Here is a 70,270-nt window from a genome sequence, read left to right as displayed (position 1 = left end):
TTGCAAACCGCAGTAATTCACATCTTCGCGGTTTGCAGCCTTCACGTCAATTTTTATAATTGAAACGTACGAACGTATTAAGAGCCGTGTTATCTTCGTTGGTGTGTGCGCTTCCGTAAAAATAAACATTTTCGAAATTTATCTCGACAGAATGAATTCTATTTTGTATTATGTATATAGGTAGTGCGAGCACGTGCACGGAGGGGCGTAGAGGCGCGCCCCGGGGCGGAAGGATCCACACAGAATAGTTGATAGAGGAGCAGAATCAGATAGTCTTGCGCCCAACTACATAATAACAGTAATATGAGAACAGCGAGAAATGAACCGGGTGGATGTAAAGCGATTCTCGTATGCTATGCACGATAGCTCTTCTAGTAGAACACTTCAAAAAATGCAATTCGTATTTAGAAAAAGATACTAATACTGTTCTGTCGATATTATACAATGATGTTTGATTGTTTTTATATAATTTAACTCTCAATTTCCCGTATATATTGTTAAATCAATGAGGGAAAAAAAGAACGTCTAACACACACTGGCTGGAAAGTTACTTCAGACTTTACGTCCTCGCAATTTTTTAATTTTAAAATAATAATTTGAAGTTTATCTGTAAAATTTTGATTATAAATCCAAACTTTACTACTTTCTTCTCAGGTTTTCATAGAACGAATCACATAGAATGCTATCCGAAAATAGGAGAGAATGTTTAACTCGTTTGCACCCTGTAACGATAATGCACGCAAGTAACGTTTGTACAGTATGATAATAAAGTAGGCCCGGGTATAAAAACAGGTCTAAGAAACGAGTGAAAATTATATTAATTATCGAAAGCCATTTAAGTAGGTTTACCCATCAGACAATGAGGGAGAGAGAGGGAAAGTGCTGAAAAGCGACGAGGGATTCCAACATTCTTCCACACCATCAGGTTAAGCAAATTCGGAGCGGCATCAGTTTGGAGAATAATGTCTAGGCCCGGGGCTATGCCTCGATGTCATTAGATATCCTCACCTCGCAGTGGAAAGAGTGCGGACATTTACACGGTATTAAAGAAGTCGTTAAAATTTTTACCGTCCACTCATTAAACTGCGAAGCTACTTAGAGAGCTTTACCTGTCGAGCTTCTTGCTTAAAGTAATAATCTGGTTTATGTGGTGTCCGAAGGCATTTCGAAAATTTTCAACCATGGCCGTTCACGGTGTCGAACGAATGCTGCATCTTAATTTTCAAACAGATGCTCGAGATAATCATCTTCAATTAGTTCATTTTGAAATCTTTAAACTGTGTTTAAATATTTTTTTAAGCGCTTTCAATCTTCAAATTGTTAACTCGTCGCTTCTTTCCTATACGAGATACGATCTTTCATATTTATTTATTTATTTATTTATTTTCTACACTCGTCTGGGTGTAAGTCGCCTTATCCTTTGTAGAAATTTATTAAGAGACGTTTCTAATAAGTTCACATCAACTGAAAGCATTACTTTGCATGATACGGATTAGCAAGAATGTACTGTACTGTATACATCTACAAGTCTAAACAGCGGGATAAAGTTTAGATCCACTGAAAAAATTCAATGGTTGTTGTATGTGTTTGGATAGAAAATACAATTTTATTCGAAATGTTTGTAAAAATTCTACTTAAATATTACAAGAAATTGTCTTAGAAAGAAACTGTTTCCTGTCACGTATCTGTATTAAGCTTAATTGGTAAGTTTTGTAAGGCCTTACAATACAATATTTCTAAGAGGCCTTATCATAGGATTGATAGGACCATTTGGTTTAGGCAAAGGCTTTCAAAACATTTACTTTTTGTCAAATTGTAATATTTAAATAAGCATAGATTGGTGGTCTTTTCATTGAAGAGAGATACATAAAACTCACGCTTCGCCATATTTTAAAACAGTGAAATTTAAAAGTTAAGTTGTATCGTTCTCTCTCCTTTTATTTATTTATTTATTTATTTATTTTAAAGAAAAACTAAAATTAAAAAATAAAGAAAATGAAAGGACTAAAAAACATTTTTGTACCTAAATCCTTCAATTGAGAGGAAAAATTTGAAGAGGAAAAGCAAAGTAATAAATTTCTTCCGGACTCGAAGCAACTGGTATTATAGGTATTCGTCCCGTTCCCAATATCCCTATCAAGCTAAACGCTTAGGGTTACAGACAAGCTCAAGTTATATCACGTCTCGTGTATTCATTATCTCCTGGGTTTATTGCTGGGTCCCTTCCTTTCATAAATGATTAATAGGTTGTCTGGGGGAAGGATAAGAGGTGCCCCTTCAGACTGGGAGGCACCCTTCTTTTCCGGGATAAGTAGACACCGTGCGATGCTTGAAATGAACTAAACGATAACCATAACTGTTCCGTTAATCGCCGACCGTCCATTGATCCAGAAATCAATACAAATGTAACTTTCGATCTTCCAATTTCTTTTCAATTCTAATAGCATTGACTGCAACTAATGCATTGACTGCGACGGAAGAACGCCTAAGAATGAAAGAAAAAAAATGGATATTAGTGTTTTATTCTATTCTAAATTTAGAATAATAAATTCTGGCTAATTATAAACATCAGAGACCGGTACAATTTTAAAAATTATTTAAGTTTGTTCGTAAAAAAATCGCGTAAAAACTCTCGTAAAATTGGTAGCTGGTTCGAGTTTCCTTATAAAATATGACTAATGAATTAATAAAACCTGATATAATTACAATTATACCTAATCATTATTTCCTTGTACACTTTTTAAAAGTATTTTTTGAATAAAAAGAAAGTAGTAAGAAGAGAGGAGGCGTATACAACCCTTTCTTCACAAAGGCTCCTTTAACAGGCTAACGAGACAAGAGATAAACAATAATTGACAGGTAAGGTCAGATTGATCTTGACCACTTCCTACTGCCGAAATGTCAGCATTTGAGGGCCACATGTACAACAAAACGTTTACGTTAAGGGGTTCGTGTTGACTCCACCCTGACCACACCCATCAGTTGTTTTCAAATTGTACACGAGATAATCTCGGTGGCTGATCGTATTCGTTTAACACAAATTGACATTTTTTACCATTGAAATTAATAACTGGAAATATCATTTAAACAAAACAATAGGAAGTACTGTAGTAACATATCGTACAACTCTCTCGACACTCCCACATCTTAACTTCGGTAGATACAAGCCCTACTTTTTAAATGGCCGGAACAATGCTAAATACATTCAATTGACGTTAAGTTTAATTTGTATTTTTTTACTAAAGCAGTTAAAAAAAATAATACAAGACGGATCAGCAGCAGTGGCATGGAGTTCGAAAGAAAAAAGATTCATTGATAGACTGGTTTTAACCATAAGACTCACGCTGTGAAGGTTAACAGTTTGCAAAATTACATATTAGCCTTTACACGTCGAACGGATTCCACTCAGATTATTTTTCCTGTTTTTTTAAAAGACTAGTAATTGAATACTTGACATTTTATGTTGCTTAAAGGAATAAACCGAAAACAATTTATTACAATTGATTAGCAAAGGCTTGAAACTTACATAAAGTATAGAGGAAAGGCCGAAACCGAAATTCCTCAGAAAATTGGGATTAGAAAAGAGGTAGCCGTTTGTGGTGTTTTAAGGTAGCATTTTTCTTCAACAATCCCATTTCGGAAAGTGAGAGAGAGGTGACAAGTAGGCCAATGTGAGGCCATTGCTGTTGTGTGTGTGTATTAGTTTTCCTGCTGCGTTTGCGATTGCCTATCTACGGGGTGAATGATTATAGCGGTGAACGGCCATCGGTCAACATCAGAGAGTAGGCTTTACGTGTAATTTCGGCGAATTTATCTTACTTTTTTTTCCTCTTCTTCTTTTTTTTTAAACGCGTTTTAATTAGTTTTTCAGCTTCGATCCGAAATTCAAACATTCCTCTATCGAAATTCGTTTTTTCACACTCGAGTTGTCATATTGATAAACGTTTTGTATACAGGAAATGGTTGACAATCATGTTTCCTTTGGTGATTTACAGTTTGGTGAAATATCACTGAAAGAAACCGTTAATATGGTATCACAGGAAACGGATGGATGTAGTACAATAGCGTCTATAACCGAAAACAATGTAACGAATACACACGATTGATCACCTTCATACCTCACTCTAACAACCGACTGCGCCTCAATTCAGAAGTAATTATTTTAAAAAATAATAAATGTAAGTTCATTAATTACTCGGAAAAATTCTAACGATGAAACATCTATACGACACTCCTTACATTAAATACGAATAATGTGTTAGATTTTTTTTTTTTTTTTTAATGTTTTAAAATCAACGTGTTTATTATAAAGTTACATCGATAAATCACTTACTTAACCTACTCTTCGCATTAACTTCTCATAAAGTTACCCTGTAACCGCAGCGGTTTCTCTCAATTGCTAGTTGTTAGTCCCCCAAAAAAGTATCGATAACGCGATCCATATTACCGGGAAAAATATTTTAAAGTATCTAATTTTAACTTTATAAAATAGGGATTTATTGAGAATGTAAGTAAGGGAGAATACAGTTCTTTTCTTTTTTTTTTTTTTTTTTGAATTTGGTGCCATGGCAGCTGATTAAAGTTTCGCTGATTACTTGATCAAAGAAACCCGAGGCATTGACTTTTATCGTAAAATATGCATAAATAAATATGAGGCATTTGCTAAATATTTAATAACAAAATTTCATTAATTATTCATTAGAATAATTTTCAAGTTTGCCTAAAGCTGACCTTTTTTTTCTAATTCCTACAAACCGATATAACTTCCATGTTTTTTTTTTTTTTTTTTTTTCTTTCTTTGAATGGTAGATGTAAAAACGTACAATTATAATTAACTAAGAGTAAATGCACCTGCAAGAAATCCACAATTTATTGTATTTTCTTTACTTTTCTTTGTAGTACGTTTGACTAAATTACCATAGAACCTATATAAATTCTTGTCGGAAGTCATCAACTAGTATTATTGGCCTGAACTTAACACTGTCAAACTTGCGCGGAATTATAAAAAATTTGAAGTAGTTTTTACAGCATTTTATGTTGTGTGTCATGTACATCACTTCTGTCGGCAGCATGTGAGACAGGAAGGAATGATTACCTGCGAAACGGGATTCGTGAGCTTGAGTCATAAACATCTATTGGTTCCAGTTGTTTAGAGACCACCTGGTATGTCTCTCACCTTAAATATAAGTACCTTTTGCAAACTTCGCTCCGTTAGTTTTAAACAAGGGCCGACATTTGGACTTTGACTATGTCCCTCTACCATTAATACAAACAGTGGTATATTTTTTTAAGGCCTTTCCGATCCGGGAATCGTTGAATATTTTACAACAGCCGCTAGCTTTGTTGTGAAAATGAACACGCCGTGAATATTGAACGGGTATTTTCTTTTTAACCTCTTCTACTAAACATCTCGTCCTTCTTAAACAGGCTTCATTTATTAACTAAACACCATAGAAAGAGAGTAAAATGCGGGTTAAGTAAGTCGCTAAATCCTTACAGGGTTTAATTTTTGATAAATAGTCTTTCGGTAACGGGTAGGTAATTCTCGAAAATGCATTAGTAAAGACCCGATCAAGGCCACCCACGTCATTAAAGTAAATTATTAAAGCACAGTTTTCACATTAGTGATTAAGGCGTTTGCATCGTATTCATAGGCCTCTGCACGCTGCTAAATACACATTGTTGTTGCTAATAGCAAAATAACATTGTTTGATTGATGGGTATTATTGAAAGAGTAATCATCAATCTTAATTCTTTGAAGAGTTGTCACTAGCAAAAATAATCGTGAATCGTATATCACCTGTCATTGAGAAAATCTCCAGATAGATTTTACATAAGATAATCTAACCGAGATTAAAAGTGATTAAAATAGATTAAGTCATCGTTGCCAATGTTGAAATTACTCGATTAAATTATTCATGGCTTTAATTAGTATTTTAACTCGAAAGATATAAGTACTATTAGGGTCTATAGTTTGTAATTTGTTCGATATGTGAAGGGGCAGGTGTTTTAATTTCACAAACTTGCCCGACTTATTATAAATCATTTTATATTTATTATCATATAGAATATATTCCTGTATTATATAAGCAGCGATAAACTTGCAAGATCGGTTCCTTATTTGAATCAAAATCCTGTTTCTTGAAGGCTATGGAAATGCTTTTTGTGGCATCATTTACGCCTTGTGACTAATTGTGATTTAGCTGTTGGACCACATTTTTCATTTCTTTGCTGTTCTGCATTTCTGGTCTATTTCCAAGACTCCATTTTTCTAGATAAGTTCTTGATTTTTTTGAAAAAATTTCACGCAAAAGCAATTTATTTTCTGAGAAATTTCGAATTAGTGCGGGAGATTTAATTTCTTAACGTGAAAAACTTAAGATTTTCTTAAGAAATTTTACAGTCAGAAGCAAGATTTATCTCCGAGTGGCTCCTCAACTAATAATTTGAATAAATTTTGTAAACAGTATTTTAAAAATACAAACCAGTAGCATATGTATATAAAGAATAATCATTTGGCGATGCTCATTTTACGTAAGGAAACTAAACAAAAAAAAAAAAAATTGAAAATTTAATGATATTTACAAGGGCATATGGTAATTCATCAAAATACATCCGAGCTGCGATGACGTCAACGTGACGGCTTCACGAATGTCAGTTACAATGCAGCGTACAATCGGCTGCAACAATACAGTTAATTTACGACATGCCTACCACCCACCGGTTAAGAGTTACCACAAGTCAACACCACCCACAGCCTTACGAAAGCTCAAACATGTTGGTTTAAGTCGAACATGTCTGATTGTACCAAACTTGACTTGCGTGACTCTACACTCTTCACACCAAATTTCCTGTGTAGGCGTCTGTGAGTGTATAGCGCATGCTCCATGACCGGACAACCTTGGTCCGTCCCACCATCTGCTACCGAGTCTCCGGGCTAAATGTATAGAAACAAGTTTTGATGTAAGTTGAGATAAAAAGCGAAAAACGTGGTAATCAATATGAAACGTTGTAAGTAATTTGTAGGCTACACGTGATTCACATTGCTCACAGGACGGCCGTCTTTATCTGTTTTTAATTCGTGATCTCATTTACTTATATCTGATTATGTACAATAAATGATCGAGAGAAATTTTTTAAGCTTTCTCTGTCTCTCCGCTTGTTATATCCACTTTAAATGGGTTAACTTTCACCCCACCTTCGATTGTAACCGTTATTGTACGGTTAATGTATTCAAATTTCGCACTTTTAAACGTAGAATATCGATAAAAATTTTAACACGTGTGAGTATTTCATTGCTCTTCCTTTCTTCGTTATGTTTTGTGAGCATTTTAATATATTAAATTGTTTGCCCTTGTTTAAATTAGTTAAGAATCTTGAAATTTCACATATTTCGCGAGAAAAATTTAAAAGAATGAACAAATAGAAAGACAATAATTAGTAAATTTCACTGAATTAACCAGAAATAATGCAAGAATTCTTAAGCTGGAACGATAGTTATTAAGTAGAAAAGTGTGTTGGATTATAATCTACGATAAATTAATAGAATTTTCATAAAAATTTCACGAAGTAGAATTAAATTTCACAGAAAATAAACAACGAAAAAAGCCATAAACTAATCAAAGAACTGATAGAAGAAGAGAACTGAAAATTCACTTATTCTATTATTGTCTTTTTGTGTGGTCCACTTAATAGACTCGTCACGACCCCAACTCCGAAACTCCAAATTATTTTAAAAAGGGCCATTTGAAAGGAAAAAAAAAAAAAAAATAATTAACCTATTTGAAAATTGAGTTTTGCTAGAACATTCCGAGATTAACTCTGATTTACTTTCTGAGTAATGGACATAATCAGAGCTTTCTTTTCCAACTTCAATTGGGTTTGATCTTCAACAACAATAGGATAAATCACGAACTAGAAGCTTCGAATAGCTTAAAAATATATTAAAATAGCGAAATACTTTTATACAAAATTTTCAAATTAGCAGCCGAATAATTAGGCATATATATATATATATATTTAAACTAGAATTTGTATACCCTTCTAACTGTCAATGTGGCAGCTGGCTTCACATAAAGTAATTAAATCTGACTTCGTATTATTATTAAGATGTCTACAGCATCATTTTTCATGTGCCAACGTCCTTCTTTTTCGTCTTTTGAACTAACAACAATAGTTCAAGAGGTCCTAAATGGCCTATCGAGTAAATAAACTGGATATTCTTGACACTTGCATCTCTTTGATTAATATCAAATATGCTAATTATTATTTTTTAAATCGAGTTTAGAGGATTGTAAACAGTAAAGAGAGAGGGGGGAAACAAAAGTATATTTTTCTGTAAGTGAATAATAATTAAAGCGATAAAAATCTTGTTTCCACGTCCTTGTTTCCTGACGAAAAATTCCTGTTTCTTAACATGGAGGACACCAAATTACTACGAATAATATTTCTCATTATCAGTACGGACAGTTCAAGTACGAAATTAAATATCGCCACAGCTTATCGACTTACGCCTACAGGCTAGCATTTATTCAGATTATATTAGCTCTAAAGAGGTTTTAAATACTCTTATCTGATGATAAGTATGCATAATTGTAAGTTGTATGGGTAATCGTTGGTTATACTCCTAGGCTATGTTTAACGGTACGTTAAGAGGTTAAAAATGAATGAGTGGGTAAATTTGTTTAGAAAATTTCAGCTCGGAAGATGATGTTACTGATTAAAGAAAAAAATAAAGCCGTTAAATTCTGGAATAAATTTAGATTATTTTTTCGTCTCCAGATACGTACTTTACGTGCTGTAAGTCTTAATTTAAGATTCTGGGGGTGTTACTAATGACAGATGCTCACTATTTACGTCAGAATTTACGTAATAATTACGTAAAACTTAATTATTTTTAACTTTTTTTAATTGTTTTAATAAGCAATAACTTGACGAGATTCCTTATAATTGAGTAACTCACCCCCTCCCTACGAAACAATCGTGTGTTAGAAGGCCTATATAAAAAGTAAATAAAATTTTTTACGTGTAAGATTTCTATCCACGTAAAATCGGAGAAAGTAATTAGAGAGAAAGAGTTTTTTTTTTTTTTTATTGGGGGGTTACAGTTAACCAAAAGCAAAAGTGGGTCTATCGGCGATGGTTTTTGTTTCAAGGCCTCCGTCGACTGATCACTTTCATCGTTCAAGCATCATCCATCACTCTCGGCTGCAATCAGACCGCTAACAAATTACTCAGGGACACCTGTCCTTACCTGCAGAATCACAAAGAACACGTGAACAATACAAATCGTCAATCGTTATCCAAGCTTACTTTTCTCCGATGTTCTTTCAGCTGTTCACTCTTGATAAATGGAGCTTACATTTCCGTAATGAATATTTTATAAACCGTTGGAATTATTAAAAAATTCTTTTTATATCGACTATTTTTCTATATCTATAATACTCAAACGCGTTTAGAATACAAACAGAACCTTGAAAATATATAGAATTTACGGAAAAAATAGGTTTTTTTGCATAGAAATCGTACTTTTAGAAAGACAAAAAAGTGACCAAGGGCCTAGGAAGAGTGAAGAAGTGAAGGTCAACAACTAGTGAAGTGACTTTTGCACGGTGTCTACGATATTCCCACTTCCTATAATTCATTCTGACCATACCTTAGTGCCTTTATCCCGAACGTGCCCAGAGGTGTTGCGATTAAGCTTAATATCGTTTTGGGCATTTTAAAGTATGATGAATTTTGTTGATATTCGGAGCAGCTCTATATGGAAATCTTTCCAGTGCATAACCTATTTACCACACGCTTGAATTACATGCAAAGAAGAAACCAAAAAAACAAAAACAAAAAAGTTCGGGGGTTAACAAATGATCAACGATTAGACTGACATTCAGAAAACACAAAGATGTATATGTGTAACCCCCTTTAAAATATTTAACTAAGAAGACAAACTCGTTTTAAATTACTTAAGAGGTGCCCTCACACTTTCTTTTATCTCTTTAAGATAATTTTTTTTTAAATCTCTGGTTAGGGGTTAATGCACAAACACTCAGTTTGATAATGCTGGATGTTATTAATCGTTCATCGGATCAACTTCTTTAGGAATGTCTGTAATTATCTTCATTGTTGAACATCTTCTAGCGACTCGCTTAATATTCTACACTTAAAAAAGTAGAAAAGTATAGGGTTTGCTGTAGATAATCGGCAACTCTTAAGAGCTTGAAGCCTACTGATGTTTATCCTACATATGGTACAAATGCAGAAAAGGGGTTTGCAATTCTCTTGTGTTTTTACGTATGTGTTCTTAAAATTAATGATTTTAAACCGTGCTAAATGCTTAGGTTTGCCTTTAAAAGTGTAATTTACTTTAATAGTGGCTTAAAAGATTGTAACAGAACTCAATTTGCGGTTAAACTAGGGAGGAACCAAGCTAAAAAAGAAGGGGGGGAAATAGCAATAGTCATCTAAAAGTACACCCCACGGTCGATTACGAGTGAGATTTAATTATATTTTTCAACCCCATAAAATTTAATCAAGTCAAATAATAGAGTAATGCATACATAACACTCTTTTATTTTTTTAAAAAAAACTGCAGCCGTGATTATTTTTATTCACGAATTTTATGTAATTACTTCGAGGTAAAAAAATTAATTTCGTTGTAATTTACTTCAGATATAAATTTCAAACGAAAATTTAAACGAAACTCGCCTACTGTAACTTAATACCAGCAATTGGAATGCCGGAAAATGTGGACTATGTGTGTATAACAGGCCCACTACATCATTTTTCATCCACTGGTCTTATCATTAAGGCCTACCCCCTTTTTTTTATTGTCTAGTGGTATTAATATCATCGTACACCAACAGCATGGCTTACTATCTCCTTCTCTTCCCCAACCACGTGTTTAGTAATTTATTAGTACTATGACCGTACAAGGACAATAAAGAAGTACCGCTTCGAGTAACATTAAGGACACTTTAATGGTCGGGCGATACGAGATGTGCACTGACTTATAAAACTAGACAAGTTATCGGATATGAATATCACGTACTTTATCATATTCTTCAATTTTATAAAATTCACTTTGACTTTCCTCCCCTTTCTTCTGTTAGATCGGAGTGTTTACTCAACAACCTGTTCTTCTACGATATCATTTATCTGATACTTTTACTCATTCACCACAAATACAGATAGGCTCTTCATCAGTTTAGATCTCAAATATTTAAGGTTTCGCGTGTAGAATTACTTAATAAATCAAAAATATAAGAACGTTTTTATCCCCCCAGCTAAGAACGGTTATTCTATCGTCAGCTGTATGCTAGAAAATTAATTATTTTCACGTCTACATAATGATCTTCTACGTTATTGACGATGGTTAGTAGGTTAATCTGTTCTTCATCACTTTATTGATACTGTAACGTCGAAGACGAAGACATGAATTTGATGTAACATCAACCATACATTTTTTTATTTTAGTTTTTTTTATCTAAGTATCGTAGGCGTTGTCGGTCACGGTGCAGTAAAAATACACGAATAATATCACCGAAAAAGTCGTGTAAGTTGCGACGAATATGGTTTAATTGGTCGTCAACTATGTGGCAGTGAGTTTTATCGCTATTAACAGACGGAACTTTAGTATTCCTGGCTCTCTTCCCTCCCTGTAAAGAAAATATGTTAGTATTTTCTCCCTCCAGGGAACGAGGGATGTTGTTCTTACTTAAGTATAGACTCTTCGGTGTCACGTAACACCAATAAAAGTTATCCCGACTCAACTTATTCCATTAAGTTGGTATTGTGATTTGTCATATTTCTTCCCCTCTTTTCTGGTTTGTGTGTGTGGGTGTTGTCTGAAAACTCTTATGATTAGATACGGCATGGAGGTACGAGCGGTGTCGCAAAGACCCTCTCCATTCAGCACAACTTTCTATCTTTTCCCACTTGTAAGTCATAAAATAATGGGAAATTATCCGTAAAAATAAACCTTTTTTTTTTCTTTTTCTTTCTTCCTTCGTCCCTCTGCAAATATATCAGTTTTCTTCATACCAGAAACAACGGTTCGCCTACGTGCATGATAATTTCTGAACTTTGTATTATGTATGATAATTCAACTCTTCGTTGAATCATGTATAAGTTAAGTTTCCCTCCACTTCTTAGAATAATAATATAATTTTGTCAATTAATTTAATCTAGAATTTAAAAAAAAAAAATATTTATGATAAAAACAAGGAGAGATAAAAGGAATTTCTGAGCGTAATATTTTATTTTTCCATTTATTTTTTATATCTACAACGTCATAAATCATATAATAAATTCACTGTATGATATATGGATGAAGCTGCACATTTATAAATTTAAGAAACAAATTTATGATTTAAATCGAATTTTTCTATTATTTTTAAATGATTTATGAATGTATAAGTGATTTTCAATTATAATTTACGTATAAACCTTTAAAATTTCATTAAAAATCTCTTTTACGCTTAAAAAATGCAGTTTAAAAAGTATGTCAAGCAGATGAGGTCAAAGGTCAAGTTCTAAAAATAATTTAAGACGTTTAAGCTTGATTCTATAAATGGAAAATTAATATATATATATATATTTCATTAAAATATTATTTAATTTTATTTCTTGAGATAAGAATTTAGAATGCAAATTAAATTTCAGCAAATGCAAAATAATGTTTGCTAATTTTATTCCATAATAAATTAGTTTACATAGAAGTTTATTAGCATAAAAATTATGATTTATTACTTTAATTTTCTATTATGGTTCAATGAGGTGCGGATCATTTTTATTTATTATTTTTATACATTTTAATATCCCAAAAAACTCCATATTTTCCTCATTATAAATAAATGTCATGGTTTAACCTCGGCTATAATTGCCTTGCACCATTTCTTTATTCAGAATTCCCAAGTGTTAATTATCATTCTGTGCATTTTTCTAATGTTTTCAAATTAAAATAGCCTAATTCTATTTTATTTTTATGCCATAGATATTTAAATTCGTGTTAATACTTTAATTTTTCTCGTCATTTCATTTATATATTTCTAATTGTATAAATTTCTTTTTATAGATTTAATTTGCTATTTTAAGTAATTTCTCTATTAAATTTTATAACGTAATTTTCTTCGTTTTAATAAAACATTGTGATAAATTTCAAAATTGAAGATAAAATGATTGAAAATTTCTAGATCAAGTTAACTTTAAAAACCTGATTTCTTTCCTCTTTTTTTTGTGATAATTTAAACAATATTTATTGTTCGAAATATTGTTATTTAACTTGAATAATGATTAAGCTTTTTTCCTTTAAAATTCACTGATTTTATTTATATAAATGACTACCATGTTACATTATTAAACAATAGAAACCTGTAACCTAATTCTACAAATCATGAATTATTCAAAAAAAATAAAATAATAATAATAATAATAAATGATATATTTCCATAGAAGAAAGGAGATAATTTCTTATAAATAATTAATTTTCAGTTTATTATTATTTAAATATAAATATTATCTTAGTATCACAAAGTTAAAACGTGAATAAATCAAGGATTTTTAATATCAAATTCTTCTTCTGAGATAGAATTAAAAATAGTTTTTATGCCAGAAAATGTATAAAAATTATAAATTAAATTTACAGAAGTAGGAAAATTAATTAAAATGAATAATTTTTTAATGTTTTTAAGTGTTTAAAATGTATTTTAACTTGCGAAAATTGAAAGAAATGCGTCACGCCTTGTGTAGTTTGAAGCTCGTTTATGGAATTAATACAGTAAAAATAGTATAATCTAATAGAAAAGAAATTAATCTGGTAAATATAAATTTACTATTTCCTGCTTTATTGTAGATTTTAAAGACATTTCTCATACATCTTCAAGTCTCTCAACTCATCATCATAAGTAGTACAATACATTGACAGAAGAAACTTCATAAATATCAAATTTAATTCGCCTACTAAAAAATTAATGTATAAAAATTAAATTAAAGTAGATAAATAAATATTTTTAAGCAAATTTAGATAGATTTGATCTACCGAGAACGTTACAATATGGCACTTTACATGAAGAGAAGGTATAAAAATTGTAAGTTGAATACAGAATTTCTTTTCAGGAAAAAAAAAATAATCTGTACTTTGGCAAACGGCTTACGGGATAAATCAACAGAATATAGTAGAAGGCGGATTAGATTGAAAATTTCATGAGGTCGAATAGGCTCTTATATCTTTCATGAATCGAAATTGAACGAGATTGAAGGGCATTTCTACTATAAAAACTTCAGTTTTGTACTAAATTTTTGTACAAATATCCAGCAATCTTAGTAAATTTAATGTGTATTTATATAAATTCAAGCTAAATTTAATCAAATTGAAGACATGAATATATAATAAAATAAAGTTCTATTATCAAACTTTGTACTCTGTCATTGAGAGAATATAATAGAAAATAAACCTAAATGTTGAATCTATGTTTTCGATATAAAGTATATATAATGAGTGACGTAATACTTCCCGGATGTATTAGTCAATATAGTATCTGGTATAGAAGATTGTCCGTTCAATCTTGGATAGGAGACATTTTCGGTAATGCATAACCGCTCGTGCGAATCTCTCACGATTGGGCGTATCTTTGATACGACAATAAAAACATTTCGACTTATACCAAGATTTTTCTAATTAATAGCTTCATTTACCGCACGAAATTTATTTTATATTAAAACATAAAAACAATAGTCAATATTTTGGTTGTCTACTTATGAAAAATATAGAGGCTTCGATAGTTGTAGGCGAAAATAAGATCTTATTGGTTATCCGATAATTGACGTAATCAAGAATAACGAATCAGTTACGAAAATGAATTCAAATTTTAAAATATATTATAATTAATTTATTATTATAAGATTACGAAGGCGGATAATAGTTAATTGTTTAAGTTACGTGTTTTATGAATTTAAAAAAAAGAAAAAAATAGACAAAACAAATATTACAACACCATTTAAATTTATTTAAAAATAGTATTAAATTAACGCTGTACAAGATGATTTCGCAAGTATTTGTTTGCATAATTACTATTTTACCTGTCCAAATATTTATTATGATAATTTTCATTTGAATAGAATGACATTTAATTTAAATGAATTTACAATTCTTAAAAATTTATCACGATCAACCTTGAATTTCTTCGATAAATCATCCAAATTTTTTTGGTTTTTTTTTGTTTTTTACTGATTAATTTCACAAAATATAAAACTAATCTACTATTTTTCAAGATTAATTTTAACATTAAAATACAATTCAAACATTTAATTTTGTATATTTACAACGTTCACATACAGCCACGCATACAATATATCGTATATATATACAAAGGTTAACATAGTCTCTTACCATAAAAAATAGGGCATATTCATTATATTTAACCTGTCAGTTCTTGTTTTTTTTCCTTTCAAAATATTTAAGAAATGAGTTTAAGTAGGCCTATTTTGGCAGATAATTGTATCAGGTATTGCTCTCGTTGAACATTATGTCTATAGAATAATTTGTCTTCTCATAGTTTCTTGATTTCTGTCGTAAAATTCGTCTTCCAGTTGTTGTTCGTGAGATTTTTAGATTCGATGGCGATCTGCAGAGCGATTGACTTGCTGAAAGAAAGTATAATATTATTATAACTAAGTTATAATTGTTTTTATATATAGACTATATCTATACAGAGTTTATACGATGATTTAATGGAGTTAAGATTAAACGTTGTTCTAGTATGGGCTATGATCAATATCACTCCGAAGATATATAAAAAAAAAAAAACAATTGATGTGATATGGGCGATGCCAAAGGGAAGATTTCCAAAAATTGTGAAGGTAAAGCTTAAGGGGAAAAGAAGAAGAGGGGGACAAGAAGAGCGTGATGATATAGAGCCACAGCAGATAGAGGAATGGGAGAAGTGTAGTATGACAGGTTAAGATGGAAAGAATTCCTGGAGATAAGGAGGTATCATCAGACGCCATAAACCGACAGAGAAATATAATATTTAATAACTCGTTTAAGTCATAGAATTCTATAGAATGAGCCCATTAATAATGTAATATAAAATACGCTATGAATATAATAAATAAAAACCTACATTTCTATTTGTATAAGCTTACATAGATTCGTAAATAAAACATAAGCTTTAATGTGAATTAATTGTAAAGTGAAAATGCTAATATATTATATTAAGTAATAATAAAGCGTAGGACCAGTAGATGTGTCTGAAGTCAGCGTTAATTATAACTTATAATTTGCATCGAATCGAGAATTAGTCTATCAAAATTAGTGTCTAATTTCAATAACAATTTGTCTGTGCTATGACACAGACAATCTGTTATTAGCTTATTGTTATATAGATAAGTTTCGAAAATTTCTGTAAATAGTTATTATTCTTATGTCAAAATATCTTAAATGTAGAATATATTTATAGATAAGCTTTTTTAAAGAAGTTTTCTTGTCTTCATCCCCCTTAGAGAGAAACAGCTTCATTCCTTTGCATTATTACTTCGTTATTTATCCTGTACTTATTATCTATAAGTTTTTTCATACTTTCTGATTCACCCTATTCTCTCAGTACCTTATTAGAATCTTTTCTTCTCTTTCTCATCCCCTCCTCTCTTCCTTCCTCCGATCTTCACCTTTGAATAGTCTCTATCCTCTAATAATCATAATAATTATAACTATGCCTCTTTGTAAGAAAATAAGAAATTATATATAATAGTCCTACTAAAATAATGCTAATATTCTGTATATTATCTGCATAAAAATTTTAAAAGAAGAAAAACGACGATCTTTCTTTGGATCTTCAAAAGTATTGTCTAATAATCAAAGTAGTTGATAATTTTTTTAATATTTTATTTGTTCAGAAATGTATAGGCTAATTATCATAATTTTTGGATTGGAATAATATCAATTCAATCTCTACTTGAAAATTAACACATATAAATCTTCCTTTTTGTGTTATAATCCGTCATAAACGCCTGAGAATGCACACAAACTAAGATTCTATATAACTTTAATAATAATTCAATTAATTGTAGACAAAATATAATTTATTATAAACAAGTATTTTAAGCACTATTTTTTCTGAGGAAGATAAAAATTATCGTAAGGTCCTACAAATATTTTTATTCGCCATTTTTCCGAGTCCTAAACACTCGATTCCATAGCATGAGCATAGGATATCAAGTCGATCGCTCACCCTCAATCAACAGTTTAATACTTAAACTGCATAAATTTATCTAACATTATTGTTTTAAAATGTGTAGAGAATGCTTTAAAAAAAAATGGCGGAAACAACGGAAACAACTCCGTTGCAAAACAGTTTTGAGTGGGAATTACATATTTAAATGGCAATTAATTATATCAATGGTCATAAATTTAATCCCGTACAATTAATTAGAATTAAAGTATATTATTTTGTTTATATAAAATCATATAAATAGTAAAAATCTATTGTTTAATGTAATTTAAAAGGTGAGAATTATAAAATATATATTAAGAAAATAGAGTAAAACAATTTACAATACTTTAAAATATTATTTATAAATTTCTATTTAACAGAAGCTAGTAAATTGTATTAAAATTCACAGCAAATATTAAAATCTAGAGGGAGAAAAGTAATTTATGTAATAATTTTGTTAAATATACATAGATTAGGACCTATAATTTCTTATTTAAGAACAGTGAGTAGATATATTAAAATCGTGATGCGGTAACCATAGTAGCAAGTTTTCTATTATGTTATGGGAGATCGAAAGAATGGACAGAGATAAGAAGACACAGCATTGGCCTAGAAGATAATTCTTCCGATATAAGCTATATTAAACGATATAAACAGTGTTAAAATGTACCTAAATTACATATATATTTTTTTTAATCTTCGAACGAAAATGCCTACGTAAAGGATGTAAAATCTTCAAGCGAAATCGCAAAAAATATTATTTTTTCAAATTTAATATTGTAAATAATATAAAAATGTATTTTTTTATTTGTTTTTTTTTAATGTTTTCCATCTTCCATCATCCTTCATCAAGCAAAAACACTATAAGTATGCAGCTACAAATTATATTGGCCTAAGGGATGCATATTTTATATTATGAGAGAAACTATTCATAAATGCATTTTTAAATTATTTAAAAAAATGTGTAATATATGTTTTGAATATTTAAAATAACAATGAATTGTAAAATAAATCATTTCATAGTTCATTCCGCTGATTTATATTGATGCGGATGACATGCCGAAGCGTGGTATAGAATCTTATAAATTATTGTGTAAAGTTATTTATTAATTCAGACAATTTTTTTTTTATCTTGTATAGAATAAGAGAAATTTATTTGACCTACTTAAACAAATAAATAATTTATATGGAGTTTAGATAAGTTTAAAATTCATTGCATTTCACTAATATCACATTTTAAATAATAGAAAAAAAATTATAAGAATTTTTTAATATTAATTTTAAGTAAATTTTCGACTAATTTTAATTCTAATATTACTGTTAATTATAGATTTTTATTTTGTGTGTGTGTGTGTGTGTGTGTGTGTGTGTGTGTGTGTGGTGTGTGTGTGTGTGTGTGTGTGTGTGTGTGTGTGTGTCATTATCACTTAATTTTTCTATGAAAATGCTGGTTGATAAAGTAGAGAAAATGATAAGCCCATTTTTACTAATATTTAGCAAATTAAAAAATGTTTTAAGCGTGAAATAATGATTAATATATTCAAAATTCATGGTTTAATGATTATTTAATCGTGTGATGTTTCATTATACAAACTGGGCAAATTTAACGATCCGTAAAAATATGAATAAACTTAAAGGATCGGATATTAAACCAAAATTAAATAATAAAAATATTAATTGATTTAAATACGTGATGAAAAAATAAAAATATATAAAATATTTTATACATTTTATAAATTAGAATTTGATAAAGAAATTGTAAAAACGTGGAAGAAACAAGGATTTTATATTGGATTTTTTTTTTTTTATAAAATTGAAACAGAAATTGTCTTAAAAAATTGAGGAAAACGATAAAAAATATCATTTCTTATACTGAAATTTTGAATTAAAAACATAGAAATATCCGTTTTAAACAGAGTCCGATATGCATTTAAGCTAAACAATCCGCAATTTAGGGCCTCATAGTTTATTGTGTATCGTTATTTAATGGAGGTGAAGGGCCTGGTTTTTATAGCTTAAGGCCACAACTAGTAAGTCTGGCCGTAACTAAATACAAACATTTTTCACTAATTTAAAAACAAATTATAAATAAATCTTAATATACAAATTAAAAGCATCGCTCCTTAGAAAATTTGATGTATAATTTTACGTCTTCGCTGTCTAAATCCATATTTCGAATCGTCTCATAATCCAAATTCGAGTTAGGCCTATAAGCAGAAATTTTTAAGAGATATATTAAGGTTTATTATCATTTCTTATCCCGTCTTCAGTCTCCTACAGCAGTGTTTCTCAAAGTATGGTCCGTGGACTACTGGTGGTCCAAGATCATGAGCCAGGTGGTCTGTAGACTGACCTAGTCATTTTTTTAAAATGCAAATTTATGCTATTCAGCCAGAGGAAAGAACATTTTCACGCATTGCATGCCTATTACATTAGGTTACCATCTATGGCACACATCTAAACGTGATATTTACAGGATAAGAAGGGGCGGAGGCATGGGTAGTCCGCGGTAAAATTTGCATTCTGTATACACAAATCTAGCGAAAATAAAAATTTGATCGATAGACATAAAACATAGAAACTAATGTCTAAGAAAAATAATAATTTTAATTAAATTTTAACAAATATTAATAGTAGATTGCAATATCTAGTCTTGTTTCTGTACATAGAATATCGAATCCGATTCGCATCCTTTCTACAGCATCCTTATTTAAGTAGAGAGCATTCTAGGAAAATTCGAAATTAAATTAGGGGGAAAACTTGATGATAATAATGAAGCTAGACATAGAACAGTTCTAACAAAGATTAAAAAGAGATCTTTATCAAGGTTTGAAAATGGAAATTTGATCTTAGATAATCATTAAAAAAAAAATTACTATGACCTCTAGCTGGGTACAGAAGGATATCTTAGATGTGATCAGTTTTCTGATGCGTTTCAATATTAAATCCTAACAGTTTTTTTTTCAACTAATCATGCAAACTAAATTTTCATATTAATCAATTTAGTTTAATATCATAATTACTCATTTCTTCCCGAATAAAACTAAGCAGACGGATGATTAAATTAAGTACGGAATCGACTTTTTATATAAATAAACGAAGGCCTAAATTCTATTATATCAACCTGAATAATTTAGTATTATAAGTCTATTATCAGTATATAAAGAATTATCATAATAATAGTTATAGAAAGAATGAAACTAAGCCTGACCCAAATTTTTCTACGTTCCAAATTTAGTATCGTAATATTCAAAGTGAATCGATTCGTATTGTATAGTTAAAGGATTTGAGGACGATAAAACATTCTATAGAAATTTTTATTATTACTGTACAAATGAATATTTCATTGTCTCTAGATATATAAAACTCAATATTTATAGGCTTATAAAAGACTTGTAACAAAGGCGTTAAAGGAAAATATTCAAAAATTATTTTCGATTCTTCTCTTTTATATTAATTATTGCAAACTTTTAGAGCAGGGGGGTTCTTGAGAGGTCAAAGGTTAGATTTCAGGGGGTTGTGTTCTTTATTTCTGTAGATAATGATGTAATAATGGCGTAAAAATGCATAAAATGTGTTAAAATTTTCTTAATCATCATGTTTATAACAGAAATGCAAAGGAGTAATGTGTAATTTGTAAAAATTTGTCATGGTGTTTAATATTAAGCTTTTATATTTTCTTTTATTACTGTTTAATATTAAACAGTAATTTAAAATATATATATATGAAAGGATTAGAAAAATATTCGTGTATATAAATAGGCTATATACTCCTAAAATATAAAAATGAATACATTTAAACCTATGAACAACGAACACCGACGGAACATAAAAATGGCTGTTGTTTAGAGGTTATTTTGTGTACATTTCTTATTAAAAAGAAAACAGTTTCTGAAAAATGTCCGCTGTTTAGAGTGGCCTTTATTGGGGGTTCAACGGTATAAATATTCACTACATTCTATCGTGATAGAAATTCAAGCGTTCAGTTTTTTATGATGAAATATTTAAGTCACTACGGTTTAAAACTCGATATATAACTCAATAAAAATTAATATAAATTTATTTAAATCTAATGTTAATAAAGAATTTATATTTTAATTAGATCTATATTAAAATTTCTAAAGTTAGAATCGGATAAAATTTGTTGGACGTTCAACTTTTGAATAAACAGAATGAAATGGCCCAAAACGGAAATTCCCTGCATAAGCGTGTGAAATCCCATTAAGCATTTGTTTATTTTCTTTGGCATTGGGATATGTATCAAGTCACGCATTTTTATTAATATAAATTAACTACATTCCCTATTTTTTTAATATATTGTTTAATAATATTTTCATATATCTAGTCACATCGCTTCCTTGAACAAACTCTGTTCTCCCTTAATTATCCCGTCCTTACTTTGATTTTTGAGCTCAAACTGTAGTAAATTTATGAGTTATACAAAGCTCATAAATTATAAAAGAAGAATTTTGATGTTTTGATATTTAACTGTATAAAAATTTGTGATCAGAATAAATTTTTCTCGTGGAAAATCTACTTTTCAAGTAATTTCTCTTTCTCCTAACAACAAAAATCGTATAAAACTAGCTAAATTTAAATTCAATACTTAATTAAATTACATTCCTTCACTTAACTTTAAAAGTTCGATGCGCTAATTTCGTAAATAATCCTACATTCGTGTTAATTTTAATCAAAAATGTCGTTAGTAATAAAGACTTAATTGTCATTTTCGTAATTATCATTAATATATACAATTAAATATTTTAAGAATGATAAATTTGCTTAGTTTTGCAGTTACCTATACACAGAATTTCATGAAATATAACCGAAAAATTTTATTGTAAGAGCAAGTTTTAAGGTATCTGCTGACCTGCTATTATTCCTAGAATTATTAATGTTTTTGCTTATAAATATAATGTAGATAACTAAGGAGGAAGAAAAAGAATTTCCTTTACTTAACCCGATTTTGATGTCTAGACATAATTTATCGCCTATTTGTACAGAGTGATATATAAAAAAAAAATATTGAAAATCAAAGCTAATGATTTAATGATAAATATCATACATTGAAGAATATAGGCCTACAACATTAACATTTAAAAATAATAAAAGCAATCTTTCACTTTTAATTAGCCCATTTTATGTGTTGTTTTTTTTTTAAATTTTGTATTAAATCCATTCTCATACATTTATATAAAATTTACTAATTTCACGTGGATGATAACAGCTGAACACATGCAAGCTTCTAACATACGAGATAATGTAGTATAAAAACTCTTCAATGTTATAGACGTACACAGGCTAAATCTCCTTTTTTAATTCTTAAAACTCAAATTTTACACTTTAAAGTGCAATTTTATATCCTAAAATATAATATAGATCCTATTCTAGTAAGACTTTTCTATAAATTCCACAAGAAATATAAGGTTGAAAATTTCTTTTTGGAGATTTTTCGGTAATAACCATCGATATCTTCACATTTTAGTCGATTATTATTCAATCACGTGGTTCTAATCACTAATCTAAAACGTTTTAAATAATGCTAAAATGATAAAATTAGGCTATAATCAGGGATTTTACAGCATCAAACTTTAATTTATTCTCCATATTATGATAAACATATGAGGGGTAACTGTTTATTTTGAAGAGATAAAATTCAATGTTCTTATCGGAATTTTCTCAGCTGATTGATGTACGAATTTAATCATATATTTAAAATATTTGAATAAACTAATGTAAATAATTTATTTAATATTCGAATATTTAGTCAAAAAACAATTTTTTTTTATCGTCGAAAATATTTTCTCGTTGTAAGAAATATACTTTGTTTATGAGTTTATTTATTATTATTTAATTTAGAAATTTTTAAAGTGTCTCTTAAGCTCCAAAATCTATAAAAATTCTGTATAAAGTGCTTATTCTATTGCCTTATAATTTAATTTAAAGAATTTTCTAAATAAAATCGTAAAATTTGTGCTTAGAAGTTTTAAATTTCTTAAAAATTCAACTAAAATTGGATCAAGATAAAGATCAAATAACATATTTAGTGTTAGGAACTATGATTTAATGGAGTTTTCCTAATAGAAAAATTGTTACTTGAATCCATAAAATGATTTACGAGTGTCAATTATATATCATATAAATTTGTAATACTCAAACTACAGAATCATAAATCTAACAGCGCTATAAAGGCCTATACTGTATACATCTTCATACTTCACTCGTATATTCCCCATTAATTTTAAATTAAAAAATAATGTATAGAATAGACAATTAGAACACCGAATCTTTACAAATAAATCAGTGGTAAGTTTACAGGAATGACTCAAAAATGTTAACGTTATTAATGAATAATTAGAATATGTAATTATATATCAGAGGAGTAAAACTGTAATTGTTAGTTAATTAAACACGTGTTTTTGCGTGTTTAATTAAGCTAAACAATACATTTGCATACAATACAGATCTGTACACTTATTATGCATAATTACCCATAATTCTTATTATTATATCGTATTTTTCTCTATCGATTTACGACTGAAATGAGTCAATTTTCTTTTTTTTTTCTTTGTTTTTTTTTCTGGAGCAATATTAATCTGCTAAGAGGGGAAAAGTACTTAATCCTAATCGTTGCATTCCATCATTAGGACACGTACGGTAGGATGGGCTGGTTTAGTCGAGCAATCAAGTCACCAATTAATAAACATCTCCCAGGATAACGTCTGTCATTGCGCCCTTCTCAAGCCTCACCCCCGGGCCTTCTACTAAATCTGTTCGCGGATCGAAGCTACAGAAGCTGAGCAGCTCGGAACAAAATCCATAAAAATCTGAACATAATTATAGATTTAAAAAAAAAAAAATATTATTACATAGACGCGATGTTAAAAAAATGAAAGTTTAAAGCTTTGTAGTGTTGCGCAGAACTTGTATTTTTTACAGAAAATACAACACTACAAATACGCAAGTACAACATATACTACACAAAGTACAACACTATTTTCTATAGAAAATAAAAGTACAACATTGTATAAGACCGGATGTATGCTACATTTTGTACTTCTCAGTAGGCCGGATTAGCCGGTTTCCGTGAAAGACAACATAAATCTGTAGAAAGAATGAGATTGAAAATAGAGGGTCCCACTCGTTTCATGACTTTCTCATTGTATGGTTGCTATTAGTCATTTCAAAGCCAATTTAATTAAATAGTTACAGTAACAGAAACACGCAAACATACACAACAATCAAAATTCCACTCCTCGAAAAATCTATCAATTTTATATATATAATTACAACGAAAACAAATAAAACACTTGACGTTATATTTTTCACGAAATTGATTTCAATTTATTCATTAATTTTTTTTTTAAATTAATTTTAAAGATAAATATATCGCCTATAGGCAAGGCGAGAGAAAAACGTTCCTAATGACAAATATAATAGTAGGAGAAAAATATAGACAAGCAAATGATGTGACTTTTTTTTCCAATATCCTTGACCCAGTTTCAAAACATAAGTTTCTGCTTTAAATTGTTACTAATTTTATACCTTTAAAAGCCTCTTTTGTTCATTCCATAACATTTTAATCGCATTTTATCATCTGCTAGTAGCATCTGACGTGCCTCTGGGTTGTAATCCTGTCAAATGAGGCCCTAATCATTTTAAAAGACAATAATAGAACAATAGTCTTTAACAATTTCTTAGACGAATCATTCGTACTTTTTTAGTATTTTTTAAAATATTCCTATTAATTTTTGAATGACACAAGTAGTAAAAATTTGCATAAAGGCTAATTTTTGTCTAAGTAGAGCCTTTACTTGAGCATAGCGACTTAGAAGATGATAAATTTAACACGTCTTTTCTCTACTCTAAGCAGAGCCTACAGATTTATCTTGAATTATAATCAGAAATATGCTTGATAATTATCATTTCCGATGACAATTCTAAGCCATACATTTAAATGTCAAAAATTCTGGGGGGGAATAATTAGGAAAAAAAAAACAATTAAATCCCATATCCTACAGGCTACTTCAGTTTAAATCTTAGCTCGATAGTAATTATAATAATCTTTATATCGAACAGAATAAATATATAAACATGTAAATCTATTTAAATTAATTAGAAAATAAACTGGTTAATTATAATTTATAATCTGGAATTATTTATTTTTTTAAATGCCGTAAAGTATATACTCGTACGGTACATTTGCATTTGTTCCAATGAAAGTCAACATTGCATACTGTAATTATCCATACTTTTTTAGTATGAAATGTAATTCATGGGGTATAGGCTACATCTGTTTACAGTCTAATTCATAGCAATTTAATATTGTTCTTAGCCTAAAAACATTTCTCAAGAACACAAAAACTATAGAATGATATAAATATTTATCGTCTGAAAGATATAAACTTATATTTAAAAAAAAAAGAGGGGGCTTACTATTATATAAATGGGTGAAATAAAAGTGGCATTCTTGATAATAAATTAGTTTAAAGTGTTAAATATGCAAAATACGAATGTCTTTTTTTTTTTTATTTTGACAGTGATGATTCTCCCTCCATCCGACTTATATTGTATCTGTCGTGTTCTACATTCAGATGTCACTCAGGTAAGTACAGAATGAGTGTTCTGCTTCGTGATCTTTTGTAGCATGATAAATTCTGTAATTTTAACTGTAATGAAGATTTAATAGCGGATAAGATATTTAATATAAATCTAGAAGCGGTTTTATATCTTGAGGTTTATATTAATGCGTGGACAACTGAATGAATGAACGTCAAATGAAAAGAGAAACGCATTACACCCACTCTACACTAATATTCTGATAATAATTTAAGGCTTATTTTAAAATATGAGATTATCTAATATATTTATGATACTTGTAAAACGCGTATATTTGTAATTTATTCAAATTTTAATGGGTTGTAGCCCAATATCAATATATTAATCAATTAATCAATATAGGCCCAATGTAGGCATTTTGTTCTATTAGTTACAAAGCCGTGTAGGCCTTTTAGAATATTTTATGAGAAGCAAAAATGATATAGTAGTTGTATGCAATTAAATATAGCTTTTTACGACATTAAATTAATTATATTAAACTCAGTTTAGATTGATTTAAGCCTAGTTTCATATAATTTATAGTGACTAAAGATTTTAGTGTTATTGTGGATTAATTGATGAATTAGCAGTTGTAATATGTTGTAATAGCTATGATATAAATTTATATAGTTATATACCAATTGTACGTACCTTCACAGCAAATGCTTTTGATCAACCACGCCCTGTAGATCAACATTCCAATGGATTCTTTGCGATTCAATAGTTCAAACGAAGCCTCAAAGGCTTGGCCTGGAGGGTATGAATTAACAGTCTAATGAATTGAAGACTAGAATATGTTTAAATTTTATATATGTTATTGGCATCTAGACAGCGGCATGTCTCTTCATATGCAAAGAGAGATGATCGGAACGAGAGAAAGCCCTTTCGCACAGTCTACACTGGAAGGGCCTATCGCCCGTGTGTTTACGAAAATGTCTTGTTAGTTCGTCAGATCTGGCGAATTTCCATCCACAACCTTTCCACGTACACTGGTAAGGTTTTTCACCCGTATGGGTCCTCAGATGGGCCTTCAGATGAGAGCTCTTAGTATAAGTCTTGTTGCAGGCGGGATGTGAGCATGTATGAATGGTTATCTTTTTCCTACCGTTGCTCCTACGCCCTCTTCTAGATTTCGCAGGCGGTAGAGGTTGGGGAGGTGCCAGACAGACAGTGGCACCTGTTGATATTCCTCCATTGTTATAGACCCCGTTGTTGTTGGCTAAAAGGTCTGCTAGATGGGGTGATGACGGTGGAGTCACCATACGCAGGTGTGACACAGTGAGGTAATGAGCTGGTTTGATAGACCGGGTGCTGTATGACACTCGGTGGGCCGCGCGGGTGTGTTACCATTTGAGCTTGACTATAGTGGTCGATGGAATTTGTCTGTGTTACGTAACCTTGAGCTGACGTTTCGGGAGAGGCTGGTGGTGACATGTGCGAATGAATTGGACCTCCGTAAGTTCCCCAATGTCCTGTATATACGGGAGGAGCTCCGTATGATCCTCCTGTAGCTCCCATAGGTGTTCCGTAACTTATAGAGTAGGAAGAAGTAGTAGATTGTCCATATTGAGGATAACATCCGTAGGATAAATCGTGAGTGGTGGCAGTTGTGTAGGGTGTGTAATTGTTCGTTTCTCTTTTGTAAGTGCGGTAATTATTATGGGTGCTACTCGAGTAATCTGTATTCAATCTGCTTACACTTTGTTGATGTTGATTTTCTGTCGGCGGATAATTTTGAAGAGAAATTTGGCTACTTCTTATCTGACTGGGAGAATACATGTTTCTGACTTCTTGATGATTAGAATCACCTAAAAGAACACTTTCTATATCTTGCCACACCTGAAATGCATATGAGAATATATTAAGAATCATTATTCTAAAGAAAATTATAAACTTACCTATTAAAATTCTGTTAAATGTTGGTAAATTGTCACAGTATAAGCTAAATAATATTATTTGTAACACATATTAACATAATTTTAAATCAATAAACTTGTATCAAAAGCGATCATTAAATACACTATGAAACGAAAAAATAAATTATTCAGCTTAATATTATTAATTTAAACTTCAAGTTTTTTATACAATTTCCAATAAAAACTGTAAATGTTTGTTAAATAGATTAAAATAGAGAAATCCCATTATATTTATTTGCCGGTTAAATCAAAGAATGAAAAATCAACGCCTGAAAGCCTATCGAATATCTTTATTGGTAATAAAGATATTGAAACTGATATCATACCCTTTGTTTAAAATCTATTTTATAGGCTATATATTATTTTGAAAATTCAACAATGGAATTTTTACATGTATCGTCACACTATCTCAAATTAGATTCGACATAAATTGAATAATAAACAAGATAGTAGCGAAGACATCCGATTAAAAGCTTCAAAAACTTTGTTAGTATGCACAATTTCGATTTGTAGATATGCCGAAAATGCGAGAATAAAGTGATTTTAAACCTGTTAGCTCCTATCAGTATCAAACACATTTAAAATCACATTTTTTTAAGAATTAAGAGATATCATCAAATACATTAAATATATACATGTATATACTAGAAAAAAAAACTAGAAATATTGATAACAGGTTAAGTAACTTTCACTTTTTCTGAATTGAAATTCCGATAAGAGTTAACCTTTGTTTAGAATCTTAAATATGATATAAAGCATACGAAGTGATAAAAATTAAAGTTGAATAAATGTCTTAAATGAAAGGTTTGGGACAAGATACATAGATCCCAGTCGATGAAAATTCATGCAACTAAGCTATTTTGAAAGCAAATAATCGAAATTTTCTATTTTAAAAAATACAATAGAAATTAAATTATTATGATCAAAAAAAAATGTTGAACTTATAAGAATGTTTAAATTTAATCTCATTAATAGCGTGGGCCTGTTTGTTGAATATAATCATCTTATAATATGTTGGGAGTGACTAACTCGATAAGTGGGCCCACTAGTGGCACGCAAGAATTTTAAACCATTCTATGTGCTCTGCATCCAAAAATAATAGCTTTTCTTGAATTGCATGCTATTAAGTTTATATCTATAAATAATTCTATCATATATTTTATGCTAATTTCGTGCATTTTAATATGTAAATTAAAAATTTAATTTTTTAAATATTTTTTCCTCCCGCTTTAATAACATCTATCTCTAGGTTATCAAGAACGTTGTTTATCTGTTGTATAAAAATTTACAACTTGTAAATTAGCAAAATAATGAAATATAATTAATGGTGATGGTGCTGATTATTATTTTTAATTTAATCATTTAATAGACGATGTTCAAACGATTTAAATGTATTAATGCAAATTTAAAAACAGAAAAAAATCATGCATAATTGTCGATTTTTTTAAATGTCAACAACGCTAATTAATTACGATAGCAAGCTATATAAAACGGTAGCTAAAAAAGCAGGTGGAGAGCATACTTACGTCATGGAAATCTGCCATTTCGGAACTCATAGCAGTTAACGTCACTGACATGGAACGCGAGGTTCCCCTTCTTTCAGATTTATGCTTTTAAAAATTTCCAGCTGAAATCAGCGTCATCCAAACAGACAGGTAACTCCAGGTACACTGGACTTTTGAGTGCGAGGATATTGCCATCCTGTATTGGCCTCGTTCTACACGTTACTCCTCGCGCTCCTATTGGTTGATAAACGAAATCAACTAACTCGCCATTACCAATAGTGACAAAGTATGCGATGTCCGACCAATGCGATGGTAGTGGGAGGAGTAATGGATTTAAGCTGTGCAGAAACGATCTTTTTTTTCAATGTTGTTCGTCGAACGGTATTGTCTAGCCTTTTATAAATGTCTCGGTTTTAATATAAATTTAATTAAATAAAAATAAATTTAAATATTCAATTTTTTCGAGGTTTTAAGCGTATTTATTTCAATTTTTTTTTCTGTTATTTAAAATCTTTTAAAAATATTTGGTTATTAAACTATAACTTTTAATTATAGATATGTTCTATGTAAGTAAAATGTACGCCAAAATAACATGATGAGTTGTAGTTATATGTAATTTTAAAATATTAAGAGATAGTCATCTATTTGATATAATTAATATTAATTTTTATAAATTTAATTAGCTTGACTGTATAAATCTTTATATAAATAATAATCTATTCATAAGTTATAATCTCTATACAGGCCTTTTCTATTATACAAATCTGAATAAATCTTTAAACTTTACTGGGTAGAGTCATATTTTTTATACGTAAATAAATTATATTAAGCTTTTATTAAAATTAATAGTACTCAATTAATTATCTTAGTAATAATTTAGAGATTTATCTATATATATATAGTTTAAATTTACATCTGTACAGAAACTGCATTAAAGTCTGTTATATAGGCTTTTTATGTTTAAGTCAATAGTTTAATTAACGTTAAAATAAATTGAATTATTTAATTAAACAGCCCTGTAAAGTATTTAAGTGCTTTTTCTTTATCTTCCAAAACATTAATAATTACTTTTATAAGTAAAATCTACAAAACCTTATACATGAAGGCTAAATATATTAATTTAATGTCCAATGAAAATATTATGTTTTAGCCTAAAGGGTCTATAGGCTTATTAAGTTTAATTAAAACACCATAAAAAGATTAATTAATCATAATTCATTTAAATTGGAAGTTATACAAACTGCTACCTGTAAGCTGAGTTCTTCATATTAACTTAGCTTATCGAATAACATTAAAGTAAATTATTTAGATTTATAAATTAAATTAATTTTAAAAGCATTTAGCTTGTAATTTTTATTAAAATTGCACAATAAGAAGTCCAGGAGAAAATTTAATTCGGAAAAATTATCAGTGTGTCTAAAGATTTATCAAACTTAGAAAATTTATTATTCTTATCAGGATCGGGTTGTGAAGAGAAATGAAACGTTGAAAAAGATAAGAAAAATATACTGTATACATTTGCATTCGAGCGTTATTAATAAGAATAGCCTGCATGCATCACTCGTGATATTTAACAAGCGAAATTTCTCCTCGCTCGACAAGCATTTACCTAGCAGCAATGAAAGAAAAACGTTATAAATTTGAATAGCCTAGAATTTGAATGGATATTTTAAAATCCTGCCCTTCATCCACACTAAAATATCATTTTATATTCACCGCAAAAACTAAAAAAATTCATTGAGTAAATTCTATTAAGGAGTGCATATTTTGTAGATTTAGATTAAATTACACGTTTAAGTTCCAATAAAAATGTTTTTAAACATTAATTTTTATAATATTGATATATTTTAGCATAATATACAAGTAAAGGATTTTGTATTATATTCGCAAATTCTTATTATATCTTTTAATCGAGGTGCATTAAAGTCTTATATACCTAAAATTTCGTATAGGCTACTTTACAAAGTTCAATATATTTGTAAGAAATTAACAGTTTTTCATTGTTATATCGTGAAATTAGTTTTAGAGAAAAAGGACCAATTATATTTTTGTAAAATATAGTTCTTAATCATTCCAATTAAATGCAAAATTTGCAGTTGTGTATACAATCTAGTAAGCGTTAAACATAAAAATTGCATAGATTTCGATGGCGGTTTACTCTCATATTAAACTTTAATCAACAATCAAAGAAAATTAATTTGTCAAGGCAAGCATTAAAATTTCTGTAAATACAGAAAACATAAGGTTTTCTCTCATATTATTCAAATAGTAATAATAAAAATATAAAATCTTTAAACTAACATAGACCTGTAACCTACGTTTTATATATAAGTCCAATATAAATAGCCAGAGTAATTTATACTGACTAAATATAATTCATTTTCATGTTCAGAATTTCTCTTTAAATCTAAAAGTCTAGTTTACAATCTCTTTAAGGTGTAAAGTTGATTTATAGATTCAATTTATGCTAATATGGGCTAATTATTTTCTGCGCTTATTACTTATATAATTACGTTATTTAATTAAAATAATTTTTAATTATTTTAATTATTTTGTGGGTTTAATATTTACATATTTTCACTCTTGTGTAGACTTCTGATTTTCTTCTTTTGTTTGAAGATTCGGTTCGGTTTGAAAGTAAAAATGGATTCAAATATGATTCAGTACAATACAGATACACTACTAATTTTCTGGTATCTTCTTTAATCCGGACAAAATTACGAGTTTATACCTGAAATTCTGGCGACTGTCAGAACCGATCATTGGTAAATTACAGAAGACGTAGTGAACGGTTTTTCGGGATGGGCTACTTATATTTTAAGTAGATAAGTCAGTCTCGTGAAAGTTTTCTTATAAACATTAAATTTGTTCATCAAATGGCTTGAATTATTTAAGAATGTTGCCGAAAATACGGAGCTTAACAGGAAGTTAATATTCAATTTTTATAACAGAATTTTTCTTGCAATCCTTGCAATGCTTTAAAGACATGGGATAAGCATAATTAATGAATCAGGAATGCATTATTGAGCTATTATTAGATGATTACCGTTAGTCCGGCAAAGCGGATAATTGGCAAGGCCCTGGGCCCAAGAGTTACGGAAAATCGGTGATGTGTCAAGTTTCCTCAAGAGTCTTCGGATTTTATTTACAACAGGGCCTAATTAATTCCAAATATATTAAAACTGTTTTGATCTAATTTTATTTTATATTTTGTAGACATTTACTAAAGACCTATGAGTTATTTTACATTTATTTTGAAATTTAATTTCTAACATTTTTAAAATGTTAAAATTAAATGTAAGTAATATGTTAAATAGGCCTATAAGTTAAAAATAGATACGAATTGCTGTAAGCATCGCTTATAAAAAAAATAAAATAAAATAAAATAGAAATAGACGTATCATTAAATCCTTAAATAGACCTTAATTTAAAATGTTTAAACAGACCTAAATAAATATGGTATTAGCCTAAATCTTATAAAATTTGAATTAAAATAATTGTAAATCCCTTTAAGATTAAAATTTAATAGTATTTTTACTTTAAAAATGCTGTATAGTCAATGTTTAAGATAAGAATTTTGTAGGAATCTCGCCCTTGTCAACTTTAAAAATACATTACCGAACATTTATCGAAGCTATTAAATTTTTTCATTAAGAGCAAGATACAAAATCCAATCTGGAGAGATATCCAGTAGAGTACATCCTTACTTCAATATTCAATTAGTTAGGGAAAAGGAGGAGCCACTTTCAGTTTGGCTAATGGAACCAAACCACGTCAATGCATCTGCCACTGTCGGCTAAAGAACACTAATGTCACGCAGTCACGCAACTCATCTTTCGATTAGAAAGCTCTACAACATCTGCTTTTGTCTAACAAAAATGAAGACAGATAAAGAACACAATTTATTTTTTTTATTTTGTAATTTTTGTTGACACAAGATAACGACACGATCGCGTGTAAAAAAACAATACTCTAACAGTTGTTGCTTGCTTTCTTTGTTTAAGCGGTTATTCTACAAATTAAAATTTCATGAAATATATGATGTTGGTAATTCAATTACATTCATTTCATTATATATATACAGTATATATATATCGTGACGGGTCAGCATCTGTAACAAATTATGCTTATTAAAAGATGACTTTGCTCATGAATTGATAAATATGCTCTACATCAAGTTTTATAAATATATGTTATGAAATAAATCTAAAATTCATTTTGAAAATTTTCAAGCTGTGAAAATTTAATTTAGTTACATCAATAATTAATTATAGAAATCGATAAATATAGTTTATGTACATTGAAAATGCATACTAAACGGGGCGAAAAAATCATAATAAAATAGATTAATGAGTGTTTCAAAAATATCAGAATTTCCTTAATTTTAAACTGTTATATTCAGACTAATTATCTTAAGTGGATATATTATATATATATATATATATACAGCAAGAACATTAGAACATTATAAAAGAGATATGTAGAAGAATTAAAGAAAGGCTGCCGAACAGGCCGTCCAGAATTTGTATTGGGCCTTGGTTACAGAGGGCCTTTTTTGACGTTTTTTTTTTTCAACACATGAAATATAAATGAGATGTGTCTTTTTTAATAAAAATTACTCTCGAAAATTGTATTTTTTTGTTAGTAAAAATAACATTAATTTATAGGGGTAGGAACCACGAAGGACTTCTAAGTTTTCTCCAGTCAGGGAAAAATCCCTGCTTACCTCCCTTTTGACAAGATGGGAAGTCCTACTGCTGAATGCTAATTAATATGAGGTAAGTGTGTTACGGATCCGAATGTGATGCGGAAGATAAGAATTGATGTGTCTCTCTTAAATTTTAAAAATATATTTAAGTCAACAAGAGCACAAAAATTAGGATCTTTACACTAAAATTTTTTAAATACAGATTAAAAAATATTTAAAATAACATTTTAAGATTTCTCCCAAAGAGATAAATTCGAAGAAGCGATAGTATTTTATCCTTCTCTCTCTCTCTCTCTCTTTTTTTAAAACTTAATGTTAGCATCTCATAAATCATTTTTATAGTCTTTTTTTATAATTGCAATTCCTTTCTTAATTGGATAGGAAGATTAACGGTCGTTTATATGGCACAGGAAACGACAGTAAGGCACATGCACCTGTAAGGCACCTGCTCTTGCGACCTTGGCTGCAGGTGATGTAGCACGTGTCCCATGACTAGCCACGCGGTGTGAGGCGTGCCATGCTTTATTGGTCTTGTGCCACTTCATTCATTGATGCGGTCGGATAATTTCAATGATAAGACAAACTCCAATATAATAAAAGAATGACATCGTGCTAGGAAAGTGAGTCGAGATTATATTTACTCCTTCTTCTTTTCTACGTTCATTGGTTCAAATTTTAAATTATTAAGTTGCGAAGGTGATGTAACAGGAAATATTAATTTTTAATCAATCGACCAAATCTTTTTAATAGATTTTTTAAAAAATTACATGAAGAATTGTTACTTAAGATATTAAATTTTATAGATCTTAAACTCTGTTTTTCTATCTTTTAAGCCAATATTATTCTTGTATGATCTTAAAAATTCACTTTAAGAGATGAAGAAGCTATTTTGCTATTCTTTATAAAGAATAAAATATTTTAATTTATTTATTCGCGAGTCAAGCTATAATTTAAATAAGGTATGTAAAAATTCCTAATAATGTTCCTTTAGAAAATAATTATCAACTATAAGACTGAAGTAAGCTCACTCATATTTATAAATATCTAGAATTTTATTTTACGGTTAAATATATTTAAGTTTTATCTTTAAATTAAGGAAAATTAATGAAAATTTCATGAGAATATGAATATTCTAGAAGAGTTATTACAATCATTTATCTAGATTAGACACTATCTAGACAAACTTACTTCTTTTATTAACTCAAAGGAAGATAATGGTTAAAATAATTATATTATAATCTTACTTTTGAATAATTTGCAATTTATAACGAATTATTCAATTTGAAATCTACAGGTCTTATTCAAGAACTGATTTAATGATTTAAATCAGCTCTCTCCAATATCTTTAGGCTAAGCTTAAACTATATAAATAGGTGAAAAGTAAAATAAAATAAAAAACAAAATTTAATGTCTGTAAAATGTAATAAAACAGTTTATGGTGGCCAGAAAATATCGAATTTATTATAAATGTATTTAATTATCAAATTAACTTATGGCCTGTAATAAATTCTATATCTGTTTATTGCTCAGAGTTTGAACATTTTTGTAACTATAAACATATTAATTATAATAATAATAATGAGTCATAAATATTTTCTAGCGACTTGCATGCGGCCTATGGCCTATAAACTAGAGCTATACAGTATGACATAGAGCTTGTTTACATCAAATATTGAGTTTGCTTTTTAATTGTGATTAATAGCTTGCAATTAATCAAAAATTTTTACAAATGGCTATAAAATTTGTTTCAGAAACCCGTTTCTAAGATTGAAGTAATAAAACACGTTGGCATTTTTAATTCTGTGAATATGAGACATAAACATAGACATATAGACATAGACATATTTTTTGATAAAATTAATATGCAAGTTTATATAAAGGTATAGAAATTATAAAGACTTATAAGTTTATAATTAAATTTATTTATTTATTTCTTTAAATTTAAGAATGATACGCATCATATACACAATAAGTTTTCAATTTACTATCGTTTAACTATGCACTGTCGAACTTTGAATTTTTCAGATCACCTTTCAACAAATTAAATCTAAAATCAATAAAATGCATTAAACTAAGAAAAAATTCTTATTTTAAGCTTTAAAACAATTCACTCTTTTAGATAATTACAGAATATTACAAAGTATAAAACAGGAATTTTTAAAAAGTACAGTACAAGGCATTTAAGCTATTCTAACAGATGTTATTCTGCATAAACAATTAGCCCAACAGAAATGTATGTGACACGAATTAACCTGTAATAACATGGGATTTTACGGTATAGTACCAATCCTGTTTGGAAAATTCCGATAACCCATCTCTATCCGGATTTTATCGTGTCAACTTTTGTGCAGGCGACATACCTGAACGTGTAACTTACGCATTCTGTCATTTTACTCTACGACCTAAATACTAAACACATAAATATCTAGGTTTCCGGGTCCTTAACCGCTTCCAAGATCATCCTGAAAAGAGTTGACAAATCGGTAATTCCGGCATTAAAAATAAGCAAGGTGAATACTTGCATACACTTAAATTATGTTCTACTTTTCTTCAGGAATACATATAATTATAATAATTACACCCGTTTGGGAAGGGATTTGGATCCTTGTATTCAAAGATGTTCCTTGTTTTATCGCCCTATTCAATAACATTATGAAGTGCTAAACACGTTAAACTGTTTATAATTGTCAAAAACACTAATATTGATATAAGTTAACATTAAAACTTCAATGTTTACGGGACATTACAACGTTCATAACATAGCTCCAGACTTATATCAATATCAAATATATAGCAATGGGGAGAAGGGTTATTCTACGATTAATCTAATTAATATTCATGTTCATCTCAGGCTTATTAAAATTAGAAGCTTAAATTATATTTATTTATTTAATGTAATCTCGATTTTAGAAATAAATAATGCAGGTTATGAGGTGTGAAAATTGATCTTTATTGCTCATGGTGCATCATACATGCTGAGCTGCGATTCACAACTACCGGGTGGTCCTACGTTTCGAAGGGTGCTACCTACGTGATCAGCTGTCGGAATGGCAGTAAAAGAGACGAAATAAAGAGCGAGGGAGGCGACGAAATCACTGGGCTAGTCGAAGTCTAAAATTTTACTCGCTACCATTACACACTGTCTCACATCATGTGTTATTTTCACCCCATGAAAATTACAGGGCAAGCTAAAGCCGCTTTAACTTACAAACTATTCGGGTTTTTTATATATATATATTTTTTATCATGAACCCGAACAGATTAAGTTCTTAGGTTGTAGCAGTAGTAGATACGTATCGGCACGACAAACCCTGTAATTAAGCCTGATTGGATAATTTTACATAAACTTATTCACTAAAGCAAGCCAAACCTGGACCATAAACATCCTCCCGCACAAATCCCCTGGTAATTTTTGGCTGTTAACAGGTGTGTCCTGACTCTTAATTGACTTTATTGCACAAAACGGTGTCTTAACTTCGGTTATCCGTGTTTTATCTGCTATTAGCTTGCAGAACGTGACGACGTGCTCGCTATCAATAAAGCTCTCGGGAAAAAATGAAAAAAAAATTAATAGTTAGCTAACTTTTATGGTTTTCTTATTAAATACTGTAAATTGGCATCCCGTGGTGTTATTAACTCAAGAGGGTTAACAATAATTCACGTACAGTACGTGGGATGGGTTCTTCAGATGAAAATTAAAATTTTTATAATGGCTTCAATTCAATATTCTTCAAGGCTCAAACTTTTTCAATTAAAAATTAATATCTCAAATTCTTTGTTAATGTAAAAATATCTAAAATAGAAGCTGTAAAATGTTCCTCCAATTCAAAAATATTCAACCGTACAAGGTTCAAAATTTATAAATTTTTTCTAAAACATTTAGGCCTAAGCATGTTTAAAGTCTCTAGCGCCTAATTTATCAACAGATATACAATTTTATTTATTTATTTCTTGCTTAAAAGAAAATTTTACTCTGGAATTTTAGAGGTGAAAATAAAATTTCGAGTTGACCTTTTGTCTCCCACCAATTTCCCCAATTTTAACCACAAAAGTGCGCTTTCACACCTTGGTTAGGCAATCCCCTAAATTGGAGGTGTGGTTGAATGCAGGAGAGGAGGGAATCCCCTGTTATGAGGACAAAGGCTTCTAATTTAAAACTACAGAGGGCAAATGAGAGGTTTGCTGAGGAATCCCTAGCAAGGAATATACGACAACGCGATATTTTATTATACTTTTTTTTTTATGTATGACGAATTGGAACTTTAAAAAAGGGTCTTAAAATTCGTGCTAATGAAAATTTAACATTATAATTATTTTAAAAATAAATCGTGCATAAAATATTTTAAATTGTTATCCTTCTCTTAGCCTAGGACTACTTTTAAAGCAGTCATTAGATCTTTCAATATTGAGTCATTCAATCGGCATCTCTTTGAAATGTCGGAAAGATCAAAGTACAAGGTAGGAAGTTTAGTTAAGAACTCTCAAATAAACGGTAAAGACAGGAAACGAGAATAGGAATTTACTACAGAAAGGCAATTTGGGCTTTATTCAATAAAGCATAAACTCAACTTCTAAGTTATCAGTTTGATTTTAAAATTAAAAAAAAAAATGATATAATTAATTTGTAAGGAGTTCATCAAACTTAAGGTCATTAACGTTTGGGCCTCCAATTTCGACGAGTATATCAAGTTTGGTGCCAGCATGAAGTCAAATTACAAATTTCTAGTGTGAAAAGAAGCTGGATACTTGCACACACCAGGAAATGTTATTGTGTTGTATATACACGAGCGAGTGTCATATGCCACTATCATGATTCACATGATCACGCGACCTGTAAGCAAGGCTCGCTTCCTGTACACACGTTTAACACGCGATACTTAGTGTTACATCGAATACATCCATTTACATTATTAACACGATCCACTACAGATATTTGGCTTCGGTAACACGACCATAAAATGGACTTTACTAATCTATAAAATGACGTTTAGGAATAAATCTTAACCGAAATTAAAATCGTCATTCAGAAAAAAAAAAAAAAACATTAAATTTACTGTTATTAAGAGGCATTTTGCCACGTTATATAGAAACAAATTGAAAATATTCAAGGAAACAGAAACCATTAAGTGTGCGGCGAGAGTGAATAACTGTCATTTAGTTTTCACTGATGTAGGTTAAATGTCCCTCTTGGTGGTCTCACTTTTAGAGCATTTTCTAAAAATTTCCCGTTCGTTCGTAGATAAGTTAATGCAAAAAAATATTTAAAAAAATAATATATATATATATATAGATAAATTTTCAAAATTTTTCACTTTAATCGTAATATGCTAGGCAATGAATAGAGCTTAGTTTGTTGGACATAACATACGGTATACAGGACAAGTGGGATCATTTGTTGTTTGTCAGTGCTTACCGATAACGCTTAATAGCTTTGTACCCCGCTGTTGCTGGTGATTGAACAAAGTGTTATCAGACTACAAGTCACGTCCAATGTGATGAAACAAGATTTATTTGAACGAGCTTCGCATAATTGAATGACAAATAGAACCCTTTACTATTTCAGAATAAATGGTTTGGGGTCTCTCGAGTTCATAACATCCTACAAGAACGATTTAATTATTCATATATCGCGAGTTATAATCTTCAGAAAGTAAAGACATTTTTTTGGGGGGTAATTTTTTTCGGTTTCATCAAAGAAAGTGATCTTTTTTTATGATCCAACTTTAAAGTTTCAGATTTAAGTGGAACACAAATGCATCGGTTAAGATAATCTCGGTAAATTCGGCGATAGGATCTTTATGTCAAAAGCTTATCTTTCGTATTCTTTAACCGAAATTCACTGGAAAGATCTTCTATGCCCATTCGTCTGTATAGATTTACTTTGATGATTTACGTTCTAACCTAATTGACCATAAAATATAATTTGAAAGACTAAATAAGGTCTTCAAGGTGGGTGCGAGTTGCTTCTTAACTTCGAGATCCACCCGTTCGAACCATAACAAATGGAAAAGTTGGAGTAGAGGTGTGTGGGTGAAAGATGACCTATGGCCTCTCACGTCTTGTGACACGGGGGTGAGTAATTACTCTGAAAGTTGTAGAGGGGATGGCACCGATGGGGACAAACAAATAATGTTTTATCTTTTTTTCTCCTTCGACTGTCTTTGGTTGTGTCATTTGTCTTGAAGAGCACCATTTTGCAGTCAGACTGCGTGGGTTATTGGGAAAGTACGGCTTTCATTATGGAAAAAAAACGTAGGTAGGCTTATTTTAATTGAAATTGAGATGGCTAAAACGTTTCAAGAGGTTATAAATCGATATAAAATGCAATGCAACAGGTTGTTGCTTTGCATAAACTAAACAAGGAAGAATTAAGATTCATTATATATGAGAATATCTAAAAGTTCTTTAAAAATTTTGATCCGTAACTGATTGATAGAATTAGAATTAACAATTTAACCCTATAATTTGCTTACTATGTTGGAAAAATTTTAAGAAAACGACCATTAAGAACGTGAAAATCAGTTTAAAAACTTACGCAGATCTACATATATGTAAAATAACAATAAAGTAAGAATATATTTAAATAATGGGATTCATAACGGATCTATTTTACGACTTCTAACAATGAATTTATTCCAATAGAGTTTTACGAAGCGCTGGACTTGACCGCAAGCTATAATATATAATAAGCTCTTCCCCTCCACCAAATAATAATACGTGTAAAAATGTGAGGCCCTAAGCTACAGACTAATAACGCGAGGCCCTAAATTGCGTCTTATTTACCTTAAGTGAAGATCAGGCCCTAGTTTTTGGTAATTTTAGCTAACTTTGCACATAAAGTTAAGTTAATTTGAAATTATTTATTTCATTTTACTAATTAAGTTTATCTTTTAAATGATAAATATTAAATATGGGTTTTGATCTTTGACTTCATCTCAATACAACAATTTTTCTGCTACATTTTCCAATAAAAAAAAAAGTACTTAAATCTTTATCCGGATAATTTTAATAAGTAAAGTAAATACTTAAAGAGGCTATATATTGTGTATTTCAGCGCTAAATCTTTAAAAGTGAAGAGGCCTCATCCGGATCCAACCCAAAGATCCTTATTTTGATCTCATCCTGGTTGTCATCTCGAGGGAGCACTAACGCATTGAAATCTAAGGTGCTTTAATGATAAGCTTACATTTGATATCTGATTCTCATCCCAGTCTCGTCAGTTTATCTAAAAATATGATAATAATAATAATATTTTTTAATTTAAATTTAAAAAACCTCCCTTTCTCGAGATGTAATTCACACTTTTAAACTAGAATAAATAATTTATATTCTAAGAGATTAAGACGAAATCTGCAAAAATTTTGAATGGATTATAAAGAAATCAATAATAATTTAGGATTTTAAACGATAAAATTAAGCTTCACTCGTCATTTTGAATAGTTTAGCTGTTCGGTAATATTGTTAAATTACTTTACATTAATCATTTTAGAATAAATGTGTACAGTACATACGTAAGGCCTACCTACATACAACATACACGACACGAAAATTAATATATTCTATGGAGAAAACTGTCCTCCCCGTGTTATGTATTGTCAACTGAAACGAACACGAAACAGAACATTTTTCGATAGACAGTAAAGAATGACTTATGTTAATTTACCCGCATTCTGTGTCATATAAGTCTACTAAAGTAAACTTTACAACGGTAGCCATAAATGTCAGGAAATATGTAAAGAAGAGAAAAAAAAAAAAAAAAATGTAAAGTAAAAGTGAACGTCACAATATAGGACACGATGCGATATAGTTTATTATCCGCTTCACGCACGCGCCTGTCGTGCCCAGTCACGACTAGTCATTATCGGTCACTCGTGACAAAAGTTGTCGTTCATTCCCGGCACGAACTTAAATTATTTTTCCCGTTATTCACCTTCTGTTTTTTCAAATGAAAAAGAAAACATGTTTAGAATATTATCTTATTGTTTGCTAATCTTAAAGATTTCAAAATATTGAAAATTCCTCGTCATCTTAAAAATTGTTGCATCCTATTTGTAAATATCTGCATAACACCCGTGAATATTTTAATTGTGGGCCTTTCCACAAACGAAAACAATTAAAATTTGTCTTTTTTTAATAGTTTCTACTTGCTATATTTTTAGTCATTTTTTTTTACTAGCATCTGTCAGTAGTTTTGTACGGCTTAGTAGCCTTTGGTATGTATAAACATTACCATTTTAGCGATTTAATAGCTTAATTATTGAATTTTTATGCAATGTCGTGTGATGGAGACATTCTAAATGATTGGCAAGACACTCATTAAAAACTACTAATTTTAGTGATATTGATTATAATAATTATGATGACTTGTATCATTTGTGGGTATAATTAGAAGCTCTCACGTAACCATTTTTAATAACTTTTCCTTTTAATTTAAATACTTTTTTTTTTTTTAAATCAATAGAAAGTTAGGAAACTTAATCTAGCGTGTGTAGAATTTATTGATTTTAACAATAGCAAATTTTCTAATTCCAGAGTTGAAGAAATAATCAAGAATAAGCGAACTAACTACTGACATAATGGATGTAAGAATGCTGTAATTACGTTGCAACGAGTAATTTAAATTATGCGAGAGTTAAATATTTAGTAGGCAATTAGAGAAGATAAACAAACAGAACGGTCAATTGAAATTAAATGAATGCTTATCCAGATTATTACGATTCTCGATGGCGCGCTGCTATTTTTTTTCTTTTTTTTTTAATATTTTTTTCTGCTCACGTCGAGCCGTCAATCATAGAATCAGATAAATATACCTCGATCAAAAGGCGTCTTTAACTACGGTATCAGATTTCCCCAGCTTCACCATCTTTCTGACAATGGATCAAAATATTCCCTCTTGTAGATGCACGGCACGATCCACCGTTTGAAGTTTGGTTTGACGTCCCTTTGCCCCTTGCAGGGACCGCACCCTCTAGCTCTTCGTACCTGTCTTACTCAATCAAGATGCCTCGGTTGTTAGTCCTTTCTGATAATCTACATGGTAGTCCTGCCAAGGCTTAAATTAGCCCGTGCAAAATTTGATTTTATAAATGTTAATCATCGACAATGGGGGGCATTCTTCTACGTGTTTTCAGTTGCTTATCTTTAATGGTAAAAGGTAAAAGAGAAGTAGAAATAAAGAAAATAGAAGATTAATGTGATTATGGTTAAATTTTAGGGGAAAAAAATGATCGCCGGAGCTATAAAGACGCGTGTCCACTCGGATAAAGTATCGTTAGATTAGATTAAATGACAAGAAGTACCTCCCTTTAGAGAATCTTTAATTATACTGAGAAAAGAAATGTTTGGACTCGGATATAGTGGGCGTGGTGGCAACACCATTATTATTCATGGTGTGAAATCATTACCAGATTGAACATGAACTTAATTAAGAGAGGAGTGAGAAAATAAGGGATACTTGACACTCGAACAGGCATTGATTGTCCACGCTTCAGATTTATTTAACTTAAACTCCACCGCGTAAAATATAAATAAGCTTCCGAACAAGAGGAAAAAATTCTATTATAATATTGTTTAAAAGAATATTTACATTGTATTTTATTTAAATTAAAAATTGAACGTGTTAGAAGAGAAGAAATTCGGTTCGACTTTATCCGGTTCGTCCAAACAAGGACGATAAATGTCTCTAGAATTCTGTACGTTTTCTGCAGCCCATCCCACTTCCTGTTGCACGAATAGGGAGGGTGAGTTCTCCATCACATCAGGTATGCAGTTCAGGTACGACTGACGATCTACAATGTTAGATGGGGGGAGAAAAGATTTTTCTTATAATCTGTTTTGTGACAGTATTGTTACTCATTCCGTACAACATGGACTTTAAATGACTTTGGTGAAATGTGAGTGAAATTTAAGACGCTTTTCTTCATCCTTGGCATGATGTGAATGAAACCGAGAGTTTAGCAATTTTCTCTTCGTGTCAAATTTATTTTTCTCTTTTATTTAAATGTACTGTACAGTACAATGATGTATCGGCTTATACGCAGTCGATACATCCTATACCTTTATATATTTTTGCATTTAAATTTATTTAAAATCTTTCTCTATAATTTTTAACGGATAATTTATGTACAAAAAAGTAAAATCGAGACTAACAATTTAAGTTGTTAATAAGAAATTCCAACTCGATATTAGATGTTAGGGATGCCCTAGGGATGCTCTGGGCTGGTGATTAATAGGGCCAGGTGTAACATTTTATATACACTTATAGGCATTTTAGATAAGATCCTGGAACATATCCGAAAGTACAAACAATTCTTATAAAGGCCTATCCTACGTAACATCTAATATTTCATTTAGCTTACTAAAGGATGTAGTTCGTTTGTGTCGCAATAAAATTTATAGCTTAGAAAATAGTACGAGATGCTTCTCGACCTACTGCTTGCAGCTCGTAGACCAACAGTTTAAAAAAAGGGACTAACCTTTAATGGAAATGTTTATAATTAAACATATCAATCTAACTTTATCTTCGTAAAGAAAATGATAACTTTAATTACCGTATGACATTCGAGACCAAAGTTCAAACTGGTTATTTGCAAACAAGTTGAAAGCTATCGGAGCAACATGCTTCTAAAGGTGTACAGACATAGCACTCCTTCTCGTCTGTGGTGCCACTTTTTAGAACGGCATTGTACCGAGGTGTGGGGGATGACAAGGGTCTCCGAGTGTAATTTGGGTCTACCTGACGCCTCTCTTTCGCCCGCCTCTCGAGCAAGGTCGGGTCAGATACTGAGGTGTGAGTAAATAATGAATGTTTCGTCGCTAAACTCCTATTTGTATATAGACTACATCATAAACCACTTTTAAAGTAGTCTATCTAGATTTTAAAATGCCTAAATTACACGCGCGTACCGATAAAAATCTAGTGGAAATCGTGAATTTCTTGGCTGGTGGCAAACTCTGGAGGCGAGTTACCTGTGTAAGTTTACAGTAGAATTAAATATGGTTACGACTAAATAAAATATCATTGCAGTTAGATTCGCATGGCACCTGACATAATCTGCACTTATGCGGAGCATGGAGACCAACGATTTCACGCTGATTCTGGTAATGTAACAGCACCCAGACGGTGGAAGGCCCCTTGAGGTACTTCCACCTTAGTGTCTTTTTTATTACGAGCATTTGCCCAGCCACTCCTTAAGGATATAATACCAGGCTTTCTCTGACCACCCGTCCGTTATTTTGGTAAGGCCGTTGTGGCCTGACTATCCAGGCATAAGCATCGCTCTAAGGCGAATCTGGTCTATGTTTACCAATGAGAACCTTACTTCACATTGTCTCCTTACTTCTTAAAGGATTTTAATAGGGGTTTTAGTGTTTATAAAACTTTTCTTTTTTAAAGAAATTAATTATTTAATGCTAATTCTACCGTTTTTTATTCGAATTTTATTACGTTATATACGGATTTATGCATAATATATTTAAATCATTTTAAAATTTATGCCATTTTTTAAGTAGTTTCATAAAATAGAAACATAATCTATCGTTAATGTAAGCTTTTGCAACAAATTTATTCTTCTTTCTTATCAAAATAATGTAATTTAGATTTTATTATTTGGCTTGTGCGGATTATACGTAAAGAGCATAATAAAACTTGTATAAAAAATCCTATAATTTTTAATATTTAATTTTTAATTCAATGTAAATATAGAGTTTAAGCACTCATTCTCGTAGAAATTCTTCTAGAGATGCAACCTGATTAATGCATAAAAATTCCAATATTTTGACTCAATTTAAAATTTATAAGAGCCAGAAATATATTAATTCTTAACAGATCTACGTTCTGTACATAAATATAAAGATATAAATAAGCTTATCGACATAATAAATTACGTTGGAAAGCTTACGTAGTCTACATTAAAAAAAATAAAAAGTAGTCCTTAAACTACAGAAAATAATCTATATTTCTGTAGTCTAAAGTTGTTCGCACTATTAAATTTACATTATAAGGTCTATGTATTAATTTAAGAGTCTTAAACAGACTCAACGCGTTTAAATTTCTAATTAAGTTTCGGGAATTTATTGCTGACAGATCTTAATCGCCAAGCCCAACATCAAAGACTGTAGCGAGCTTATAAAGTTCTAAAAATATTTTTTGATATTTAATGAAACCTTAAAATAAGTTTAATGAATGATAAGGAAGGTTAAGATGTTACTGTAGTATATATTTCTCTCTCTCTCTTTTATATATATATATTTTTTTTTCTGCTTTGGTTCCTCTCCCAGATATGATAAAGATGTCGGCAATAAACGTTTCTATCCTTAAGTTTGACTTTTATTACTGCACTTTTACAACATAGAGACAGAGAGGGAATGGCCGCAATTCTAATTGCAACGTGACATACTCGTGTTTATATCTAACAATAGCCTGTAATGCTATTTTATACTCGTTGTAATACTTCTGGATCAGAAAGGCACACCCTGTTTGTGTCGTTCTTGCTAATGCCTCCGATAAAAGGAATTAAAATATATGCGAACTCCCGTAACTGCACCTGATAATTTAATTATTTTTATTAAGCTATCTTACGGGTATTTTTTTTTAAATATATTATTATTATTACTTTTATTTGTCTCCAGCGATAACTCTTGAAATAAATTTTAATAAGAACTTCTGCAATTAAACTTTTAATAAGATAATTGTAGACTGTTATAGTTAGGGGAGGAGTTTGATGATAAAATTTTATTTTAATTCTAATTATTTTCAAGTAATGCCTTTTTTATTATCGTAAAAATTCTTTTTTTTTTTTTTCCTCTATTGCCCCGAAGATTGATGAAGTAGATTAGTCTATAGAGTGATTAATAAATGTTTTGCTAATGATTTTATATATAAGTTGACTGATTTCTTACGTTTCGACGTATAAATATTAGTCGTTTAAGCTCGATAACTTGCATTATTAGTAATTTTTTTCCCTTGGAAACTCTTAATTTTTAAGGAGAAGCCATTAATAAAATAAGACTAATGATTATTCTTTATTTTATTGGCCTAAAGTAATTTACTTTTTTGGCAAAATTAGTACTTTTTTCTTTACATTATTTCAAGGTTTAATCAAGTTATTAAATGATAAGCATTTATTTAATATGTAAAAAAATGAATAAAAAATCAAGAAAAGTTAATTTTATATCAAAAATAACTCCAGCATAATGGATATTGAACATGCAATACCCTTAAAAAATCGGCATAAAAAATCAAGAAATAATTTTAGAAAATTAAAAAAAAATCCAGAAACATGTTCAAAAACAATTTTTCTTTTTTACATCAATATAAAATTCAGAAGCGAAAATATATATATATATATATTTATGCGATATTCGACTTTCCGAAACTGAATGATCCATACACCTGGCCAATGTGGGTGTTCTTAAAGTTACGTTACACCCAAAAAAGTTACAACGACCACCCAACCCTGAAAAATTGGGTGGCAGATCTGTCTGTCCCTCTAAATCTAATAACCCTCACTATTGTGTGCATAACCTCCAATATCTTCATAAACTCTACCGTACCGTTCACTACCCATTCTTCCATGTCATATCATGTCTAATTAACTTTGTTTGATGCGCTAAATACACCTAACCTAGCCATAGAATGAATAATGATAACGAATATAAAATATGCTTGAAAGAAGTGGAAGAAAATAGGGATTTTTTTTTTCCGTATCCTTAAAGCCATAAATAAGAAGAAACGCGATAAGGAGTGATGTAAACAGCGCTATCGATGGCTTAACAGATAGTGATGCTTTTTGTATTCAATCACAACTAGCAATAAATCAATCAAGTTGATTAGTTAACCTTAATGATGGCACGAGCATTCTTCATTCCAACACATGCTTAAACAGCAGCGTACTCCACTCATCTGATGACGATTACAATGATGACCGCTCGTAAAATAATAATAAAAAACAATTATATTTCTGTGATTTTAATACTGATTTTTTTATAGAGGAAAGAGGAATTTCTATACTTTCCTTTTATGAGAGATAGCGAGTTCGGAGAGGGAAGAATCAAATAGACAATAAGGAGCACTAAATTATCGTCAGTATTTTTACAACATACTCCCTGATTCAATGCCTTTATTGAGTGTTGTAAGATTGTTGAGATTACACGACAGTAAGATCTGTCAGATTCAAGCACGGGTAATTTATTTTAAGTACAAAAGAAGAAAACGTTTTGTACCTGGAGCTATAGAGAAAAGATCACTTGTATTTCTATCTTACTTCATCTTTTGACTTTTTATAGCTAAATGTCGCAGAAGGATTAGTAGAGTTATTTAATGCGAATCTACAACAGAATGGATAAGGATCTACAGCAGTTGACACGACTCTTATGGAGACACATCGGAACTTTTCCACTGATTTTAATCTATATCTAAACCCTAACTAATTTTAATTATAGATTATTATAAGGTCTTATTATTGAGTAGTCAATGGCCAGAAAATTAATGACTAAAGCTGAAGATTATAGCATTAATTTATTATTTTTATTTGTACTTGTCAAGTGGTTAATAATAGTTCTGCAATGAATAATTCTCTGCTTAGATTTTAAGATTCGAAAATATAATAAAACTTTTTTTAATTATTAAATAAGACTATTATTAATCACTTTACAAAATAAAACACCTTTTTTTTATATTAGTTTATATCATAAATTTAATGCTTAATTAATGTATGAAGTGGTTATCAGTTAGGTAATTATTTAAAATGATGGACATTTTACGACTTGAAATATCCCGCAAAGACTTAGAGAAATGATTGTTACGAAAAATAGAGTGAGAATCATAAAATTATAGTAATTTTAGAGATTAAAAAGGTATATCTTCTATTAAAAATCATCGATAGATTAAATTCCATTAATATCCAATAAAAATTCACATATTTTATAATTTTTTCGATCAAATTTCCACTTAAATTTAATAAATTTTTCCATAAAATGAATTAATTAACATTTCTATTGTATGTATTTTATATATTTTATCCATATTTATCACATAAAATCATGTTATAGTATTCAAGTAGCCTATTAAATCATGACGATTGCAAGAACTGCTATTTAAATATTTTATTTTAATACCTAAAATATCACTTAATTAAATCTCGAATTAGTAAAAATAATTATCTAAGTGCTACGTTAATAAAAAATTCCAGGGTTTAAAAGTAGAATTTCTCTAGAAAATCCTAAAATTTGTTCAGTATCGTACAGTACAGTAGACCTTACATGTAATATCAATATAGATGGGCCTATATACTGATTTTAGAAAGCGAAAATACAGTAAAAGTTATTAAAATAAAAAGATAATTTACACATTTTTCACATTTATTTTGAAACACACCAGCAATATTTTCCGATCGACGTTATCTGATAACAGGTAGAAACATAAATCACACGACTGATTTTTTTTCTTAACACCCCAGCTAGCAGCATTATCTGATCTTATGCAAGAAGGTTCGTTTATTGTACATTTATAATGTAAATTATTAATCGAATTTACAAGAATTTACTTATCGAATATGTTATATTTATTAAAAGATTTCTACTCTGCTCTTGTATAACTTGTAAGTTGCTAGCAGCAGGAGAGAACGGGAGGAGGTCTATCTTAAATACGTCCCTCCTGTCTGTTTTATTAGACGACGGAACAAACGCCACCAAATTGGCTAACGCTTAAGTTATCAGAAATACCTCTTGAGTCACGAGTTAGTACATCTTCTACAGGAGATTGTTGGCAGTGTCGTAAAATGCGATTAAAAGCAAATCAATTAGATTTATACTTGTACAGAGTCTATCGCTTGTACTGTAAATCATTCCACAATTATTTACTGTAGAGATGTGTTGAATCTCTTGTTTAATTACACTAGAAATGTACAATATACGGTACAATTCTAATCTTTCTTGCAGAGATTTTTCTTTATTATAATTAATATTAAAATAGTGGGCCTCGAGGGACCTCGAAAATAACGTGCAAAAAAGATAATATGCATTTAAACAAAGGATTTTATTGTCTTTTTAATATAACACAATTGCGCCTAGGGCCTCAAAGGGACGTGATCCGCTACTATTGTTGAAAGATTTTTAATAAATAAAGTGGTATTAATATACAATACACTTTGTATTGTCTTGTGTTATATTTGCTGTTTTTATTAATAAATAATATATTTTGTAGTGTTAATAATAGCTCACGAGAAGCTTCTTATCATAGAAATTAAATGTAACTAGAGTAAAATTTTTATCTTAGGAAAAGACTATGAAAAATGTCATACTACAAATTGGACAAATTGAAAAAACTTGGGTGTAATTTATTTCAGAAGTATCTAGTGAACGTATCTAGAAGAGAACAACATTCTTTCTGTATGTTGATCTATGATAAGATATATTATTCCTTTTATAATTTTATTATTTATATCTTTAAGGGCGTGTAATCTTCTTAAAATTTTATATAAATTTTCCTCCTCTTATAAAGAATAAACTATTTAATACAACAAATAAATTAATTACTAGAAAATATCTTCACGCATGAATGATAGAATTACTTGACGATATAATATATTTTACTATAATTTATTACCGTAGAAAATTAAATATTTGAAATAATGCAATGTTTAAAAGCATTTTAAACTATTTTTTTAATGTTTTATAGTCATGTAAAACTTCAGTTTCGATATAAAGTATACGGGATAAATGCGTGAGTGGTTAAGTTAAAGATCAGAGTTTGCAATTTTGATAATTAATATTCGTGTTTATTAAATGTAAAAATATTCTGAATGTTAATTAAAAATATATTAGACCTGTTATTATATTAAAGCTTAAATAGATGCATCACTAAGCGCATTTTTTAGATTTCTTCAACGATAGGCGCTTAAATACGTGAAGAATATTTTCATCACATAGATTCTACTTTTAGTAAAATTATACTTGTTATATATGTCTATATCTTATTATAATTTATATAATTCTAGAATTGTTAGTATCGAAGATTGCTCTAGAAGTAGCCACAATCTTAGAATAACCATGCATATTTAGCATGGAAGGATCGAACAGATAGGTCTTTACCAGGTTGATAAATAAGAAAAAACATGGAAAATTTGATAAAAAAATTAAATTTCTATAAAAATTCGAAATATATTCTATCTTATTCGATAGTTTTATGTATGGCTAGAATCATTTTAGTGCATTTGTAAGTTTAACTGTTACGTTGATGGAATAAGAATTAAAATCTCTCATTTATTTAATAGTATGTTAAGTATATATTCTTAGCTATTCAGTTTAATTAATTTAAGTTTGAAATAATTTCGAAATATGCTCCTCACGCAATTTAGCATTTCTAGAACAACGACGTAGTCCTAAATATTTTTAATCCGGTTTTCTACATCAAAAATTCAATTTACTCCTCTAAAAATACCATCATTTTTATGACTTTTAAATATAATTTTTACGTAATAAAATTAATTTTGATTATTTATAACTATTAGATAACGTGACGGGCAAGCAAATTGTCAGAAAATATCGCTTGATATCAGCTTATTTTAGTATATAAATTACTCATAACCTTATAAAGTAAGATCCAAACGGAATTCGAGCGGATAAAATAGTATCATCTGACTTATAGTAACCGATAAAGCTTAATTTCTATATAATTCCAAATTACGCGGAGTACGGTATTAATTACAAAGGAAATTTTAAGTTAACATAAATAAATATCGCAGTAGAAAGTTTTGAAATCTCACCTGAAGCAAGAAACTGTCTACGAAGATGAGTAACTGTTTGCCTTACAAGTATATGGGACAGACAGAGTAACGGGTTAGATTGAACAGGCAGCGCCCTCAACTTGAGTCCTTACCACTCCCAGTCGCGACACACCCGAACGTGACCCTGTGTTAGAACAATCCTATAAGTTGCGTGGGCGTACAGATACACAATGATGGTTCTGGAAGCATTATGACAGTTGATGGGATAGTTCACTTCGAGGTTTCGACCACTTGACAATTAAAAAAAGAAGAAAAACCAACCAAAAAAAAAGGAACCAACCTTGTATTATTTCCTAAATGTCATCGAACTTTAGGGAAAGTATGGAAATGGAAAGTTAATGAGAAGTTTTGGGCGTCGAGAATTGCATCTTGATTGGTTGCATCGTTCGTGACTCATTTCCTGTAACTTATGATGGAAATTAGGAATAGGAGGAGATCTGGTTTCTAAAAGATAACTTTCGATGATTTTTTTTCTTCCCTATTTTATGTGGTTTTTATTTCGGGTGGTTGTTTGTACACAACTCGAATATCTTATTATATAAAACTCCAACCCGTCGCAATTACTCAATAGAATGAACAATGATAATAATAAATAACCTCATTTTCACTGATTAGGGCGTTAATGGTTGTATGACATTGTCTTGTCCTCGTAAAGTTCTATCTTCTGACAGATGTCGAACCTGTTTTTTTTTATGTATGTCGCCGTCCTTTCACTAACTTCTTCTTCAGTCTAAATCGTGTACTGTACCAAAGTTCGTAGTACATATACTTTTAGTATACTTAATCAACCTAACTTAGGGTTTATATATATTATAATTATCTTTTTTTTCTTGTGTAATCTTGTCATAAAATAAGAACCTCCTGAACCCTTTCGTTTGCCCGCAAGACTCGTGATGTAAATAATAATATATAGCCCTTTGATAACATGATTATACATTACATACCCTTTTAACAGATAATTTTATAAGTACATTTCTTAGAAAAGTGAAGAAGAATGTAGACTCACATTAAGGAAATAAAAAAAAAACGAAACATTTAAAACTTTAACCATAAAATATTTTGGTTGACACTCCCGCGCATAACTGGAAATTGGGTAAGTCCCTTGTAATTCATAACCCCGTCTTGATTATTTAATAATTTTATTTTTTCCTCAAGATGGAAATAAAAGAAGACAAGAAATAGAGAAAAAGAATAATAATACATTAAAAAACCAGCGTCTTAAATCATTAAATTAATGATGAATAGTGTTTGACTATGTCAGAAGCTGAGGGATCGGCAAGATTCTTTACCTGTACACAATATAAACACACAGAATAGTAGACCTATATCACGTATGTGTAGGCTTAATATAGGCACCGTCTCCATTGGTCAGGTATGTAATTAGCACATGCCACAGCTACTCTATCAAAGAAGACAGGTGGGAGAGACTGACGACGTATGTAATGAATGTTACCATCATCCGAAACTCATAGAGTTACGGTAGGCATTTGCTATCCCCTCTATAGATCTACGGTAGGATTTATGTTTGCTTTGTTACATTATCTACCCTTTTTACACTGATAATACATCCGTTAAGTATTGAGTATATCATTCTTCGATAATTTACAAGGCAGAAGCACAGTAGAGTATATTGACCCGACTTTCCTATCTGTACATAAATTAAATTTTTTTTAAATTAGAAAAAATGCTGTTAAAGTATATCTTATTAGGGAGATAGATATAAAAAGTGAATGCTAACGGGACCATTGTAACCGAAATTACAAGGTATCTGAAGGTTTATCTAGGGTAGAAAAAAGGTGTTAAAGATAGAAAATTGCTCTTTATCCTCATTGATTAACTACTATCTGGATTTAGAATCTTTCTTATGGTGTATTTCCCCAAAATTACTAGCACAATAGACGTATTCTTTACGAAAATGCCAACAGTTGTCAAAAAAAGGGAATGCCTACTTATCTCCAGCGTCTTTGTACTAAAAGCAGGTAATTATGAGTGTGCCGGATTCTAAGCTGTTCCCTAAACACCCTCTCACACCTTATAACTGTTATCTGATGCATTGTTTTACTGCTTTTGACATCTTCAAAATAGGGCCCGAAGCGGGAGAAGTTAGAGAAGAGGATAGAAAAATCTGAGAGTAAAAACACGGAGAGACGAATTTAATGAAGTCATTTTATAGTTATAATTACAAATTTATTATCAGAGTTAACTTAGATTATCAGCTCATACCATCGAACACACAGAGATGCTAATTAAAAGCTTTTATTTACTCTTACCTCGGGCTACTAACCGATAATGGATCTAAATATACCAAATGAGTCTCTTTAATAGATCTACCGTCCCGAAATTAATAGTCTGGATCTACAACGAAGAGGGGAATAGAAGAAAACAGGTCTACACTGTCTCTTTGTCTCAGTTCCTTAAAGACAATCAAGCATTTAGGAAAGAGGGATAGGAAAAAAAAAGAGAAACGAAATTAGCTCCGAGCTAGAAAATTCTTTGTTTGACATACAAACTGATTATCTGCGTTTCAATATAATAATTTACTGAGGTAAATCATTCATTCCGAATGTGTCTATGCGTATAGAACTATTAATCTACTCTACTTACAAAACAGGAATGAGAGAAAGAAGAAGAAGAAGAAGAAGAAGAAAAAAGAAGTTGGCTTGATCGAGATTCTTGTCAGTGTCCACTTGTAACAGGCAGATGGCAAGATGAGCTAAAAAGAAAGGCTAGCGCTGAATATTAAGTCCTTAGTGATGTTCTGTATTAGACAACTATCGCCCAGAGCTAAGTGATAGGTCAACAATGCTGCACAGAAAGGCGTGTGCGCTGCCATCCGTGATGCAAGATCGCACGTGCGTCGAACTCATTATTGGCCTATTGCCTGCATTGTTGGTTGCTCTTTCTCTTCTTCTTCTAAGGCATTTAAGGAAAAAATTATCTCTTTTTATGTAATTAAATCTTAAATAGAATTACAATAGGAAAATAAATTAAGTAACTAGCTATTTATCTACGAGCGTTTGTAACAATGTTAGCGTCTATTTAATTTATATGTTAATATGTATAGATTTTTAAAAAAAAGTTTAATATTATACCTAATTATGTATCATTCGCTCCGATTATGTAGTTAACTATACATAAAAGTTTATTATTTTTTTTAATAAAGCGCTGGTATAATTTGTGAAATTGCGTATTTATGATTTAAGAATAAAAGTAAATTTTCATTATTTTTCAGTAGTTTTTTTTTTAAATTTATTTTAAGCGAGAGCGTATGAAATAAGCTCTATATTGAACCGAACTGGCTTTAGGCTAAACGTGAACAGCTGCAAATTAGAAAACCTCTTCCGATCTTCGTCACACAATATGGATCTCGTGCCGATAATGCAACGACCTACCCCATTGTTCCTGCCGAAAAATACTTTAGAGTCTTTAAAAAATACACTAGAGGTCGCCACTTACCGTCGAATTTTTAATATATAAAACGCCGACGATGACAAATTCAAAGGTCTTCTCCCCCCTTTGAATTTGTAGGAAAGTCTACACGAAGAGATCTCCAAGGATTTCTCAAAGGATGGAATGGTCATCGCGCTGTATCCTCTTCTAACCATTGATGTAGCTACCCCCTTGGGAAAATTTCATCCCTGCCATCTCGCCCAGCTCCATTCATCATCTTCAGTGTATGTTCATGCGTTCATATCGTAATTTGCCCGTCCACATATGTGTACGTGCCCCTTCTCCGATCCTGATACTCATCAGCTGTTAGTCTATTATTTGCGCCCGATGGATGCATCGGCCACATTTAAGCCACCGGTATGCAAATGCAAGACAAATACATCAAATTCATATTATTAAAAAAAGCAGCGTATAATTAGGTGAAGTGAACTTTGATACCTAAATAAAAACTGCTGTGACTACAGCTTCGAGTATACATCGCTTCTGTGTCAATTGCTATCGTCAGCGACATTAATTTTTAAATATATCTAATTAAAATAAATTGGAAATTTTTATATTTTCAAATTCTTACTGAAGTTCCTGTCATCGAGAAGAAATTATTCCTCTTGTAGTCAATGCAGTAATTTGTTTTCCTGTAACTCGATACGCCAGTTTAGAATAAGAAAATTAGTCACTTATACCGAAATTAATTTATATTTTATATATAAAACTCGAAGGTATGGCTTCTGTAAGACATAATTTAGTTCTTTAGAGTTTATTTTTTTTATTAAAATAGTAAATTTTGGCGTTGTAAATGGTACCAAGTAACGTGGATGCTATTTGAAAAATCGAAAGAATTCATCTTGATAAAAAATAGAAGAGAATTCGCGAGAGAAGATGGAGAGGAACTGCAATCATTTTCTTTTTCTTTTTTTTAAAGATCGCTGGGTAAATCTACGAAGTAAAAAGATTACAGTAAGTAGTCGAACAGCGGGAGATACCTAGTGGCATTAGTTGTCCTTATTTCTATGATAATAGTCGGTAGTCAGAATTGTTAAGGACACCCGGAGAGATTCTACACTCCAACTGCTAACTACAGATAAGGGAAAGCAGTCAGGAAAACAAAGTGACAATGATAAATACACTCGATAATAATTATTTAGTTGGTAACCGTGTAAAGAATAGAATGGAAGCGTTTGTTAGCTGGAAGGAAAAAATTGCCTTTCTTTTTTTTTCTTTCTTTCTTTCTTCCTTGCCCGTCTCTTCTTGGTTTTAGATTCCTGTTTACGGTAGAGCGAGTCGGAGGTTCGCACCACGTCTCCAGTGGCGCAGGATGGAAAGGTTGCGGAAGAGATGCGGATCGATACGTGGTTGCCGTGTGGTATGGAGGGTGGTGACAGAGATAAACAGACGCAGTTTTGCCTAATCAGATTGACAAGCTTCTTCTCTCGACTCCTATTATCTAACCTATACAACGTGCGCCTGTAACGCCATTGGGCAATTCGGCGCGTGCGAGGCGGCGCGCGCACCCACCTACCGTCTGGAGTCTTCTTTAACAGACTATTGGAAGTTAGGCTTAATGACACCTGAGGCTGAGATCCAATGAAAAAGGGCCGTTTACGGATGTGAACTGGTCAGAAAGTCTCAGGTACCTTACCTGCTTGCAAGAAGACTTCGTTTAGCGAAGCCTGGAGGCTGGAAGCCTTGTAATGTCGACAGTTACGGCGATTGTAAGTGTATCACCGCCGGATCCTTTATCCCCCAGGGCTGCCGTCATGACTTCGGAAATGGCGGATTTCCACGATGTAAGCAGCCTTTTTCTATATCAATTTACAAATTTATATAAAGTAAATTTTATAATTTAGCATTTAGACTTTAACCCAGTAACTCATATTTTATTTAAATTCTCGTAAAATCGAAGCAACGTTGTAGCGAAGTTTCGGTTTTTAGGGGATAGATTCTAGAATTTATCTGGAATTTTTTTACTTATTTATTTTTAGATCTAGAAATTAACCTTTGAACTCTGCTTTTTTTTCTGTCTGATTTATTTGGTGATTAGTTTGGTGGTGTATAAACAATTATAATCGAGTTTACTTTTAACGGTTAAGTGTAAATGTCTTTTGATTAGCAAATGTTTTTATTCCTATCGGCAACAAACCAGTTCTTTTAGGAAACGCCCTCTTTGTCCAGTTTTTCGCCACATATTGCACGAAATAGCATTACTTCTCTGGTGATGAGCAACTAATACAGTAATAAGTCTCTAGCATTTTAAACCGCGGGTAAGTATAATGCAGTCGATTTATCTTTAAGTTATTTAAATAATGTCCGGAGAAAAGATAATTTTTCAATAATTTCGGCTCTTCAAGAGTAAAGATAGATGCTCTGAATGTTGCGATTTGTCTAAATACATTGTAAAATAAGAGGGGTGGTTTTTTACGTTCTCATTAAGAAAAACCTGATTAAATATGTAAATGTTACCTTTAAACTCTCAAATTATTATTTATTTACATTAAGAAAATAATACTTTGTTTATAAGCATATATTTTTGCAAGTTACTCAATGTGTAGTAAGTGAGGGCTTCACTGCAATGCTCGTAAGGAAATTTTTATTTATTATTTTTTATATAAAAATTTAGCTATAATTTTAAATTAAAGTTAAATTTTTATATTAAAACTAATAAAATTTAAATATATATGCGTAATATTTAATATATAAATTGAAATATTTTCAATTTCTAACACGATAGGAGGCTTCACTGCAAAACACGATCACAACTCTTCTATAAGAAGTTAAAAAAAAAAGCTAGAATCTTCAAGTTTAGCCTTATACGAGCCTTATTAAAACGAAAAATTGTTGAATTTAAAAGCTTTTAATGTGAAAATTAAGGTACGAATTTAGGAAACGAAGCATAATTGTGTGATTAAGAGATTTGGGTTATGCGGAGATCTATGATAAATCTTTGATTCAGAACTAGTCTATAACATGGCCTACTTCGACATTTTTGGAGAGAAATTAGTTTAAAAAGGATAACTCTTCATTTTTCCAGATGTCGTTCTAACCTGTTTTTTGATTGTTTTCCAATGTCCTTGGACTAAGAGACATTTTTTTTGTTTTATTTTTGATGACCCACATAGTTGAGAATAATTGAATTAGAATGAAACATCCTTAAAATACGAATTTAGATCAGTATATGCTATAGACTTAATTTCACTGGATGGGTTAAAAGTTCACTAGAAATAAAAAAAAATAAGAAGAAACTAGTTGACGTAGGCTGAAGTATATAATTTAAGAAAAACTAGGACTTATTTTTCTCTATTTAATACACATAAAATATAAATTTACACCAGAAAATACTTTAATTATCTCCGTTCACTCATCCTGTTTTTTTATCTAGTCTACACTTTTTTTTTTCTTTGGGGGTGATGCTGCGATAATCATATGTTTAAACTGATAATACACTACACGATGTAATAATGTACAATATTCTATTTGCGATCGTTAAGGGATTAATAGGGTAATTATAACCGTTAATAAATCATCAGGGTGCATCAAAATAGCGTACAGGTGATAATCAACAACGCTTTTCAGCTGCTTTTTAATTCAGATATTGATTGTGAGTCAGCTGATGTGCATCCTGCATTAGGAGAGATTGCATCTTTAAGCAGGTGAATCCCTCTTTCGCACTGTATGAATCACAAAGAGAATTTTGCCTAGACTTTACTAGATCTACAAGATATATGGTGTTACTTGTTTGATTTATGTTAGTCGTACTACGTGGGTTAGTGATGCACGTAGCACTTTATACAAGACTTAATCCATATCATCTGCTATAGATATCATTTTCTTCTTTAATAGATTAATATTTATATACAGTTCGATGGAATATATAAACAAAGGAGGATTTATTCTTGTCTTAAGGCGATTTATTTCATTTATTACGATTAGGAAATGTCCTAGGACAGTAGATTTACTCCCCCGCATCAATTTTTGTAAAATAATTTAATTTTATGTTACTAATTTATAGAAAGTAAGCATTTAAGGCAGGATAAACGATTAAAATGATATTTAAATGCCTCAAACGATGAGAAAATTCGTTTACTTTCGTAAAAATAACTATAGTTGCGCTATTCTTATATTCGTTCTTATAAAATTTAAGCAGAAAATTATAAAATTTTATCAATTTTTGTTTATAAATCTCAAAAATAAACATTTCTTTTGGTTTTTTTAAAATTAAAATTATTTTTTAAGAAGAAAAATTCCAGAAAATAATTACAAGTTGCCAATTTAAAAAGATTTCATCCATTTTGAGACATTTTACCACGAAATAAAACAGAATAAAGTTAAAGTCGTGATGATTAAACAGCGAAAATTGCTAGTTGTAACATAACCTAACATTATCCAAAGTTCAACAATGTAAGTTACCTTTTATAAGTTAGTAAACATACAAATTTATGGTGGAGTGAGCTTTTCACCATCATCACTTTACAGCACTCAAATCTCTATAATAAGACTTAAAGACTCATACACCATTCGGAAGCCCTTAAACGTTGAAAAAAATGATATTATACAGTCAAATATATATATATACCTGGTATATTAATATATTTAGTCGATTTTTCTTTCATTTTAACCAAATTATGATTGATGAAACGTAACTAGAGTCTAATAGAGAAAGCAATAAATTTTTTATTGATTAGAATTATTCCAGATGATATCGCAATACCGATAATTCTTTATGAATTATAAACAAGAATATATTATCATATATTTAGCATATTAAACTTTACGATATAATTTAATAGATTAAAATACATTACAATTGTATAAACTAGTAAAGCCTCCAGCTATAGATTTAAACACGATAATTGTAAGGGAAAAAATAGTAAAATTTTATGGATAATAATAGAAATTTTTATGATTTTTTATCTTTCGGGACATTTATATACGTAATTATTTAAGTTTTATTTAGTTTTACGTACGAGAACGGTCTCCCGAGGGGAGCGTAAGAAGCATATTATTCTGTAGTAAGGCCCTACACAATGTTGATTTTTTTGTTTATTTTCTTGATTTTAATATAGTAATTTAATCCCCTATGGGGCCTCCTATATTTTGACCAGGCCCTGCGTACGAGTGTAGACTCTTGAAGTGTACAAGTGTACAGCTTCAATTCGAAACACGATAGCAATCGTTACTTGGCATCTATCGCCTTTTAATATGACGTGATGGGAATATTTTGACTTTGAGACATCCCACCGAGTAACATTTGTATGATGGATGTGTTTATACACGAGTTTATATTTACAATGTTCAATAAATCAAATTTCAAATAAAAATTTATAGACTTAAAATATCTATTGTAAGACTTTGATATTATTTAAAATAAAAAATATTATATTATCTTTATTAAAGATATTGTTTAAAGTATAACATAAATTACGTTTTATAGGTTTACTTAGACAAAGTTTTAAGCGATTTTTTATAAGAATTTAATGTGATTATTTTATTTTCTAAGGTATTTTCTATAGAAAACATTATCTAATGGCTTGGAAATTGATCGGGAAGACATAAAAATGTTTTAAAAATAGAAAATGTAAGAAGAAATTATCGAATTTTCATCGAGGGCATTTAAAAAAAAAATAGCAAATTTTATTTAAAAATTATAATTTTTGCATTGAATAATAAATTAGATAAACTGTTTCCTAAGTTAATTTAGTAAACTTAATAATATTCCTTTATTTTATATTAAGACTTACCTTATAAAAGGTTTAAAAAATCCTGCTAATTTTATAAAATAGTTTAAAAAGTGAAATTATTCAAGATATTTTCATGAATTTACAAACTAATTTTATAGATTTTATAAAGTATTACCAATTGTTTTCCTTCTTACATAAATTAGCATTTTAATAGTAAGCTTAGGCTATATTTTATGTTAAAACACATTATTTCACCCCCGATTTTAAAGCGAAAATATATGGAAGTACACGTATTTTTACCTTTTATAAAGCTATAAATCGACTTCTAAATAGTATAAGTCAAACTTCGATTTAAAGTTATCGTTTGTTGGCCTCTTTAACAATCGCTAAATCGAGTGCGGCGCTAAACTGAGGTGTTTCAAATAATAAAAATGAGGTCTATACATAAATTTGAATTTGAGTTGGCTTCTTTATGGTACATTTACTAGTTTACAAATACTAAAAGTTTCTTTAATATTTATGATACGTTTACAGATTTTAGCGCTTTACAAGAGTACGGTTATTCAGGATGACGCTATATCGAGGTTTGACTGTAGTTTTAAATCATACTTACACATTTAAACTCCAAATATAGTATTTTTCTTATTATTAAAATATGCAGAAAGGATGCTCAAGTGAGATATAGACTCAATAAAGTTTAAAAAAACGGAATAGGCCCTACTATATCAAACAATGTTAAATGTAGGGCCTATTAGTAATTTTATTCTCAGTAAAAGCTACTATTAATTGCGCTTAGCTTAGCTTATAATTTATAAACAGGGCCTATATATATGTGTGTGTGTGTGATAGATGAAGCTTTATATGGATTCCATCTAATACCTTAATAATATTTTGTTGAGTTTTTAGTCTGTAAAATGAGTAATCTTTAATGAAAAAGATTAAGTTATTTTGCCAAAAAAGTTATCAAAGATTTAATTTTGATCCAATTTTTCTTCATTTTGCAGATATGGCAAGATATTGAAAGTGTACTCTTAGGTGATATGACCATAGCTTGTACTGGAGGTACCACTATTGTACCAACAAATACTGTTGCAGGATCACCGGTAGATCAATTATCAATTGGACGTCGACATTCGGGTATGAATCAGATAGCCCCAACCTCCAGAAGCCACGAAGAATACAGGTTAGAAACCGAATATGGAATTTCAGTAGAACGTAAACCCACATTTGGAGATGATTCAGGAATGAAATACGACGTTGGACACATTCCAGAAGGGCACGATTCCATTGCACCTTCCTATTATAATCCAGTGTATCCATCACGATATAATTCTAGCATTACCGAAATTAAACCCAACGATAGTTACACACCCGCTCTGTCTAGTGTAAGAGAACCATTATCATCAACAAATTACGTTGGTCAGTGGACCACTTTCCCAACGACAACAAATAACCATTCGTCATCTCCATCTTCTTCTACGGCGGCTCCTGTAGATAGTTCTATGTTTAGATATCCACAGATAGGAGGGCAATACGGTGGATATTTCCCCCCAAATACCAGACCACCGATGTCTTTCGTGAGACCACACGCGTCTACAACCCATCTACAACATTCTTTTACGCCGCATTACGGCAACCATAGTAGAATGGTAGATTCTCCAGCATCTCCGCATTTAGCCGAACTTTTAGCCGGTAGAGGACCCAATAATTTAACTGTGCTACCATCTCATTCGGCTAATATGGAGCAGGGTACCATACCCACTACACCCAAGCCAAGAAGAGGACGTAGATCTAGAGGACCGAAGAAGATTACGGTTCACACTTGCTCGTATCCGGGATGCACGAAGACTTATTCCAAGAGTTCTCATCTGAAAGCTCACTTGAGGACCCATACTGGAGAGAAACCTTACCAATGCACGTGGAAGGGATGCGGTTGGAAATTTGCTAGATCCGACGAATTAACTCGACATTTTCGTAAACATACGGGCGATAGGCCCTTCCAATGCAGACTTTGCGAGAGGGCCTTCTCACGTTCCGATCATCTTTCCTTGCATATGAAAAGACACGCAGAAATTGTGTGATCTTCACATCCATTATCCCCCATTATCAATATATAGAAGTTCAATTTGCCGCAGTTTTACTTATGCTCACGTACTGTCTATTCTGTGTGCAATATTTGTACAGTTATGTTTTATCGGTTGGTAAACAAACATATATATATATATATAAATACCTACACGTGTATATATATATAAATTTGTCAACGGAATTTATTCTTGAGATAGAGAAGTGCCAATTCAATGTATGAAGACACAAAAATATTGAATAACATAAAGGTAAGTCACATTTTTATACATAATTATCGATGTTGTCAGTCTAATTAACCTATTTTTTTGTCCAAACGAGGAACAATAAACTTTTTAATAGTTTCTTACGCTATAAAGTTATAATGCAAGTTTGAGGGCAGATTTAAAATACGCCCGTTTTAATGGGCGAAGTACTTAGAAAGTAGGCTAAATAGGCGATGATTACAAGTATAAAACTGTAAATTATCAAAAATACTTCATTAAAATTAAGAATTAGCGGTTTAATGCAAAGATTTTCGTGATTTCTCCACGAAAAAATCCCCAAAATTATACTGTGTAAATACTGTTCAACTGTAATTTTTACATTACCGAAATTCAATTTCTATCAAGTTAACTGTCTTTATTTTATTATTATTATTATTATTTATTATTATTATAATTATTATTATAAAAGAGAGAAACTCGAAGAACCAGTCCAACTTCTATTGTCAATATAATTAATGCAACCTCCTTACATAAGCATAATTTTATGTTAATAGATGTTAAACTATTATAAATACGATTTTTTTTAAATTTTAAATTATAATAATAATAATTTATTTATTTTTTTATTTTCAATTAATAAAAATATCAGAATACATTTAACTTTTCTAATTATTATTTACTTTCAGGGTCTATTTTGTGGGTGTTAGTTCTTCTACCTCAACAATTTTCGAAAGAAAAAAACGAGGCCAGTTTACATTGGTGCATATTTTAAGTGCCAAAAATAATATAAATATAGAAATAAATATATAAATATTATATGTATATGTGTATAAAATACATAAAATATAAAGAACAAGCACTCAAAATAAAGCTTTTATGTTTGTTTATTGTTTAAAGTTTTGCCGGAAAAAATCGCAAAACTTGTGTACAGAATTGTATTTTTTTGAAAATGCTAAAAAAAAATTTGAAAATAATAAATATAATTATTCTGGTTTATATGTATTTTATTATTTCATTTATATATTTGCATAATATTTATTAAATAAATCAATGTTTTTACCATTATTATAAGGCGAAACACACTTTAAATACTTAAAAAAATTTATTGTCAACGAATGAAATATATTATACGTATAAAAATAAATTTTAATTAAGATCAGCGCGTTACTATGACGGGATAATTAAAATGTGTTACGTGCTTTCTTCATTGTATTTGAAAATGGAGTAGAAGAAGGTTATAATTTTTTGTAAATTTTATTAAAAATTGTTTTCTCGTATTGTTTACAAAGAAATTTTCCGCAGTTCTTACAGTAGTTAAAGTGCAGAAAGGTGTTTTCATTCACCTGTTCTTCACAAGATTAACCTCAGGCACTGTCATCTATATAACTAACGCATTTATCTATAGAGAAAGTAATTTCACACAGTATTGTTGAATTTAATTTTCGTCTTCACGGACTTATAATCTTTCTTTTTTACTGTTGTTACTTTCTACACTGTAATTAAATTTCCTCCTAAGAGGCTGAAATGCGAAATATAGCCACCTATAATTATGGTTTGACGTTAATTCTGGAAGGTATTCTATTGTTGGGTAGTTATCAATGAAAATCAGCTGACAGAATTTCTAGTGACGCCCATCAAAAAGCAGAATATTTACCTCATACAACTAATGAAAAAAATGACAATATTTTCAGAGATGAGCGGGTCAAAATTTTTACCTTATGGGGCTTCTCACTCGCTTAACTCCATTATACGATACTTTCTAATGTTCAGAATGTACTCTAATATTAATTAATAAGTATACTTATTATATAGATCAATGGGAGTGACGTTAAAGATATATACAACGTAGAGAGAGAGAGAAAGAAAAAAAAAAACTACATTAATCTCTTCTATAAAGGACTGATTGAGATTAATGATATTTAATGATTGCTAGAATACAAATTAATATAAATTGAAGTACTAAATCTCGAAATGAATTCGTACTCGATGATGAGACTTGTATTTAGATTTATAGGATGCCAGGTTACAATGTTCTAAATAATCCTATTTAAGTTTACGGACTCGTTTAAAGGATCCTGTATCTTATTATAATTTAGTAATGCGGAACACTTCTCCAGGATGTAGTTTAAAATTGGGTACAGAAATTTGATTTACTTAATACTGAATATAATGGGTTGTTAACCCAGGAGGAATGTTATAACAGGAATAAACTAATTGATTTTTTTTTCCTTTTTAAATAAGGCAGCAACAGGGGTTTACGTTCAAAGTTTATTTAAGGTGATGATAATATTTCTAGAGCGTCTTTTTAAAAGTGATTCAATTCGTCATAAACCGTTCAATAAAAGCTACTATAAAATTCACAAACACAGCCTATAATTGAGAAAAAAAAAGTAAGAATTATAATGATTAAATGGCACGAAATTTATCACCGGTGCACCACAAAACTTTATAGGTGAAAGAGCCCGAGGGGATATGGATCCAGCTTTTATTATACCTTTTATGGACTAATTTCAAATTTCCATTAAAAGGAGATTAATTTACCCACTTCTGATTCCATCCCGTATTTTTATATCCTATAGCCGCAATAAACCCACAAATCTTGGCAATTTTTGAAGCCAACGTGTGGTGAAACATTGTCTTAAAGTCAATGAATCAATATGACTTGAATGACTCCTTCACCGAAGGTGAAGAGGTGACTAACATCCACTCAAGAAGAATTTATTAGTGTCTTTAATTACTAGTAAATTTATCTGTCTTGTATAGCCTCGGGCTGGATCCCGGCTGATTCCATTGGACACGCAGTTAATTGCAAAGAGTTGTGACTGATATCAACAACGACTGACAAGCGGATGAACAGAAATGCGCTTTGATTTGTTAGTGTTTACTGCTAGAAGGGCAAGACGTACGGTCTTTGAGTACGGCAGGTGCTGAAGAGATAGAATGAAAGGCGATCGACATGTCAAAGGTCAAATTTCCGGTTCTTTACGCTATCTTGCCACTCGAGTTTGAGGTGCGAGTTGATTATGTTCAGAGCACTATTGATGAGTCGAACGAATGTTGTGAATTTTAATATAGTTCACTTTCTCTTAGATAATTCTTCATCAATACCTCTTTCCCTCTTTTTTTTACTTCAACTAAACTCGTTAAATAATATTTATAGATTTACCGGGCGCCTTTATAATTGTCAAGGTTTTTTACAGTTTCTAAAACGCATCTATCATAATATGGAAAATGTGGCACATAAATTATTCCAAAGAATTTCTTTCTTAACTCAGATCCATCTCACGTCACTACCGCACTCAACATTCATTTATCGCCAATTTTTTACGCGGAAATTTTTTAAATTCTCATCTTGCAAATATTAACGCAAAAAATTATGATAGTTTCTAGTCATTCAGATGCATTTCAAAAGCTGTATGACGTGCCAAGGAGGATGCTAGTGGCACTGACAGAGTCGTTATAAAGTCTCCCGCTGATGTGATCGATACATGACCATCATGTATGCCTCAGGGAGTCGGAACACAATTTTTTCTGTCGATTTAGAACAGCATCACGTTCATCACTAACGTTACATTATTTTTCATTGGACTGCTGGCATTTCTAATAATATAAATTATGCTAAAACGGTAAACGAAATAATATATTCTATACCACTTAAATGGTTATATTTTGCATACAGTTTTCGCCATCCCACCAAGAGTATTGACATCGAAATATCTTACTTTTTTTTTGGGCGTTATTTGCGAAAACTCCCAATTAACTGACTTAAAGAATGGAGAAATTCTCATTAAATATTACGATAATGATTTAAATTATCATCATATATGACAGTTTAAGACTTATTTTAATCAGTCAAATGCTCGTAGAATACAACGAGCCTTATTAAATTGCGTGTTGAAGAATTTTAGAACGATGATGACAAGAAAGCCCACCGATCTACGACTGTAGTAAGTAAAGATTTCTTTATCTAACACAAGCCATGAGTAAATACAAGGAACAAAAAAAAAATGCTTTATTACAAGTCTAATAATTGCTGTATTACATTATATTTAATGTTTAATTGGTTAATATCCCGAGGTGCACACAAATGCTCAATGCAAAGAACATAGAGAGAAAGAGAAGAAGAAAAAGAAGAAAAAAATAGCGACGTTTGTTCCTAAAGGGGGAAAGAAGTAACGCCCCTTTCTGTAATCTGTCCCCCTTTCAAGTTGAAAGTTGACATTAATGATTGGTTGTGTTAAAAAACGTTTAATGATTCGCAGACTGCGTTTCAGATAGATACTCTGTAATTATCGTCTTGTGTATGTCTCTGCCGGTTCACAATCTTCAAAAAGTTGCCTATGGGCATACCAAGGAACAGTATCAACTGTAAGCTGGACAAATATTTGCCCTCGAGTGGATCCATTTATTTTTTTTTTTTTACCTTTATAACTTTTACTTGTGTCTGTCTGTTTCTGTTAGAGGTGAAAGGTTGTTGAGAAAATGCGGGCACCCCTTATATCGTATCGATGATGACTGATCGTAGTCGATTTCCACCTCAACTGCATGCCCTCCGGTAACGGTAATTGTCCCATGTTACAACTGCGCCATCTGTCGTCGTCTAATGTTATAAATGCCACCCTAACGTGATGTTTCATTTATTTATCCGTCTTTTTTCTGTATTTATCTTCGATTTATGATTAATTATAAATCCATATCGTCTCTCGGAAATCAATGAATATTTTAGAATAATATCCATGATCAAATTTTCAGAAAAAATTATTCATTTCCGCCTCTAAATAATGAAGTCAGTTATATAAATTTTCACTTAAAGTTATGAATTATGAAAATGAATTCGACTCAAAAATAGACATGCCTACTTTATATTTTAAAAAAAACCCTACAAATGGGTTCCTATAAGTGTTAATTAACATTTCTAAATTTAAATATCCTTTCTGGATTAAAAAAAAACATTAAAATTTTACTTATTCTTAACTCCAAAATGTCCATGAAACATCTGAAAACTCGACTTAGACACTCTCTTCTAACAACATTGTTGAGATATTTCTAGACCCATACATGTTGTTCAGTGTAGAGATGAAACATTGATAAATTTTAAAATATTTACCGAAATATTAACCATTTTGATTCAAAAATAGCATCGTCGATGGTACAAAAAATAAAAAAATAAGCAAGAAATTGTTGAGCTTCCGTATCCTGTTAGCCTAAATATGTTTGACATTCCCCATTGCTTCCGAGTTTGACAAGCTCGGCATGTGACTACCTAGCTAGAAGAAAATAGCATTAATTCTATCATAACTCCTCCCTAGAGACCTCCTGCTAGTCTAGCAAAATTTTCTTTTTTTAGTTTACTTAAAAAATATATATGTATATAAATAGACAATGGTCCAAATATACCAAACGGCTTCATTACCGGCTCCTAGACTATATTACCTCTGTGTACCGTACCCGTGTATAACGTTATTCTATAATTAAGGTGTAATTAGGGACAGTTAGATAAACGTCATCGAGTTTCTTAACCTTTATGTTAGATCTTCGATGAAAGAATTAATAGTTGGAGTGTTGTGAATGACGGGTGTGTCGTTTTTTTGAAGCCAACTGAGATGTCGCTCCCTTTTCTTCAATCGTGTGCACTCTGTTGTTTGGTACTATCTCTGGATAGTACTGCGCCTCTTCCGTTTCCTGGGCGTGCATCTTCACCTCGGTCACCAGGTCCATGCGTAGGTATTATGATAAATACAGATAATGCCTTGTCTGAAATAAAGATTAAGCTTCTGACTTGTCTGACTGCTATGAGTTATAGATCCTGTGCCCCTATGAAAGTTTTATAGAAAATTTATATATACTTAATGCATGTATCGTTCCTTACGTTACAGTATCATATTTTTTTATTCATTTTGTAGCATGGAAATTCTATAAAACACAACCGACAAAAAGAAATTCGAATATCGTAAGAAGACATCTTTTACACAGATTGACATGGATTTTTATAAAGTAATCTAATAAATTACTTTATATATATATATATATATATATATAGTATAACAATGTCTTTTCTTTCGTATCTTTCTCACTTTTTTGTCCTACAATAGATCCTAGATCTATAATAGATGCTGGTAATAGCGACTTTCTAAATAGCGCCATTCTCATGAAGCGCAAACGAATGGTTGTGAATAGATCATTCATATGAATATTAAATAGAGAACTCCTCGGTATCTGAATTACTAAATGTACAGTACGATTTTTCATCGTAAATGACAGTATGGCCAAATCACGTGAGTTTAAAACACTTAAACTTGCGTGTAGATTCCATTACTAGATGTAATTGTTATTCCTTGAAGTAGGCCTACTTCTATTTAGCGCCAATTTCAGAGGTAACAAACGGTAACGCTAAATCGAAGTTTGACTGTATATTATAGCTTTATCATTAAATTTCAATCTAACGTCGTCTCGTATAAGTTATATTTCTCGAAAAATAACATACAAATTTATTATTTCATTCAATATAGAAGAAGGAAGGATATAAATCTGTATCGTGATAAATAATATATCATAGATAATTGAGCTTTCTAGGCTTGTTTAAGAACGTTATTTAACAATGGCAACAAATTTATTTCGATATAAAATCATTTAAAAATATTCTTTTAGAATTTATAAAATTTATTTTTAAGAGAAATTAGCAAAATAAACGAAAATAATATATGCTTCTGTACGGTTTTATTGTAGATTTATTAAGAAGAAATATACAAACGAAGAGAATATTTATTAAATTTGGAGCCTTATTAAAATACAGAAATATTAAAAAATTAAGCTGTCTCGAAAGAATTAAAATTATAAAATTATAAAATAAATTTTTAATTAACTATTTAATTTAATTAATACCGTTCGTTCGCTTCGGTCTGTTATACTTGAACAGACGTTTAAATAATATTTTTTTTTGCTTTCACACATACGAATTTATAATGTATATTTATTATATAACGTTATCTATATATAAATTTAATAACTTTTTAATCGATTTTTCAAGAATATCTGCGATATTCATACTTTGTTTTTCCAATTGATGCTTTATTTAGAGTTTACCATTTGTCAGTTGTTTGTTAAATTAATTAATTTATTCTCGATTTTAAAGAAAAG

General features: G+C 30.4%; 1 protein-coding gene and 1 pseudogene across 1 annotated transcript; one reads left to right on the top strand and one right to left on the bottom strand.

Moving 5' to 3' along the window:
• Positions 1-14,981: 14,981 nt before the first annotated feature.
• On the bottom strand, positions 14,982-29,381 carry LOC136983985 (Kruppel-like factor 3; annotated as a pseudogene).
• Positions 29,382-56,770: 27,389 nt separating this feature from the next.
• Positions 56,771-63,904, top strand: LOC136983997 (Kruppel-like factor 1). The gene is made up of 3 exons (XM_067280889.1): positions 56,771-56,954; positions 61,847-63,178; positions 63,820-63,904. Exons 1-2 carry the CDS (start codon positions 56,859-56,861, stop codon positions 62,921-62,923), a joined length of 1,173 nt encoding a protein of 390 aa, XP_067136990.1. The 5' UTR covers positions 56,771-56,858; the 3' UTR covers positions 62,924-63,178; positions 63,820-63,904.
• Positions 63,905-70,270: the final 6,366 nt, after the last annotated feature.

Source organism: Centruroides vittatus, unplaced genomic scaffold (assembly GCF_030686945.1).
Source record: "Centruroides vittatus isolate TY-2023 unplaced genomic scaffold, ASM3068694v2 contig_900, whole genome shotgun sequence".
Classification (NCBI taxonomy): Eukaryota; Metazoa; Arthropoda; class Arachnida; order Scorpiones; family Buthidae; genus Centruroides; species Centruroides vittatus.
This window is presented reverse-complemented; position numbering and strand designations above follow the sequence as displayed.

What these genes read in the sequence shown, in the direction of transcription:
- LOC136983997 (XM_067280889.1), top strand. Translation starts at nt 56,859, where the DNA reads ATGTCGACAGTTACGGCGATTGTAAGTGTATCACCGCCGGATCCTTTA. An exon ending in AAATGGCGGATTTCCACGAT is followed by an intron (nt 56,955 to 61,846) that starts GTAAGCAGCCTT and finishes TTCATTTTGCAG; the next exon opens with ATATGGCAAGATATTGAAAG.